The sequence below is a fragment of the Aquila chrysaetos genome, chromosome 20 (genome assembly GCF_900496995.4).
Source record: "Aquila chrysaetos chrysaetos chromosome 20, bAquChr1.4, whole genome shotgun sequence".
In the NCBI taxonomy this organism is placed as follows: Eukaryota; Metazoa; Chordata; class Aves; order Accipitriformes; family Accipitridae; genus Aquila; species Aquila chrysaetos.
In genome coordinates this window covers 12,944,894-13,016,982 of record NC_044023.1, presented here as the reverse complement: position 1 = coordinate 13,016,982, position 72,089 = coordinate 12,944,894, and the positions used below count along the sequence as shown (strand labels likewise).

General features: G+C 43.7%; 1 long non-coding RNA gene across 1 annotated transcript; it reads left to right on the top strand.

Moving 5' to 3' along the window:
* The first annotated feature begins 14,774 nt into the window (after window positions 1-14,774).
* LOC121232466 lies at window positions 14,775-33,834 on the top strand. Its single transcript, XR_005930928.1, has 3 exons — window positions 14,775-14,908; window positions 21,500-21,505; window positions 33,820-33,834. It is a non-coding gene; the product is annotated as an uncharacterized LOC121232466 (long non-coding RNA).
* Window positions 33,835-72,089: the final 38,255 nt, after the last annotated feature.

Sequence of the window (72,089 nt, the reverse complement as noted above, 5' to 3'; positions counted from 1 at the left end):
CAGGCATTTAGTAAACTCACCTTCTATAAGTGAAGGAGTGACGTGAATGTTCGAGTTTGGCTGTTGACTGCTGACATTTTCTGAGAAGTCTATAAAAGGCAGCCAGGTAGTCTCTCACTTTTTGTTTCTCTGGTGTGCGTTGTTTTTCCGTGGACAACATGTCCTGGACCTTAGAGAGCTGGCTGAAGCCCTCATTCATTCAGACCGGCTGTCCCTAGTGGCAGATAATGCATCGGGGAGGGCAAAGGGCTTGGAAATTTCGTTATGTCAGAACGGCCGTCCTGCAGCCAGAGCGGCTGGAAAAACACCCGGGCTGCGTTGACAGTGGCAGTGCCGTAGCAAGCGGTCTCACGGACTGGCGCCTGGGCTGGACCTCGGCTCCGCTGTGCCACTTCTCGGGTCTGACTAGGACACTGTGGCACCGTGGAGCTGAGATGTGGATGTGGGTGTCCCGGGGCAGGGAGGACGTGGGGAGCCCCTTGCTGTAAATAAGACCTCTTTGCCTCGGCTGATGTGGAAATGGCCTCTGGTACGGGCTCGTCCCTTCTGGAAGTGGCAGATGCTCCTGGGGAAGGTCAGCTTTGGCTGGAAGGGGAGCGCGGGGTGACGAGCAATCTGTCCTCTCTCAGAAAATCGAGTTAGTTATAGCTGACAAGTTTGCGGGTAAACTCCCCCTCTTGCTCCCTAGGATTTAATGGCACAACTGGAGGGTGTTCATTTACCTGCCTCCTGGGACCTTTAGTCTCCTCACAGGGTATTCCAACAACTGATAAATAAACACACATTAGTAACACATTTTCCTTCAAGAAAGTGTGGATTTTCTTTGGCACCAAAGCTTGCAACAGCCCTTCTCAAGAACTGCCCAGTTGCCTGAGCGTTTACCCCTCACTCAGTATCACTGGCACTGCCTTGTAAATAATCCAGGCTTGTGCGTGAGATCAGTGATACCCATGGAAGTTTAATGCGAATCAACCTCTGTCATGCCTAAAGGAATGATTAGCAAATTAGAATTGGTCTTGATGACTTCATGTGAGTCACCTGATACCCTGTGACAGATCCCTGGTGGGTGGAGGACCGCGAGTCCAAGGAGAGCTGGAGCCACCTTCCTTGCTTTGCTCCTGCATTTTCATGCTAATCTCAGTGAAACAAATTAGCTGTGCTAAATTAATAATAATATTTGGCACTTCTATAGCATCTTCCAGCTGAGGAGCAGAACACGCTTCCCACTGGGGAATTAAGCCTTTCAAGCCCCCTGAAGAGTAGTTGTCACCTTCATTGTGGAAAGTCAGAAAAAGGATTTAAATGATTTGACCAATAGTTCTTGGGGAGCTTGTGGCAGAGCTGTAGAGCAAACCCAAAGGTAGCAATTCCTTCTCAGACCCAGGCGTTAATCACAGCTTAATCATTTGATGTGATTTTGAGACGCGTACACACTGATATATAGATGCAATTATTTGAAGCACACTGGGGGAGATGCGGGGATGCTTTTTAGCCCTCTGCATAAGCTTAAGACCTGCATGAGGTCAAGCACAAGGAACGACAAATGTTCGTTTTGCTGATGTAGCATGAGTGATGTTGGCGCAGGTGTTCTGTGGCCCTTGCAGCAGCTGCAGGACCTGGGGAGCATTAGGGGAACAACTTGGCTATATCTGCTTGTGACTTTTTGAGTCCTTGCAATGGCCCTCTGTGACCTCTGCAGATGGGTTCATGTTCTTCATCTTTTGTGGGACCCATGTTGGCTCCCACAGTAAGTAGCAAGAAGTTCAGCTTGATTTTTTTTTGTGTGTGTGACTTTATCACCCCATAAAGTACTTCCATGCTGCTTAAGACATCACCCTTATGGTGTGATCAAAAGCAGGCTGATTAGCACCCTCAGAGGTTTCCTTGCACTAAAATCCAACTTGCACCTTGCAGTACCTTCCTATACATCTATCTACAATCTTTCCTTCCTTAACTTTGATACTTTCTGTTTACTCTTCTCAAACACATTTGTTTTAAAGAAAATAACTGGCTGCTGATGCACTAGCTGTTATCTATTAACACAAACATTTTAGATTGCGTAAGAGTGCCCGTTTTGAAAGTTAGTTCAGAAGATCTAGTCCAATGTAATCTCTGCTGTTTATTCTGATCTTTTATTCAACTTCTGCAACTAGATAATTTGTGTGGGATTTAATAAACTCTTTGTTGTGATAATTCTAATTCTTCTAATTATTAATTTTAAGGCAGTTTATTGCATCAACAAATAACTAGTCACTAGCTAGAGCAACGTGCTCTTGAGAGAGCGTTTTCTACCTGCCTTATAGTGACTAAGTAGGTATGTGTAACCCACAGAGAAACCTCGCAAATAGACTCTCTGTGTCATAGATGCAGTATATTTGCAGAGCAAGAGATAGCCTGAGTCAGCTGGCAGTCTAACAAGATGCACAGGACAAATAAAGCACATTTGGGGCTGCCCAGAAAAAAATAATTCCTTTTCATTAGAAAAAAATTGAAAGTGTTTGCCAGAAGATGTGAGGGAGCAAGAGAGACAGCAGAATTGCTAATGCGGTGGCAGGCAGTCACTGGGGATGCTGGCTCTGCTGGTTCAGTTCCCAGAGCTGCTGGACTGGTCCGTGCTGCGGCTATGAGATGCCTGGATCTGCCAGTGTTGGGTGTTTTGAAGTGATGCTCCTTCTTCCCTGTTTTCTTTCCACGGAGGCTCCCCTTGTGAACTGAGGATGTTGTGATTTTACCAGAAAGACTCTATTGATGAGCTAATGTTAAAGACAAATAAAGTTTCTAGTGCAAAACATTATGGCCAGCTGGGGGTTTATTTAAGTGCTGTTTGGTGACTTGCTGCGGTCATGCAGCTATGCAGAGAAAACAAGGAGTGGAATCTTCTCTTAGTTTGTCCTTGGAGACCCCCATGAGGCCACATCTGTGTCTACAATGACAGAGGAGCCCTGGGACAACAGGGTGCGAAGGCAGTGGAGGGCTCTCCATAACCCACTTGTCTCTGCTTTCAGCACCTCCTCTCTCCTAGTTCAAGGTCTTCCACCAGTCAAAACTTTTCTGTCAAATGAATTTCAGATTTTTTCAGTTTTTGTAAAAGATTTTCATGCTTTTTTTTTGTCAAATGTGAATGTCAAGAATTATGTGTTTTTGTTCAAACATCAGCAGTTCTCTCTGAAGTTGACTTTTCCTTCACTTTTCAGCAACCCCAGAAATGTCATTTTTATGACCAAAGCATGAACAGCTCACTGGAACAGACTTCTTCCATGTCCGTAGACATTTTCATGGGACAATGTAATACACACCTCAGAGTCCCATGGCTGCAACCTCTAAATGCAATCATATGATAAAAGCCATTTGCTGCTTCCGTTGTCTGGCATCAGCACACAGACTCCACCAATGAAGACCATCTCAAGGCCATTTGCATACTCTGGGGGAAGTGCAACACTGACGAGAAGTGAAGACTCAACTAAAGTCTTTAGGGCCTTCAGGTGGAGGCAGCAACAACAGAATGCTATTTCTGATTAGTGTTGCAATGTGATAGCAACCACCATGAGGGAAAAGAAAAACCTCTAGCAGAGAGAAGATGTTTAGGTCTTCAAAGTCATATTCTCAGTCATTCCTAAGCTCAGTCATTCTTCACCATGCTTTGCTTTCTCTGGTCGACAGTATCGTTGAGGCAATGCAGAGGTATTAGCTCCCCTAATTTTTTGGACAGGCATAAGGACAGAGGTGGACCTCCTTGGCAGAGGTGGAAACATGATTTGCAACTTTTGACGTCCTGCCTCACTTTTAATCTGCGAGCCTGTGGCTGCCAGGTTGATAAGCAGCATATGGATTTGGAGCCTCACCTGTTTGGGCTCTGGGTGCAGAGACCAAGACCAAAAAAGGGCTCTTGCCCAGGTGAAGTATCAGCTCTGTCAGTGAAGGCTAAAGTCTTCCTGAATTTGTCAGAGCCATGGTTTCACTCTTAGTTTGTACTCAAGCAGCCTTCCCACTCAGGGTTAACGACTTTGCTTGCTGGGTTGGTCTGGGAGGGAACTGGGAGTCTCACCTGGATCTGGGGCTAAGAGGTCTCAGCTGAGGGCATCTCCAGGCTCCCATAAGGGAAGGAGCTCAGGTAAGTGAGTGAGTGGGATGGTGATGGGGTGCTTATTGCTGGCCAGGAAGGTGGTTTAGGTGCAGACTTCTCTAGGGAGTGATCAAGCATGGAGACTACAGCAAGGAGCAGCTGGCCTGTGTAGTGATAGGCTTTGAGGAATGAACCTTCAGCAGGTACTGTGTTGGGGAGGCTGTGATTGACATGGTTGAACCTTTTGGGCTGGGATTGGGGTTTTTGGGTTTGTTTTTTTTTTTTTTTTTTTTTTTGAGGGAAGAGCATCTGTTCAGGAGTGAAAGAGGCTTGAGGCTAAAGACTGTTTGCTGGTGTTTAAGCCCAGGCGGTGGTGAATTGTGCTTGGCTGAGAGGAAGCTGAGATTCTTCCTAACTGAGGTGTCTGACCTTAGGGTCCTGGTTGTGTTTGGTCTTGCTCAGGGGGGTGTAGGCTAGGTCCCTGGTTCAGTTCAGGTGGCTGGGCCTAGGCTGTGCCACAAAGTGTGACTCGGGGGATCATGCTCCTTTGTGGACCTGTTGTTCTTTTTCTTCTCCTGGTACAGAAGATAGGGCTTCCTCCTGCTCTGGTGTCCTAGTGCAAAAATAAACCCCTTGTCAATTCTTTATTTGCCTCTTCTCTGCATAAAAGAGGCTGTGCTCTGAACCATAAAGGCAAGCACACAGGCTATTTTCTGGGAGGCAAGGAGGAGCAAACACAGTTTAGCCTCTGAGCTAGAGAGTTTCCTAGTACAGAGCACAGTCCAGATTTTTCCGCATGTGGGCTTGAGCCCAGACATCACCCTGACAACATGTGGGAACATAAATACAAATAAAAATAAATTCCAGATGAGGGATGTATGCAATGTTTTCTTTTACTGGCATTTATGCTTGCTTATTTGGCTAAAGTTGACAATCAACTCTGCTTATTGCAACAGGATAGCGGGAGGATGCTAGGAACAGTGAAAGTGCCTTTTCAGCTGCGTCTGCATCCCGAGAGGGATATGAAACCCATGGCAGCCACCTCGGGGAGGGCCTGTGCAATTTTCAGAGGGAGACAGGGCTCAGGAACCAGCAAGAACAGTCTTGTCAGAAAGCTTTTGGGGGCCCCTGACTGACCTGTAACTGTTTAGAAGCTCTTGCTTTGCGGCCCATCTCGTGAGCTGCCTCTTGTCTGGCTGTGCTGTGTTAGGTCCCCTCCTTGTGGTGTGTCCTCATGGATCGGGGTAGAACTGTGTCTTCAAGAAGTGAAAGCAGGCCCCTGAGGAAAGGAGGGTTTGCATTTTATCTTCTTTCACTTGCAAATGATATTAGTGGGTTTTTTAAGGTGACTTTTGGCTGGGAGAATCCCTAAGCAGCCTGATCTCAGTGGGATCACGGTTGGTTTGGGCTGCATGCCCAGCATCTCTCAGGTTTCCTGGGGGGGAAGAAGGGGAGATACCAGGGGCTGTAGCCCATTGTCTTACATTGGCACCAACTTCTCATTCTCTTCTGCGTTGTGTGCCTTACTCATGGGGTTATGTAGTCTGTTTCTGATCTCCCCTGAAGCTGGGGCTATGAAAGCAGTATCTCAAGCTCCTTTTTTTAATATCAGAAGATAAAAACGTGATTTCTTTCACGTGTATGTGTGCGTGTATATATATTCCCATAGATAGTATAAAAATATACTGCTCTAAGCAATGCTGTCAGGATGCTTAGGCATGATTCTGTACTGCAGCCCTTAGAGGGGGTCCTGGTCTACCTGAACACTGAAGTTCTTGCTGACTTAATCACCGGGGCAACATCATGGAAGACAGTAATGTCACTGGCTTGAAACTGGTGAGAGGAAAAAAGGGCTGACTCGTGCTGGGTGCTGTTATAGCTACGTATCCTCTTTTTTTTTTTTTTTTTTTTTTTCCCCCTCTGGAAAAATCAGTCTGTGAATGTAGCTTCGTTATATTACAATAGCCAGTCCCTGATGTTGCTGCTTTGAGTCTGTACGTCTAAGAGGTCTAAAAATAACCAAATAAATCACTCAAATGAGACAGTAAGTGAATAGATTTGCCCACCTGTTTATTAATAAACACATGCACATGAACCTATATTTCTATATTAGAACATGGTTCTGCGTCTCCTGTGGGTATAAAAAGAAAAACACCTGGCAGAGAGCGAGGGCAGTAAGGCAAGTACAAAGTTTCCACAGTAAACATATTTGTGTTTGCTGAGCAAGTGTTGCCTTAGGAAGGCAGGCAAGGCAAGCAGCTACTGCTTGCTTGCAGAGCCTCAGATTACCAAGCACAGAGAGACATGACTCTCTGACAGCTGCAGATTGCAGTTAGATCATATGGGGGGAGTATTTGAGAGAAGGGACATGCAGGCATCCTTCCCAGCCTCTCTCCACGCTGACCGTATGCGTGTGAAGTCCAAGTGCACTTCCTCCTTGGAGGCTGGCTTCAGAAGCAGCCAGGAGATAGCGCAACAGCAAAGCTGAGATTTGGTGTGGAGTTTTTTGTTTGTGATTTTTATTTTTTTATTTTTTCCACCGCACGCCCTGGGGTTTACTGCTTGGAGAGTTGTTCCTCGGGATGGCTCAATGCATGCTCTAATCGTTACCCTTGCAGAAATACCTCTGCTGACTTGCAGAGCAGTCCTTTCACAGCATCGGTGTAGAGGTGATTCAAGGCAAACCTTTCATGGCTGGATTCATGGTCGTTTACTGGCAGAGCTGTAATATGGGAGTAAAGGACAAAGGAGGCACAGGAGGAAGCTGGGGGAAGACTGTGCCCAGGGTGTGCCAGGGCATGGCATAGGGTCTCTGGGAAGGAAAGATCAGGGTGTCCCAATGACAAGTGTCATTCATGTGCTGTCAGGTGAGGGTAGCTAAAAAAAACCCCAAGTGGATGTATCCATGGTGCCTTCCCATTCCTGTTTGCAAGCTGTGGTGTACAGCTCTCCCAGTCACACTACTGTTTCTGCTCCCTCACAAGAGTCAGCTGATGAAACATGCTGAACAAGGGGCAAAAGGACAACAAAAAAACCCCCAACAAGTACTGTCTAACTGGGACATGTTAAGATGTGTGGCCAAATCTGGGGCTGTGTGGGTGGGTGTCTTGGGTCTCTCTGCTTTTTCTAGCTCTGCAAGAGACCCAACAGTTCAATTAAGGATGATACCTCTTCATAATTGGATTAAGACAAAGTCTCCCATCTAACTGCCTCTAGCTGTAGTGGTGCAAAGGAGATGTCAGGTTCATGCTAAAAATGATCTGGCCCCATGACAGGCAGCTGGACCTAGGCCTGGCTCCTCTAACATATTTATCAAGCTTTGGTTCCCCCCACTGCATCAGCAGTGGCAGTAAAGATTGTTTTTATGAAGCTGTTGGATAACATAATCATGCTTCACAGTTTTATTTTATGCGGTGATTTTGCTGACCGTTAATATGCAAAACCTGAATGCTTGAATTACTGGTGTGGTCTTAACTCTGGGTTTGGTATCTAGGGGAAGAAGGATCAGAAGTATTAGAAAGTGCTATGATTCAGTGATGTGTATGTCACTGTATTTGGCTGCACGGCCAAATCAGAATTACAAAATGATGTTTAATTAGGTCGCAAATGGCAGTGAGCTGTCATTTTTAGTGTATTAAAAGCCTTGAATAGCCTGGAGAAATCCTGTGAAATAGACTTGCCATCCCCTATCCCTCCTAGAGAAACTCTGCCTTTGTTTTAGGACAGGAGAGAGTTGACAGATTACTATCTTAGTATCTTCTGGTTGCATCCAAATGTTTTGTGTCAGCAGCTGCTACTTGCAGTGAGATCTCCCAAAAAGAAGCTGTAGGCAGAGGAATGTTTCCAGGGCAGGCAGAACCCTTCTTTGAGCCAAGATTGGTAGTAGGAAGTAGAGAGGCATTTTTCCTCCTAGTATTTTCATTAAAAGCTATGTTCATTTGGGATGGGTGTTGTCAGAGACACATAGGAGCTAGTCTGGCTATAGCATAGCCACAGGAAATTACTGAAAGCAATGGTCTACCTAGGTCCTTTGGCATCCATGTACTGAAGAAGATGTGTTGCTTTATGTTACTAAAGGAGAAGCTGACCAAGTGAGGTCCTTCCTTAGTGTGTCCTTGTTCTACTGGTGGACAAGTGTAAAGTAGCCCCAGTTAATAGGTCCCTCCTGGCTGTCCACAGATGCTATTTCATTGATGAAAAATAGCAGTTAATGTTGAAAGCTGTGGAAGAGTGGCCTGCCAGACACTTGAAACAGCAGTGAGGGAGGCTAGACATGTTTAAGCAATAGTAGGGAATGGGTCATACAATTTTGCCACAGCAATCTATTTCCATTTGGTTCTGCCTGCTGGGCCCAAGGCAAAGCATAACTCACCCCTGGAATGGTTGTCCAAAGGACAGAATCTAATGAGGCTAAAAATGGATCACATTCTTTCTCCTTAGCTCTTGAAACAAAATAATGTATAATGCTACTAGATTGTGGAAATCATTAAAAATGACATGCATAGACACATGCATATTAAGTGATTGTCAGACACAAAAGATCAGAGGAAATAGCTCTCTACCTAAGTACGTTGTTGCATGATTTCTGCTAGGCGGCAGCTGTCAGAGCCTGCCCCACTAAGGAACTGGACATTATTTGGGACATGTATGAAAATCTCAGTGGTCTCATGGTTCTACAGCTATTTCTGAAGTAGGTCCACGAGGCAACTGCTAATACAAAGTGAGCTGCATGTTTTTAAACAAATAAGAGGATTTAGGTTAAATATTAACTTTTGGTCATTTCAACCCTGATAGCTTTGGCCTTCAGGTTGATCATTTAATGAGCTCCTTCCTGTTGCTACAGCAACTGCAGCCCTGGAAGACCTTGATGTTCAAGTCGGGGGGGGGGGGGGGAATTAAAATAAAGCTTGTCCTGAAATTTGCTTAGGCTTCTATTGATAAGTGTCTGTGCTCAGAGTCAATTGTTCAGACAAACAAGGCTTGGAAATGTACCATAGGTTTTAATGCAATCCTTGCGCAACCCCATCCCAATCCATCGGCTCTTGCGCACTGTTAAAAAAAAATAAAAAACCCCCAACAAACCTTAAATTTTGTGCCCTCCTCTGACATGCGCTAAGCCATTCAGTGATGTTGTTTTAAGAAAGCAAACATACGCGTTTGTTCTTCTTGCTGAGTTATCATTGTACACGATGTAATTCTGGCCCAAGAACGTGTGTGCCCTCAACGTGCTGTGTACCAGCGGAGCACCTGAGGTGTGATAGAAGCTGACTTCTGGAAGGACAGTGTTCACCTGTGCCCCCCTTCCAGCATCTGCTTGTACACAGCACCATGCTGGATCTCAGCTGCTTCTTTTCTATCCCTTTCAAATGTAACTTCTGGCTAGAAGGTCCTTTCTTCTTGGACCTCTCCCAGACTTAAAGCATTCAAAATTTCCTCTGAATGCTGGTCCTATTTTACAAACTCTTTCTGGGATGACTTCTTAGCTGGCGTAAATCAATATCACCTTGTTGAATTCGCTGCAGGTATGCCATTTAATGTCAGATGAGGTTTTGGCCAGTTGTTTTTGCAGCAGTAGAAACCTCCTCAGTTCTGTTTACTTCTCTGAATGTTAATCTTAACACTGTTTGAGTTCTCTCTCTCTCTCATTTTCAAGGACAAGAATTCTTTCTATGTCTGGGCAATTGCATCTCTATCTCTGATATAAGCAGAGGTCCAGAATGAGAGTGTGAGCACTAAACACATTTTTCTTTCTAGGTAGAATGCTCCCTCTCTCCTTACAGAGGTATAAATATTTTAATGAAATGTAGGGCTACAGATGTATAGCCGAGTGCTCATCAAAGCTGATGGCAAAGCTGCTTTTGTTTTTAGCGTGCAGCCCTGAGGGCATCTTGTTTGAGTCATGTTTCACAGTTGTTCTTAAATGTAAAGCTTTATGGCCCAAAGTACAGCTGGGAGGAAATGTTTTTTCCTATCCTGAAGAACACTTGAAACCTTCAAAAATAGTCCTGCTCCATGCTGAGATGGACTGGAGAGCAGAAGCAGCCCACTGAAACTAGTTAAAGCCCCAGTAATTTGGATTCTCTTGGAGAAGCTGAGATGTGTTTAAATCCACAGTCTGAACCTGACTCTGAGTCTCCTGTATCAGGGTGAATGGCCTGGCCAACAGTACTTTGCTACTTCATGTTTTCTTTTCCTGCTCTGGTTCTGAAAAGTACATCGTGGACCTGAGATAACAGCGTTTTTACTGAGCTGTCAGTGTGAAAGCTATTCCCAGGAACTGTTTCAATTTCAGTGAGTCTGCATTTTCTGTCAAAATAACATTTTGTCAGAAACCTCCAGACTGTTTCTCATCCAAAGCCTGCTGAAGTCAATGAAAAACATTCCTCTTCTTCAAGAGAACTTTAATTACTATTAAGAATACCAGAATAAAAGCATAATCACATTAGTAATTTGGTCTTGATGGAGGTCTGTATTGATTTCTGGTTTTTTCTGCACTAATGAAAAATAGGAATGGGGCTATTGGATAAAAATCTGGACTTCCCCTTGGTTTGAAAAATGGGGTATGAGACTAGTTCATGCCTGCCAGAAAGCATGTGTTTCTTTGATTGCTGGAATAGCTTAATAAGGGATAGGCTGCCATAAAGGACAGCCATGACCACATAGCAATACCCTGGTCAGACGTGTGTTAATGCAATTCACTGCAAGATTTTTTTAATTTTTTTTTTAAGCAAAATAAAAACAAACTCTCAACCAGCAACACAGCCCTTTCCTCTTCCCTTGAAACTTTTAGCTGATAGAGCATCATAAATTTTAAAGATGGCTGGAAGAAATTCAAGAGGCAACAGTTGCAACATCATAGCTTGTTGTCTTTTTTTTTTTTTTTAAGTATATAGTTAAGAATGAACAACAATAAAAGACAAATGAAATCACCTCTCCACCTAACTTCTTCCATAGGAATGCATGTGTGTGTGCACACACACAAAAAATATCTTGGTGAGCTATTAGCCTGGAAGTTACTCAAGTCTTAGAGTGATCCAATTCTCTCGGGAAGAAGAAGAAAGTAAAGCTGCCAACTTCATGCATCAAGTGGAACAATAATCCTGAACTCAGAGAAAAGCTTCCAAGTCTTCAGATGGTGAATTATTTATCTGCTGACATAGAACAATACCCACTTTGTAGTTGATGTATGAGATTCCCTATGTGCGTCGCATTAGAAAGCAAGGGGGTGTGTAGTTATACAATTATACTTTTTTTTTTAATGGGGGAAACACCCGCTCCCTCCACAGCTTTAAAATCTATAATTAGCCACAAGGGAATCCAAATGTCTCCAGCAGCCCCTTTTGAGGTGTTTGATTATTATGTTACTAGGACCAATGGATGCTGCTGGCAGAAGTTTTCAGAGTCAAAGCCCTGGGATTATCTGTCAGTCCCCAGGACAACTCCAGCAGAGTATCCCAAAGGACCCCAATCAGTGCACTTCAGTTGCTTTATAATTTTTTCCCCTTTTTTTCCTCTTGTGTTCTCTGATTTCTCTGGCTTTTTATTTTGATTGCAAGCCCTCATCATGGGGATCTTGTCTCCAAGACTGCCTGCAAAACACCTCTTACCGCTGTGCTGTTGGGAGGATAGCGGAAACATGGTTTGCTTCTCACCAGGGAAAAGCCATATTTGAAAGTGAGTCTTTGTCCCAGGATTGCCAAGCCTTGGCCCTGGAGCTAAGATCACAAGCTGGAGGCCTGGCTGAAGGCAACTGCTTTTGGGCTTTCATTGCCTGCAGCTCTGTCTGAGGAGAACTGGGCTCACTTCACCCGGGAGCTACCTGAGCTGTCATGACTTTGCAACATCATCATAAAATAAAATCTGTAAGACCAGTTATCTAGAGGCAAAAAGACTTTGTATCTCATCACCAAGCCTTTGAGTCAGCTTTTAATTCCTTTAATCTTTATTGAAGGTAAGGTTTTCTGTGGACTAGTTGCATTGTTGTCTGTGATCAGAAAACTGGTATTGTTCTCTCCAGTATCCCTGGAGCAGGCAAGATGCTGCTGCATGAATTGCCAAAGGCAGGACCTCATACCACCCTTCTAGAAAAAGCACCCACCCTGCAGATTTCCTCTGTAGGTTGTAATGCCAGGTTATGAGTCATAAAAATGACTTCAGAGATGTTTAGCGGTGTTAAACACGACTATCTCCTGACGGGAGTAAGTGCACATACTCAGCAGACAAACGTCCTCTGCCTGGTCATCAGACCGGTGACGTTACCTGCCCTCTGTGCTGGCTTTCTCAATGGGGAGGCCCACTGCTCAAGAGAGAGTGGCTACCCCTGCAGCTGGTCACGCAGGTCAGGGCCAGGGCACGTTGCATTGCTGTTGCCTGTTAGGGAGATCAATACAGGACTTCAGTCTCCGCCACTTCAGCACCTTTCGTTGGAACAATCCTCACATGCATTCAACATGTGAAAAAAATCCAGGCGCATCCCAGGTTGCCATTCAGGGCAGCACGCGTGTTTTGCCCAGGTTGCTTGCATGTAGTGATTCCTGTCTGGACGCATTGCCTCTGCTCCTAGAAACTCTGGCTTTTGGTGTATATCCCTCAAAGTAGAAGAGTAGCGTGAAAAAAAAACCAAAACAAACCCCCACACCATGCATGGGGGAATGAAAGGAAGATCAAGGATGCGAAGGCCCCATCTCACATTCTAGTGTGAACTAACTTAACAAATCAGTTTCCAGAGAGCTCAGTGAGAAGCACAATGCATTTTTTAACTGAAATGCTGCGGACAGGAGGAAGCCACTGTCAGCTCTTGGAGTGTCATTCAGAACAGGAGAAAGCTTTGTGGAAGTGCAAGACAAATGTGGTTTGGTGGTGGGGTTCCCCCCCCCCCCCCCCCAGTCTATTGTGAAGTTCTCATGATCAGTCTGGGGGTTTACTGGTGGTGAGTTGGCAAGAATTTCTTCTGTTAAACAAGATAGGAGACCAGTTCTAGTCACTAATCAGGCCAAATGTCAATGAGGCTGATTAAATCCATTCCCTCAGGCTCAGCTCCCTTCCTTGGCTGTTGTTTTGCAAAGGAACATCGATTACGATTAGTGTTGATTACCATTTTTTTGATAAAGGTATTATAAACCACAATTTTATCTTGTGGTATCAGCTCCAGCAAAGGCAGAAACCACAGACATGAAACTTTATGCTGTTTGCTGCATTTAGTCAACCAGCTTGATGCAATAAAAGAGCTCATATATATCTCCTTTCAGAGCCTTTGCTTCCTTGTTTCAGGATTGCAAACACCTGCAAAACCCTCTGCAAATATCTAATCACCACCTGTAATGTGACTGAACGGCAGGACCATTCTCGGTCTTCATCACCTTCACTGTCCTGGGCAGGGATTGCCAAAGTTGCTCTTTGCCTTCACTTTCTTTGAGCTTACACAATTTTGCTGTTAAGCACATTGCAGAACAGCCTGGTGACTGATGAAATACCTTGCAGAGATGATAGGACACAGTGTAGATCTTCACGCTGCACTCTCACAGGAGAGCGCTGCACGTTGCGATGGGCCAGGATCTGTCAGAAAGCTTCAGACTTTTTGACCGACATATCCATGCTACAACCTATGTCATGATCTGATATTTTGAACAAGAAAAACTCCTCTGACCTTGCATTGAATTCAGGTTTGCATCCAGAATGGTTGTTCACTGAAGCCATAGAATTTTTTGTCTTAAGACCTTTCCATCCTATAAATTTGGGATCCCGCCACTGCAGAGGCATTTTGTGATATATGTTCAGAGTAATGATCAGTGCACCAAGTGCATGTTAGGAGTGGAGTTAATGTGAGGGCATTTGGCTTGCGGGCACCATGGAAGACCTCTTGCCCCTGTAAAGCTTCATATGGCCAGGTCTCCTTTGTTCAAAATGGAGTGTTGGCACGTGCCCATGCTTGCGTCGCACTGGTAGGACTGGCTCTGCAGCAGGCTGTCAGCAGGACAGGTGTATACAGGAGCTCAGCTGAATCATAGAATCATTTAGGTTGGAAAAGACCTTCAAGATCATCGTGTCCAACCATCATCCATGCCCACTAAACCATGCCCTGAAGTGCCTTGTCTACGCGCTTTTTGAATACCTCCAGGGATGGTGACTCAACCGCTTCCCTGGGCAGTCTGTTCCAATGCCTGACAACCCTCTCAGTAAAGACATTTTTCCTAATATCCAGTCTAAACCTCCCCTGGCACAACCTGAGGCCATTTCCTCTCGTCCTATCTCCAGCCACCTGACAGAAGAGACCAGCACCCACCTCGCTACAACCCCCCTTCAGGCAGTTGTAGAGAGTGATAAGGTCTCCCCTCAGCCTCCTCTTCTCCAGACTGAACAGCCCCAGTTCCCTCAGCCGCTCCTCGTAGGACTTGTGCTCCAGGCCCCTCACCAACTCGGTTGCCCTTCTCTGGACACGCTCCAGCACCTCCATGTCTTTCCTGTAGTGAGGGGCCCAAAACCGAACACAGCACTCGAGGTGCGGCCTCACCAGTGCCGAGTACAGGGGAACAATCACCTCCCTGCTCCTGCCAGCCACACGGTTTCTGATACAGGCCAGGATGCTGTTGGCCTTCTTGGCCACCTGGGCACACTGCTGGCTCCTATTCAGCCGGCCGTCAACCAGCACCCCCAGGTCTTTCTCTGCCAGGCAGCTTTCCAGCCACTCTTCCCCAAGCCCATCACGCTGTGATAAATTCATCTTATGTATTAATTCATCTTATGTATTTGTTAATCAAACCGGTTTTGTAAGCCTTGCACAGTGTGTTCGCTTTTGCAAGGCAGCGTTAGCTCCTGCAAACAGGTGCAGTTGGAAACTTTGTAACTGTAGGGTCCTGCTGGGTGAGCGGGATGGCGCGGCTTTCAGTGCCTAATAGGGAAGTATTTTGAGGTGCGCATGCTCTAAACAACAAGAAACACAGAAGACGACTACAACTTTCATCCCACGACCCCCTTAGCAACCAGGCGCGCAATCGCAGAAGACACTAGACAAGGCCACGTGAGCCGGGACTCTGGGTTTTAGCCCGGCAACCAGGGGCTATAAAAAGGGGACTCTAAAGGGGTTGGGCGCGCGCCTGTTGGTAGAGCAGAGACTCCCCGGCCGCCCAGCGCTGTTTTGCCTGTTTGCTGCTTGCTTCAATAAATTTTGATTGGACTGTCCACAGGCTGGCGTATAATTTGTCGTCGCCACCCATAACAACGCCACATGGGGTCACCGTGACCGAAGCGCAGGACCCGGCACTCGGCCTTGTTGAACCTCATACGATTGGTCTCTGCCCATCGATCCAGCCTGTCCAGATCCCTCTGTAGAACCCTCCTACCCTCGAGCTGATCAACCCTCCCTCCCAACTTGGTGTTGTCCGCAAACTTACTGAGGGTGCACTCGATCCCCTCATCAGAAGATTGACTGTGTGGCATTCTGTGATTGTACTACTTCTTACACCCTGCCTCACTGGGTCCTTCTGTAGGCACTAAGGTGGGGAAAGCAGCATTTCACCTCATTGGAGATACGTGTCTTGGGGACTAAAAAGGGAACTGCCTCAGGAACAGGGGTTTGTAGGAAGGGCTGAGATGCTTCTCTGGCTACACTCCAACCTCATCCAGTTGGTGACATTTCCACGCAGGGAAAGTGGGCACAGAAGTAGCTGAACCTGATATTTTCTGTTGTGTTGGTCCTTCCACTGCTGCAGGTCACTGTTTTATAAACACTTCATCTCTAGGTGAAGGGGTTTGTTCTCCTCCCAGCCGCATGTTACAGCGTGTTGGAAGATGATCGTGCAGGAGCTTTGCCCTCAAAAAGAGTAAAAAAGGGACAGGAGTTGTCTAGCTTGGCTTAGGTGCTTGTTTCAAACATTTTAAAAGAGATACTCTGTTCTGCATTAATTTAAAATATGGCTGAATTGTTGGCAATGAAACAGTTCAGCACTTGCTGCAAGATACCTATGACTATGTAAAGCAACCCAGGTAACTGCCTGATGCACACCCTAAGTTGCCTTTTTTATATTCAAGTGGTATGAGCGTGTAGGTACCCATCTCCTAAAATATCGGAGAGACTGAAAAGGGGAGGAAAGATTTTTCTCTTTCCCTTGTATTCTCTCCTTCATCGCTTCCCTTATCTAATAATCTCAGCCCCTCCCTGATGTCCTTGCTGCCAGCTTCCTCTGTGCCAAAAACCAGTGATGCAGAGGGAGCAATGCAGCCTGGCATCTCGTCACTGCCTGATACCCCTGCGCAGAAATCGGCCACCAAAGCAGTGACTGCACCTGCCAGCATGGCTCTCCGCTGGGAGCCGTGTGTGGCTCTCAGCAGACCTTGCACCTCTTCCAGGAGCCACGTGGGTTGTGGTGTCAAGTGGATTTGTTGTGGGTGCCATGGCAATGCCAGACACCGTCAAATCCAGATAACCTCACTTCTCTGAACCTGCAGGAGAGCGCGTGCCTCCCTAGGCTGAGGTCTGGTAGGAATCTGATTCCCAATCGGCATAAAAACAAAGAGATTTTGTGCCTCCGAGGCCCTGATCTTCGGAAATCTCAGCCTTTAATTCTCGTTGGTGTGTGTGGATGGCAAGTCCATTCTCCAGAGCGAGGCAGTGCCCTGGGACAGCTGACAGGGTTCACTGAACTGGAAACTTGACCCTCTGTAGCTCTTCTTGGACCCTGTAACTGCTTAGCAAGTGTCCCATTTTAACCAGTGCACTCATGTGGCACAGTTTTAATCCTTCACTGCTTCTGAAGAACAGTCATTTAAAGTGAAATCCTGGCCTAGGAGGAGCTGGTGGGAGTTTTGAACTGACTTCAGCCAGGGCCACCGCTCCACCTCTCACCTCCCTGCAAGGGCACTGAGCAAGCAGAGGGGGGAGGCTTGCATGTATCAAGTGCAGAATAAAGCAGGGGGGCCGGGGGGAGGAAGTCAGGGCGCTGAACTGTGCATTAAACTGGTGCTGCCAAGGGACTCCTGCCAAGGAGGGGAATATGTACTCTACATGTCCCATACACATGGTCTCTCCTTGCTCAGCATCAAGGCCACAATGTACCAAGCACTTTTGTGAGAAAACAAAATACGCAAGTAAATAGCAGCAGCCTTTAGCTCCAAACATGTCTCGGTTGGTTGCTCCTGTTTTCTTGTCAGAGGAGTGGTTCAGCTAAGGGAAAGGTGATTGAACCATTACCAGAGGGGGAAAAACACCTATTAAAAGTGAAATAATTCAAAATACTGGAAATGGCTCCCTTATGTGAGAACAACTGTTTGCCTTGGCTGCTGACCTGTCCTTAGCAATCCTTTCTCTTCTCTGCTGCTGACAAAACCATGTTCAAGAGCTCTAGGGTGATTCCTGACCTGGAGGGAAGCAGAGCAGGAGAAGCATCCTTGTCCATACCAGTACGCGGGTTACATGGGAGAAACTGTGAACAACGCCAGGACATTCGGACTAGCTGCAAGTATCTGGAGGCTGTGAGCACTGAAGGAATGAAGGGAAAGCAATGGGTTGCTAACTCAAGTTTGAGCATTAGGAGTAAAATGCTTAAACTGAGCAATGGAAACTGTAGATTTAAATGTCAGGATATATTTCCTAACAGTGATTTCTGTCAAGTTGTTGGATAATCCCAAAGGGAAGTGGTGGAAATCTCATACATAGAGATACTTCTCAAATTAGGTTTGGATGAAGGCAGCAGAAAATACATACTTGCAAAAAACAGTGAGCTAGATAATCTAGGAGTATTTTCCCATCTCTAAAGTGTGATTTATGCTATAAACACTGCCAGACCCTGCAAACTAATCTGTTGTGCTAAAAGTGACTCAAACACGATTGCTTATATTTTTACACCCCTCATGATGTTCAACATTTGGTTTGCCAGGAAGAGTTGGAGTATCCAGGACACACTTTACTGTGAATGGATTTCATGAACTATAATTAATAGGCAATAAATCCATACAAGTGGGAAATGTCTCGGGTCTTGTGCTGGATAATAGGAAAGGACAGGAACTGACTGGTTTGGGAGGTTACATTTTTGTGTGAACTTGGAAGGAATTAAAACACCAAGGCTACTTTTGAAGGGCCAGTTAGGGCAGCGGCCACAAAATTGTTCTTTACATTAACAGTAAAAAATGTATTTGCGCAGCTATTTCTTGGATGGAAGCTAGCACAGAGACAGCTGGTTTTAATTACGCAAACAGATGCAATAGCTGAGCAATTACAACTTGATCATGAGCCCATGCAAGGCGAGGGGATCTTTAGCAGTCTGTGCTTAAACTGCTTGTGTTGGGCAGGATCAGACCTGCAGACGATAAATCTTGCACTCACCACAGCAGTCCTAAGAAACTGCTGGGAGTAAGACTTTTTCCCTATGGCAGGCTCCATTTGTGCACTAGCACACCTTTTTCTGATTTGATGGTGAGTGCAGGTCTCGGGGAACAACCAACTTGACTGTGGTTCATTGGCTTTGTTGGTGTTTCTTCCTGCTTCCAGTGGGGTAAACAACAGGACAATATGACTAGGTGTATCTCTGGGCAATTCTCTGCCACCATTTTGGGGGACAGTGCAGCTATTTCTTGTGTCTTGCCAGAAGGGTTTGCTACTGATCATGACAGTAATTGCTATCAGTGGTAATGGATTTTTATAACACTCAAAAGGGGTTTCATATTACTACCGACACACTGAAAAGAGAGTTTCTTGCCCAAAAGAGTTTAAAATCCTAGTTCAGATATGGGTCTATTGATCTGTGACTGTTTTAGGCATAGATCACCACAGTACCAAAGCACAACCAGGCTTACCACCCCACTGATGGCAACAGGACTTTGGTTGTTGGTGGCAACATGAGTACGGTTAAGCCCCTACTATATGTCTCTCTTTATTCAGTGTCTTTAAGTATTATTTTCCTCCCCCTGTTTGTTAAAAAGAATGTACAGGGTATCAACAGGTGAGCCACAGCTTCATCCACATATGCATATACACATACATATATGCATATGTGTGTGTATACACACACGTATATATTGTACAGGCTTTAAAAAGAAGTAACTATAAGCTTCCAGCTGTCCAAACTTAGCATTATCTTATTATCATCAGTCATGGGGCTGCAGTGGAACAACAATCTAGCACTGCTGAGGAGGACAAATACAAACTCATCAGAGGAAAGACGTCCACTTGTGCATTCAAGGAATTGTGCAAAACCCCAGCCTTTAACTGCTTGTCATAAAAAGCCATGGCTTCTGCAGGGCGTTCCTGTCACCCCCTCACCTCCTCTGCCCCAGGGCAGAGCCTGTTCACTGTGTCAAACTGAACCGAGAGGGAAGTCTTCTCCTAAGTCAGAGTCCAGCCCTCAGGCTCTCGATCTGACCCTGAAAATAGCAGCTCTGACCCCTATGACGTTGGGCCTTCTTGCCTTTTCACTCTGTTTAATATCACTGACAACTCTGAGTAGGAGGATTGTTTCTGGCATGTACAAGAGTACTCATGAAGCATTGCTCCGCTGATTAAAACATGTGCAAAACAAACTGTGTCAGGTCCTGCCCCGTCCTTCCCTCAGGGAAGTCTGCCCAGCCAGAACAGCCAGATGAGACCCTCTGTGAGCCTTTACTAGAGAGAAGCGAGAGTGGGATACTTCAGAAAGCAGCCGCTGTCCTGTTGCTTTTAAGGCCACTTTGTAAAAGACTGACTCAAACTGCTCCCCCCACCAACATGAGCATGACTGTGCGGCCATCCCAAAGCTCTCTGACCTGGCAGTGTCTGCTTTGGTTTCTCTATGCTTCTGTGACAGCACCTCATGCTGAAGGGGAGCTTGTCGGTGCAGGGTGAGAAATGAAAAGGTGACCTAGCTGTTGGAGGAAAACATACAGGGCCTCGCCTTCAGGCTGGGCATCAAGCCTGCCATCTGGTTGTTAAGATTACAGCTGGGTTCCAGGTTGGCCAGGTTCCCTCCTTCCCCCAGCTGGACTTGACTCTGGGGGATGTGCTGCCTGCATCTGGCTTGCAAGTGTCTCTCCTCCTCCTTCCTCTGTCCCCTCTAGTTCAGATCCCTAAATCCCTCCCTCTGTGGTAAAGAAGGGGATGTGGGGATCTCCCAGGCCTCTCCTTCAGAGATGGTTGATACTGTTTTGACAACCCTGCTCATTCTAGTCTTGTCTGATTCTGTACCCCCAGCTCCACGCTTCTGTTAGGCTGTTCCCTCTACTTCTCCTGTGAGCAAAACACAGCAGGTATTCAGTCTCCTTTTCCTTCTTGTACTCCTGTTTAAAATCTTCCCCTTACCACAAGTTCTTCCTCTGCTGGTGTCCTCACAAATTATGTCTGAACTACTGTTCTAAGCAAGGAGAAGGTGTCCGTATCTGTTTGGCAATGACTTCTGGCCATTCCAGACCAGCTCCAAGAGCTTTCTCAAAGAACCTGAGGATGCTCAGAAGCATATAAAAGTTATAAAGCATTAAAGCATTTCCCACCAGATCTAATCCTATACAGTGTTCAGCATATAAATATGAGGTGCTGAACACTGTATAGGATTAGATCTGGTAGGAAATGGTATCATATGGAGGAATGACTAGGCTCCACATTTGCTTAGTCCTCTGCCATATGGTGTTGGGCAGACACTTAACCTTTGTGATGGGAATAATATGCAGCCCACTTCAAATTAGAGTGGGGACCTCTTAATTCCTTCCAGAATTACACCCTTGTTATGCGAAGTTTGAGTTTTATTACAGATCTTAGACCAACATTTATCTCGTAGCATTCGATCACTGAATTTTTCTTTGGCTAGATGCTTTTTCATTGCAACTCCTGCTGCGACTTTCCCAATACTGCCCTTTTTGTCAGTCTATATATTTTTCTGGTTGGAACCGTAGATCTCTGGATAAGCAGTATCAAGTATTGCTTTGAATATTGAGCAATTAGATGATAGAAAGCTCCTCCACAAAGCCAATAAAATGGTCTCTGGTGCACATACAGTTATCAACAGTGCATTGGTGCTCTGTTCCCTTTTGCTTTATTAACCCTGGCCCTGTGGGCATTGAGCAATGGTCCAAATGATATCTGTGCTGCACGTACAGTGCATTCTGCTGGCCACTTCTACATAGCAAGACAACAGAACAGATTTCTGAAGCTGAGTACTTATACTTGCAAACACATTTGCAACATTAGCATAAGTTAGCTTATGCTTGCAAACATCCACAGTGCATGCATGACTATTTAGCCAAGAAATGGGCATGCACCCACACTAACCTAAATGGGGACAATTTGCCTCTCTACAGTGGCTGTAGCTACAGCAGGAATATTCTGCACCCTCCCTAACAACTTTTATCTGCACTTAGGTTTTTAATCATTCATAAAGTGACTCCGAGTGAGACATTATGCTTCCTTCAAGTGAAATCTACGGGATTTGTGCTTTCTTTTTGTGCAAGTGAGCAGGATGTTTTCAAAGAGGGACTAAGAGAATGGTACGGAAAAGAGCTGTCTGATGAGGTAGGGCACACATTCTCATGCAGAAAAGCCTATTTCATTATCACACAATGGGCTTTACTTTTATTTCTGATGGCATCTTTGGGGCTTTGTTTGCTACATGACAGCAACATACAAACAATATGTTACTGCTCAAAAGCTACCTGGCATGACTACCTCAAAAAAGAATAGAGCAGCGAATAAAGACAGCACAGAGGGAAGTGATGACAGCAGCCACATTTCAGATAGGTTAAGCTTTGTTTAAATGGTGTTTTGATGAAGAAAGATTAAATGATGTGCTGGGAGTGGTGCAGTATGACTAATGAGAGAATTCACAGTTATAAGTGATAGGAGAGGAAATATCAGAAGCGATATAAACCATCAGGCATCCACACACTGGTGGATTGTCAGGAAAAAAATTTGCTGATTGGCAAAAGATATCACTGCTGGCTGTTTTTTTAACCTTCCTCTGAGAGGTTTCAGCCCACTAGAACTATCTCCAGAGGATCCAGTGATGAAAACTTGGGCCCAGAAGTGTCTTGCGGCAGCTCCAGGCTATGGCTGCATGAACGAGTTGGCCTGAGATAAATTGGGGCTGATTTTTGGCTTGTTTGTTCCTCCCAGTAACAGCCCAGCTGCCCACTATGATGCTGCAGAGGGTAGAAAGCAGCTTCCCGTGTTTTCATGGCCAAGGAAGCGCACTGATGTTTATCCAAGGGTATATCCAACTGCAGACAGGAAGCTTCTTGCAGGATGGCAAAGTTGCAGTGAGTTGTTTGTGTAGCTGTACTCAGGCAGGAGGGAACAAGAACATCAAGAACATCATAGCCCCATTGATTTGGCGGGGGAGCTGAAGTTTTCAATTATGTGATGAGTATTAACGTTGTGTTGCAACTCTATGTGTATTTCCTCATGAATTTTCCAGTATTTATTGGGCCTCTTAGGCTGGGTACAAGTTGTATTAGTGACATATAATAATAATAATTAGTTCTACTTTACAGAAAGCAGCACTACAGCAGAAAAATGATCTGGCAGGTGCTTAGCTCAGGGCTAGAAAAAAATGAGTCCCCAACAGCACTCTAACCAAGAAGCTAAACTGCCATAGTCCTTGAGATGAGTGAGGTTTTTTTCTTTCCAACAGCTTCAGTATTTACACCACTCCACTATTTTGGTCTTAGTGGTTTCTGGGCTAAACCAGTGTATAACAATGGAGAGGACTGAGGAAAGATTCTGTGAATGGCTCTGGACAGTGGCTCCACATGCAGTGTTAAGAGAACAGTTTAGTTATGAGAAGTTGTTCAGCTGAATATCATGAGGCTGCTGTCCACATTGACCAGTAAAGCTCAGCCCATTTCAGTGGGATATGGCAAAATTTGCAGTAAGGCTCCTTCCTTACTCTCTGAGATTGTGCTACTCCCATGTCACTGTGCAGTACTGTTTGTCACAGCTGCGTTGGTATTGCAAGACCTTGGAGATACCACAGCACTAGGAAGACAGCACCTGGCCGCTTGGACCAAGTCCTAGCACCAGTGCTGCAGGGACCACGTAAAAAACAAACCAACCACCTTTTCTTTCTGGCAGAGATTTTGACCATTGATCCGTATGGCATTGGACACACAAAGGAAAATACCAATAACAGGAAAAATCCAGCAAGAGAGAGGTGTGTCTATGAACTTTTCAGTTCAATTGCTCTATTTCAAGCCTTATCCAAAATCTAATGGATCAATGGGAATCCTTCCAGTAACTTCAGCTGGGGTTTTATAAGGCTTGAATTAATGGCCTGGTTGCTATGATTCTGCATGCTCCTCTCACAGTACCACTCAGGGTTGTGCCTCCAAAAAAGAATTAAGCAAACAGGGCTCCTTGATCAACATTTTGCAGATGGCAACAAATTAACTCACTTTGGAAGGATTTGATAGCAAAGGTTTGTCTCCAACTGTCTAAAAGTTTTCTATTATAAATGGAGGGAGAAAAGGCCATTTTTGACCCTGTTTATGGCCAAGTTCCAGCTGTATTAGGTTTAAGGCTAATTTTCTGATGAGAGGTAAATATTTAACATTAAGACTAAAAATGTCTTAGGAGTAAGGAGCTCTTTGGGGTTAATGTGAGTGTTTGGCATAGGACTGCAAACTCATCTGATTTGGAGGAGAAAGAGCATGCTCTAGTGTAAAGGTTCAGGCTTCTCCTGTGGTTCTCTTTTACCCTTTGGGCAAAGGTCTCGGTGGTGCAGTGTACCAATCCAGCTGCTACCCTTTATTCTCCAAGTTTCTTTTTTCTCCTTGTGTCTTTTGAGGAACCCATCCTATCTCTTTTTTAACCATGCTGCTTATTTGTTCAAAAAATTCTCCCTTTGCTCTCCAGCGCCCACCCCATGTCTCATCCCCAGCAGCCGCAGTCAGCTATGTTCCTTAAAAGCCAGACAGAGTTTTAATAACCAGCCAGCCAAGAGAGGCTGGTATTGAGTGGCAGCTTGTGGGTACTCATGTACCTGCTTGCACACACAAACAAGGCTCTGCAGTCCCTGCCTTGTGCCAGAAAATAGCTGGGTTTGAAACCACAGAGCTGCAGACACAAAGACAGGGCTGTGGTCAGGACTGGGCTGAAAGAGCAGTGCTTGTCCTGGAGAACCTCACTTCGTTTATGACTGACTCTCTCTGGGCCGCTTTTAGTGATGTCGGATAAAAAAAAAAAGATAGTATGTACTCTGTAGGAGAGTATATATACATGTGTGCGTACACCCAGAGGCACATTTATAAACAGACCACAGAATAGATTGCAATGCTTGAACACACTCCAGTGTGTCTATGGACATCTTGTTCTCTCCTTCTGTCCTTGAGGTATCAGGTTTCCTTGTTTACAGTCTGCCTCATTCAGGATCTGGAATTCCTAAAGAGCAGCAAAACACTACCATGTGACTGAAGACTTATTTCCAGGAAAAGCGGAAGAGGTTCTGGGAAAGGTCAGTCCTCACGTTCTCGCTTGCTCCCATCAAGAATACAGAATGGAGGTGAAGCCACTGTGAAATCCCTGATCCTTTGTCTTTCTGTTGAGCCTGGGATGAGATCTAAAGGAAAATCTAATGCTTGATGCAGAGTTCCTTACACTCCTCATATTTTTCTTCCTCTTTAATGGTTTATTGACATGGGACATTTCACACAGAAGCGAGATTCCTGCCTCCTGGTATGTTAGTCGATACAGTGGCTTCCTTATCTTCTGAAGGGTTATTTTTGCATGTGCTGTCAGAATTGGTCATAACCCCGCTTGTGACATCACTAACATGGGACAGATCCAGGCAACAGTACATGTAGGAAGGACTATATTAACATAGTAACAGAAAACAAATAAAGAGGAAAACACAGACAAAACCAACAGCCCCCAGGTCCCATATGCCAAAAGCATCAATAAGAACATTTCTAAGGCTCTTCTCATTGGGCAAGAGCAGAACTAGCGAACCTTGATTATATGGGGTTATCTGGATGGGTGGCATCTGGGTCCCTGGGCTTGTGCTATAGCTTTCAAAGACCCTGCACTATAGCAAGTCCACAGAGCCTCTTCTGGCTGTGCCCCATAGGTCCCAGGACGCTAGCATCTCTCTCCTTGTGATGGGGCCATTTTGGCCTCCTCAAAGAGGAGGAGACCTCAACGACTTTGCCTTTTTAGATGCTGCAGTCATGGTTCCTGGCACTCTCAAGGTGTTCCTGGTCCTGGATGAGATGGGGTATGAGGGATGAGCAAGGCTGAAACCTGCTGCTGACATGCCTTGTCCAGCAAAGATGATGATGGATGTGATGGAATGAAGTGCTAGAAAAGGTAACGGAAATCCCTAGTTACCTATCCAATGGAAGACTGGAAGACAGTGCTCACATGGTTGGCTTTTGGCATGAGCAAGGTGGACAGTTTCCTACAGTGGCTGTCTGATGGCTGCCCTGCCCTGCAAGGCCATGTTGGCTAATTGCTGCTGTGAGGGAGGGATATGGTGTGAGGGACACTGGCTATTCCTGGGGATCTGCTGCTGAATCTCTCCTTGAGGCTGCAGCCACTGCTTCCATCCCTCTGATCTTGCTGGCAGCTGCAGGAGAACCCTTAGATGATGATAGATACTGAATCTTGTTCTGATAACATCGTGACCAACAGCAAAAATTCCCGCTGTCTAGAGTTTTGCCCTGCAGCTGTGTGTCTTTGTGCTTTGAGGTGCTGAGTTTTCTGGTCTAGCTCCAACAAGAGCATGTACAAGCAAGCTTAAGTTTTAGCAAGAATCCTGCAAAAAGGCTCGCATGCTTAAGCTCTTTCTTAGATCCAGGCTCAAACTCTCAGTCCCAGGCAGGACCAAGCCCATAATGATTCTCTATTTCTGCACAAATCTGCTGGAAAATACATTAATCTGGAGACCTGCAGCAGGCTGAGGGTTTAGAGCATTCCTCAGGCATTCTCCACTTGGCCAACCCACTCACATATCTATACAGGCCACCCGCACAAAGTCCCGTTGTGCTGTGTCAGTATTGCAAGGGTCATTGATGAAGTTGCAGGGGTGAAAAATATCAACAAATATGCAGTGAACACACTGTAGCTCTATCGCCATGAAGTGAGAGCAGTAGGTACTCTAGGCTCCATTGACTATTCCAGTGCAAGTCAGTGTTGGATTATGGAGCAAATCCAAAATTTGGAGAAGCAATAAGGAAAACCAGTAACATCTGCAGTCTTCATTCCTGAGGGACACTGACTATAAAACACAGGTGCCTATAAAATCTGGCACACATTGCTATGCTATGAAAAGAAAACTCATAGCTGCAGCATGGTAAATACCTATAGCACCTGGTGTGGAAGCTCAGTAATTTCAGGAAATTCTGATTCACTGGCTAAAGTCTAGACTGTAACTTAAATTTAGCCACCCTCCCTGAGATCAGGGCCTTACCTCCTCTCACTGATAGTGGCCAGTGATGGTTACTTGCAGAAAGAGAAAAAGAAATGAGTATAGCTTGTCTGTCCTTCTGGTTACAGCCAGCAGCAACCTGGTGATCTTCTAAGCCAGAAGTTCCTTGTGGGTCTTCAGGTTAATACCAGAGATCAGCCATGGGCTGATCCTCTTTTTGGACACAGTTATGGCTTTGGACTCATAACATCCTGCAGCAACCAGATTCATGGGTCCATGAGGCGCAGTGTGAGATATATTTGTGTGCTTGTTTTAAATATACATACTAGTATACTGTAGTATGTAGCATTTCTGCACATTCTCCCTTGCCCACGTGACAATATCAGGCAATTGTTCCCGAGGTTCAAGTCCCTTGTATCAATCAGGCAGTGCAGAGGCACGGTCTGGTTCCTGTTAACATGCAGTCATCTGGCCACTGGACTCTTGGTTACTCTGAGTAGAGGTGTGACTTTGAAGAGAAAGTCCTGGACCAGAAAAGCCCTACCCCAGAAGGTGCCTGCCTTACTGTACTGTGTCAGAGTTTGTACTGAATGGAGTCTTGGGCCATGCAGTCTGTTTGCTAACCAGAAGGCGTATGTGCTGCCAGGCTGCAATTCCATGTCAGTTTGAATCAACAAGTGTGACTTTTTTATTTTCCTGAGATCTCATCTGAGCTGCTATCAGCTTGGATCCAACCTGGTGGATCAATGAAAGTTATGACGCTATACAGATTTGTTTTTCAGTGGCATTGATAACCCAGTGTTGCAAGATCCTCAGCTCAGACTCAGAGTCTGGCTAACTGAAGGTTGTGAAATTTCCAAAGGCAACAAGGGGGAAAAAAGCAAAAACCCAGTCTCCCCTGTGTTGCAACTGTGAGTGCAATCAGTCGCAAACAATAATTCTCTCACTGGACACTCAGATTCATTTTAGTTGGGTCCATGGAAAGTAATTTCTACATATATCAGATAGATGTCTGACCTGAGGGTTAAACCAAAGAAATCTGCTTGCAGAAAAGTTGCAAATGCAAAATTCTGGCATGGCCATCCAAGTTCTGCCCTCGACTAACACAGTTTGTCTCAAAATTGTGACCACGTTGAGCAATTGTAGAGGGGAAGGGAAGAATTTAACCATTCTGAAGAACATCTGTAAGCTAAAAACCAAGCAATGAGAACCACCAGAAATGGAAAGACTTGATTAATGAGCAACACTTCAATGAAGGTATTTCCTGTGAAACAGCTCCCAGGGCTGCACTGGTGCTTCAAAGCATTCTCCTTCATTTTCTTGGCCTGCTATGGTTTTAGCTGCTCTGTGCCATAGATAAATGAGAGGACCCAATTTCCCTTGCTCAGCATTTCAGCTGCTTTCTTTGACTCAAAGTGTGGGCTAGTGGCTGAAACATGAAGGTACTGTTTAATTGGATCTGATTCCCACAGCAACATACTGAAGCATTTCTGGTACTAGTGGGCACTTCAACACCTGAACACGACACAAAGACAGAAAGATTCTAGTGAGTATTCAGTGACGTTGGTTGGATTATGGCAGTGCAGAGAAGACCTAGTCTTGGGCTGTGAATGTGATGTATAGGCAGGGGACACGCAGGCAGTCCCTACCTCAGTGAGCCTGGCCAGAGCTCAGCAGGACTTTCCCAAAACGGTCCCTTAAGCAAATTCAGAGGAAGGGTCCCAAGGGGAAGAATTAACACAATTTGCACCTGGGAGTTGAGGAAAACAGAAGAAAAGCTCTAGCAAACTCTGCTCCAGCTCTTCCCACTTGGAAGAATGAATTCACAATGTGAATTCAAGCTCCCAGTAATCCCCCAGAATATAGGCCAGAATAAAAATAATGTAATCTGATCTAATCCCATCTAATCTAATTTCATTTCTCTCTACCATGAAATGGCCATAAAAACATCTAAGACATTTTTACTCCTTTTAAAAGTTGGCCATCTGCAGGATCATATTACGCATACCATCGCTATATGGACACTGTTCCTTAGTGGAATTATCATTTAACTGAACCACAATATGTTGCAAGAGGAAATCCTTGTAAATGACAGCTACAGCCAGGAGAAGCCTTGTGAATATTTTTACTAGGATCACTATAATAACAATTGGAATATGCGACGCTACAATGATCATTAAATTTTACCCACTGTGGAATTGCCATTGTGGATGACCTTTCTTTCAGCTAGGGCAAAATGTAGCACAGAACAGGCTCCTGATTCATCTTATCCATACCTCAATGGGCCTGTCTTCAGTGGCCTTTCATATGCATGCAAGGAGGAGCTAAGATCCCCCATCTGAATCTGAAAGAGCAAGTGTAAGAGTAGGCCAAAGACCTTCATACCTTTTAATGCAGTAAATAATGTTGCATATGCAGTGGAGCAACCACTGAGAGCAGTGCTTAACACCTCAGGTAGTTTTCCATTTTTCCTTGACTAGTATCTTGATCATCAGACTTCTATATTTGTAACCGATGTTACATTGGACTCTGAATATAAAGACCAATGACAAGAGAAAGTGGCAGTAATTTCTGACTCAACATTTTCATCAATCAAAAACAATCCTAAAATGACTGACACTGCATCGGCTAGGGCAAGAATCTGATCCCTTTGTACTTAAGATACTGCTTGAAACCATAAAATCAAATGAGGTCACGTATATAGCAAGGTGCATGAGTAAAGGCATCACAATCTGACACACGTCTTTGGTGAAGCACATTGAAGTCCTCCAAAGGGAGGTGCAATAGAAGGGTGAAGTGTTAATAGTTCCTTTGACTTTTTACGACTCCTGTTTTGCAAAGACTGATCATGTGCTGTTGTTTTGAACTTCACTCGTGTTTGTTCTATTTCCTAGATCTGCCTTTGTGATGGCCACTCCCAGAGTAATCACCCTGAGGAAATTCATGTCTGCACTGATGAAGCTCAGTTTTATTCTCAGCTCCTCACTAAGAATATGGAAGTTTTTCTTCTACCTGCATTTTCTCCAAAGCCTTCCTAATTTACAGATCAGTGAATTAGTTCTGGCTGCTTTGGTGTCAGCTCTTCCATGTCATCTGCACATACTCTATTACTTCTAGGATCCCCAAACCACATGTGAAATGTGCCAGGTAGACTTTCTGTTGCCTGGCATTTTGTGCACAGGGGTACACAGGGTCTGTGTTTAAATTCTGAGCCAGGCGTACCAAGCCTGGATTTCAGTGAACCAAGAAGTTGTGATGACACCATAGATACGGACCACAGCAAAAAAAATATTTCAGCCAACAAGAGCTGAATTTGCAGCACCTGGTGGTGTCGAGACCAAGGCACTAATCTCTGACACTGGGTTTGTTTTTTTAAGTGGGTACAATACCAGGTCAGTGTTAGGCTACTGCAGATGGCTTGTGTCCACACAGTGTGGGTACCTCTGTATTATACCTCCCCATATTTCCCATTTTGTGTGCAAAAGTGTCTTGGGATGTTCTCCTGCTTGTTGAGGGGTACCCAAGGGATTCTGCTGAGTTCAGCCTAGTTTTTCTTCTCCCTTCCTTAATGAATGGTCACAGAACGATTAGTTCCAGAAAGAGAACCCTTTAAACTCCACACGTCAACTGTAGGCTGTGCCCTGCACAGAGCAAACAGTGTCAGGCAAACAGGAGGAGGTCTAGGGTTATGAAAATGGCCACTCAACACCATGGTCCTCAAGAAAGCTCTGTGTTCCTACAAAGACAGAGCTAACCTGCCTCCACACCAAAACACTGAAGACTGGCAGGGGCGGGAGGAGCCCATGTCTGGATGCATGAAGACTCCACATTATGAAAACCTCCCAAAAACAATACAGAGGGAACAATAAAGTGTTTCAAAATTTGAGCCCAAAGGAAAAGCAAATTGACGTCTAACAAAAGACTGATTTTCTTCTCCCATAGAGAGGTGTCTGCCACTTACTCGAGCTGGCAAGTCAGTGTCTCAAAGGGCAATTTAACCAAGTTGCATAAGGCCTTGGCTGGGTGGCTGTAGAAATATAGGGCCTCTTATCTGAATGCTGGCCACAGCTGTTACGGATCTTGAAGGAATTATCTCTGTGCCTGTCAAATGTCTGCTTTGTAAGCAAACAAAGAGGCTGAAACACTAGTGGTGCACATGACACACTGCAGCTCATAGGGCAGAGCCAGGAGGCAGAAAATGGGAGCTTTTTTCCCTGGTGTCAGAAACCTGATGTCCCATGAGTGACTCCAATGGATGGATAGGCCCTAATCCCTGTGCATTATATAAACCTGTGCCTTGTCATAGAAAAATAGCCAATATGGTCTAAGCACTGATCTCAGTGTCTTTGGTAAGCTATAAATCGTCTACAGGTCTCATGAATATTCTGGCATATAGCCTACAGAACTACATTTGTTTTCTCTCTCACCACCCAGGAGTTGTTCCATATAAATGTGGGTAGACCCAAAAGGGCTGATGCTAAAAATCAGGATGTGCATTGGAGCCCTTTCACATTAAATATCTTCTTCCTTTTCTGTCTTCCCTCCCTTAGTCACCACTGTATTTTTCCTCTACAATACAGTCACGGTGCTTCCTCTGTGAACCAACCTAGCTGCCTTTCCGTATCTCTGGCAGTCTCTCCATTACCAACACCCCCACAACACATAATAAATACCCTTTGAGAGCCTGACCACAGAGAGTGTGGGATGCCTGTATATTGGGTAACCAGAATACTTTGTGTTCTCTTTTGTGTTTTTATGCTACCACCAGTTCCATAAAACCCCTTGATAATTGCCCATTGCTGTGACTCTTTGCACGTATGCGTGTGGGTCCAGATCTTGTCCGTGTGCAACATGAACCTTAGCTCTCCCAAAGTGTAGATGTTGTGGCAGAATCTAGTCCAAATATGAGGACTGGCGACCAAATGAGGATATGGATTTTGTGGTTTTTTCCGTTCAAGAGTTTCCTTCTTTGTGCTCTGTCAGAAATTACTGGCACTGAAGAGGAGGATGGTGACAGTATGAATGGATGAATGACCAGATGAATGAATGTGAAGGGCTGTCCTGAGGTCTCTCTCCTCTGTTTTTCCTCTGACAGAGACCTCTAGGTGTTCCTGCAGTGTGTTCCTGAGCTGTTTATCCACGTCTTTTTTGAAAATATCTTAGTTCAAAGTGACACAGCTTCACGTTTTCTTTATATGTATAATCAAATGCAAACAATTAAGATTGCCTAACTGAACTCTGTGCCAACAGGTAACTACAGTTCAAAGGACCTTTTACTCAGTTAACAGGTTGGATAACATTTCTTCCACACCCTTCAAACAAAGTTGTAGTGTAACGTCTAACAGAACTTTCCTGTCAAAAACTCTAGTTCTAGGGTCAGCTCTCAGGCCAGCTGCCTGAGGCCCCAGGTTATGAAGGACACCTCTGGGCTGAGTAGAAAATCGATACAAGACATTCAACGTTCCACTGAAAAAGTGGGAATGCATCCATTTCAGGTTCCATGCAAGACTACAAGGCTATTGCCAGTTCTGTGTGTCAGCTGAAAACTAACAAAGCAGTATCACCTTGCAATGAAGACAATCTTATCAAGGACTACCAACTAATTTCCATTCCAGTTATGTTGCTGCAATTTTTATCTCATTATTCTCAATGACATCAGGCAGAGGAGGTGTTAATATAAAGGAAGATTGTGTTTCTAGTTACAGCTTAACACTATAAAGCAGAGAGTGTGTTTTGTTCCAAGCTTTGCCATAGATCTGGGTTGCTTAACATACCTTTGCCTCAGGGCTTTTAATCTGCAAAGTGGTGTGAGCAGTTACACTTAGCTGTGAATCTAAAATCATTCCTATATTTAAAGTGCTTTTTCTGGAAGATAGTGCTGGTGCATAAATATCATTGCAGTGCAGGTGGCTTGGCTATACTTGTCATAGGAGATCACCTCCAAGTGTCTGCTGTATTTTGGAGATTCACATGGTTAAGTTTGTGCTCATCATTTATGTGGATAGCTGGATTTAGTTTAGGTTGGGCTGGAGGTACTATTTGGCTAGACAGGTGTCTCATCCGAATGAAATCTGAATCTTCAAAGAAAGGAGAGCAGCAGGGAATGGACTCAGCCAAGGACTGGCTGTGAGATACGGGGCTCTTCAACTCCCAGGTTCAAATCCAATAAAGTTGATAGAAATCACATGGCTTTCTTGCCATCTGGCAGCCAGTTGGGAGCTTGTGTGCATTGTATTGGTGAATTTTACTATCAAATTACAGGACAAGTGACTTCATCAGCTCTAAGGACAAGCTGGGAACAGTGATGAAAACCGAATAAACTATCAACCTAGGGCAGTGATTTGGTACTTTAAAGGAGTGATGTGTGAGAGGAATGAATTAAGTCTTAGTCTTATAGCTCCCTTTTTTTGACAGAGGAGGAAAGACTTTACAGCAGGTGACCACCAAGGCTTCTTCCTGGGTGATCAAGGAGGTCAAAATCTTCTATCAGCTCTGTGGTCCTTACCATGAAACTAGATGATGGTTCTGATGCATCAGAAAAACTCACAGTTCTAACCACACATTTTCTTTGGTTTGTTTGAGAAGGCAGGTTAACCTCCCTTTTTGAAAAAGGTTTCTTTTGTCTTCATACTCACAGAAAAGATGGATGTGAATACAAGAATACAAGGGAGAGGTAAAGGAATGGTTTGCCAGCATGGCCAGGGCACCTGCAGGATGTAAAAATGTCCAGTGACTCATGGATGCGCAGTGATTTTATAAAACCTGCCCTAACTCTGTGCAGGCTTCGGAAGGGCTTCTACCACTGAAGAATCTGGAGTTGTGACACCGTTCAGCTCCAGCCTTGTATCACTTCATGGTTTTTAAACTGATGTGATGCCTCAGTTGGTGGCTGTTTTATAGTAGCCTGTGGCTTCTTGTGTACTGCAAAAGACAAGCCCTGTGATTTCTGAAACACCCTGCTAATTTGAAAACAGATACCAAGGCACACTGCAGTCTATCAGCAGGGGAAAGGGGTTTCCAAATTTCTGCTCACCCCAGTCTCATCACTGGGGAGAGCTCTCATTTCTCCACAGGCTCCAGAGCCTCCTTGTAAAAAGTGATGAGGGACCAGTGTGCCTCTCTCAGTAGGGAGTTAATTAACGGCCCTGGGTGAAACACTGGGGGGAAGGTGGCTATTTTCCAGCAATTTCTCTTTTTCCCCCTTCCCTCAGCACAGCTGAGGACTCCCTGAAGGCTGCCCCCAGGCAGGGAGGCTGCAGTCAGCAGGGACTGTGATTGGCTGAAAGCACCCCATGTGACCAGGGAAGCCATTTTAGCTGATGGGGCTTGAGGGGAGCTGCAGGTTTGTATGTCCTCTGGTCAGCAGTGGTGTGTGGGCTCAGTTTGCAGGTGTGTATGTTAATAGCAGCCGTGTTAAATTGCATTTACTGTAGGAACAAGCAGTCTGGCTGCTCTGGAGGTGGGAGAAGTGAAGTACTGGCCTTGTCTCCTCATTCCAAAAGGCATTGGAGGGGAGCCCTGTCCAGGTGAAGCCTGCGGGGCTTGGTGGGGAGGTGTCCAGAGCAGTAGGTAAGGCTCTGCACACCTTTTGGGTTTATTTATTTGCATAGTGTTGGTGTGCTGGTGCAAAAACTGGTTACAGCATGTGTGCGGGAGTGTATGCTTGCTTCACCCACTAGGTGTATTTGGAGAACTGGATTGGGCCATCTGTATTTGGAACTCCTGGCATGTGTTTCTGTGATGTTTGGTTGCTTTCTTTTGACTACACTTGTTTTATCCATCTTAGTTTCCTGTTTGTCTCGATTTACCTGTAAACTTGTAGGGCCTCTTCGTTGCAACAATTCATTTTAGGTAGGGGGATGCATTTGTGTTGTTGTCTGGCTGGAACTGAAGTATTGAGAGGTCAGCTAAGAGAAAGGCCTAGCTAAAAATGTGCATGTGTTTGCCAGTGCTTAGGCACAGTCCTGGAGCTGGTTTTGTTTCTCTACATTGGGTTTATGCACCTCTTTACATTTCACTTTGAGTTTGTGGTCATAGAAGCAGAGCTTGGCAGATGTAACTGGTGTGATTCTTCCAGATGAAATTTCAGGGTAGGGAGAGAATTTTAGGGCATTTTCAGGTGGACCTGGATGTCCCAAGGCAAAGTTGGAGCTCCTGGAGTTGTTTAAAAAAAAAAAAAAAATCAGCACTTTTGCATGAAACCAAGCAGTAAATCATGGGCAGTGTGTCAGATTAAAATGAGAAAACAGGCCCCCAAAATCACTGTTACCACATTCTGTCAGTGTTAGCAAATAAGAATTAAACTCATGATTGTGTAAATGGGGAAACTGAGGCAGGGACTGGCCAAGACCACACATTAAGTCATTGAAAGAGCTTGGAGTGTCATCTAAGGATTCTGTGTGCAACTTCTGGTTAGAACTGATGATTTTGGGTGTCTCATTGTGAGAGCTTTAATAGAGCCTGATGTGTGTGTGTTGGTTTTGGTGGGGGGTTTTTTGGGGGTGGGGTGTTGGTGTTGTCTATGTCTGTGTCCCTCTCCCCACCCTAGATGTTCACTCCTATCTATAAGATACAAAGTACCTTTCTACTGCACAATTTTAGGTGCTGTAGAAGCAAATAATCTGGAATAATACATGGTTTTGAAAAATCCTTACCTTGCATCCCTTCTTCCTTGAGTAAGAAAGACTATCTATGGGAAATATTTCCACTGACACGTACCCCAAAGCTAGAGGATAATGCAGAGAAACCTGCTTAGCTTTTGTCTGCTGTAGTGCACAGGTGAGAATTGGCTTCCAAGTACATGACTTACCATTTCTAAAATAGGAAAGGCCTATGCAAGGAGCAGCAGATGTAGCTACAAACCTTCCAGAATGTATTCTCTGTGTGACTGGTGCATGTTGTTGAAACTGGGGTCTCACTTTAAGGAAATAGCAGAGAGGAATAGAGAGGAACAAGGAGAAGTTAAACCTTATCATGTTTGGCATGTTAGTGTGGGCTCTGAGAGCTCTAAAGGGACTCTCCCAGAGGCGTATGTTGGTTAGCAGTTTTGGCTTGCCACAGGTAATAGGAGGCTGCACTCATGAAGAACTAAATGTACAAGTTTATTAAAACACCACTAGCCTGTTGTCATTCTGCAGGATAGATTTCTTGTCTTCTTTCATCACACTTTATAGAGCATGTTGAGACACAATTGAGAACACTCTGCTGCTCTTGTTCCGAAGCAGGGAGTGTTCCTGTGAATGGGAAAGCTCCATTTGGATTAATCATGGGTGATTAGGTGTCTAATGGCCTCTGCAGCTCTTTAGATCTGAGATCTGCAGCAATAGCCGATGCAAAAACTGTGTGTGTGTGTGTGACAGTGAGTAAGAACTAGCATGCAAGGGCATGTGTACAGCCCTATCTATAGGCATGTACATGAGTTCTGTTTTCCCAACCTTGCAATTTCATACTTTGACCAGGTTATATCTCGCTGCTGTCTATGTGATCACTTATTCTTGCCCTCAAAAACAGGGTTAGTCAGCATTTTCTGAGCTTTTTGGGGTATTGTGAGGAACTACAGAGTTGTCAGGAGTGTGTGTCTGCATAGAAATAATACCAGTAAAATCATCACTCGAAAGGGCAGATTGAAACTCATAGGTTTTGGTGTTTTGTTTTGGGTTTTTTTGTGCTTGGTTTGATGAGCAAAAAATGAATGCATTAAAAAAATTAACCAGGCAGTGGTGGGAATATGAGAAGTGAAATCTGTTTGCTCTGTGTGTGTGTGTATGTATATGTGGGGTAATTTTAAGTGATGGGAGAAGAAAACACACTAACCATCCCTTTTTAGCAGTGTCCCAATGCCTGTTTCAGATCTAGGCCTGCTTACTGATCTATTCAGTCCTTCCTCTGGGGAGTTTCATGGAAGGTCTTAATTTCTGCAGGCCATCTCTCTTTGTGCTGCTCCGTGTGCTTGTTGTGAGGGAGAAAGATCTTGTTGTCAGATGTCTAAAAATCTATTTCAAAGTGGAGTAAAAAGCATGAGATGTCTTTTTGTTCTGCATTTGTGCAGCTCCTGCTCAGCAGGATTGCTCATGACTGAGATCCTTGATCTCTATATCAATACAGAAAACTAGTAAAATAAGCTGCTACCTGGGGCAGGCTGAATTCCTAAGTCTGACCAAGGTGAAAAAGCAAGGCTCTTTAAATGCCAAACAGACCATCTGTCAACGGGTTATGCCAGGTTTCTTGAAGACCAGCAATACAACTCAAATTGTGAAACTGTCTAAAACATTGCGTAGATAAAAGTTTCATATCACAAACTATTAAGTTGTGATGAAGCCACAAAAAATCTTGCCGTGTAAGTCATGCTTTCTGGGAAGGAAGCAATGAGACAATAACAGTTCAGCTCACTCCCTAAACCAGCCTACTAATGATGTTTGACATATCACAGGGCCAGGCACTTGAGGTGAGAGTGATGCATTTCAAAAGCCTATCTAGGCTAGTACATTGCAGTCAACTGTTCTATTCATGTTCTTGGAAGGTACCTCTCACAAAAGTATCTTTACGGAGACTCACTTTAACATGGTGAATCCCTGTTGTAATGATTCATACAAAGGCAGGCATAGATCCTTGATGCCCTCTGAATACTTGTTTGCATCCTGATGACTTTTAAGAATGAATAGACTATGGGTTGATCAGCCCAGGCTGAGAGGGTGGAGGAAGAAGATATTGCTAAATGAATGCTGTGCTATTAATTGCTGAGCAGATGCCTCCCAGACTGTAAAAACAGTCTTTTTGCAAGGCTGCTTCTGGGAGGCAAGATGCAGCTGAATAAATTCCAGCCTGACAACAGTGAGAAGGTGGCAGCAGCACTTGGTTAAAGTTGCTGCTCCAATACCTGAGCTGAGCTGAGGAATGCTCTGGGTTTGTGTTCTGTATCCGAATGCTTGTCCTTCCCTAGTTCCCATTTTGTGTGGCTTTTTTGCTGTAGTATGTACTATTTTATACCAACACTTGTTTAAGTGCCCCAGGTGGATACAGGTAGAAATGGAAAGCTCTTCAGACTGCATTTTCCCTGAAGTGAAGCAGCAAATTAAACTGGTCTTGCAGATCCATCCATTGTGGCGTTGCCCTTTACCAACAGTTTTGGGGTTTTTGTTTGTTTGTTTGTTTCCCCCCTGCAGTTTCTGCTCCCATTGTGTGACCTTATTCCGCTGAATTCCATCTTGCAGAAGGAGATACTTCCCAGCCTACACTCCAGTGAGAGGCCATGGCCTTGGGCCCTGATTCTGCATATGGGAGTGTCCTTACCCTAGTTTCCATGAGTGTGAAACCTGCTGGTTTCTGTTCTAAAATTAAGTACAGGCATGTGTGTGTGTGGAATTGGGGCCTGAGAGAACAGAAGCAAAATGTCTCAGAGTGTCTGCTTTTCACTTTTAACCCTTTGATACGTATGTCCTTTGAATTTGTTCTTGAAATGCATTCACTTTGCTGTATCTGCTTGGGAGTCCTTTTGCAAGGAAGAAGAGGAAGGAGAACAGAAATGTTTTACTCTTAGGTTGTGATAGGTGCTTTTGACAGGGGATGGCATTGGTTTCTAATCTGGCAAAGTAATCGTCTCTGTCCTACAGGGTGTTGTCCAAGCATCTCTTGGTGTATAGGGGATTTATGGGCACAGATCTTCAATGTCAGCAAAATAGCAGGTCTCTTGGGGACACCTTGGATGGCTAATGAATGGGCCTCTGAAGTCTTGTCTGAAGGAAATTTATGAAGGTGTGGAGCCAGTGTCATTCAGCAGCGTGAGAGGATTTGAAAAATAGGTATGTGGCTGTCTTGTGTAGGTGACAAATGGATTGCATGGGTGTAGAGAGACTGTGTGCTCACGGTCTGCACCTCAAAATGTTTCTAGAGCTGCAAAAACGACTGCAGGAAAGCTGAGGGATCTCGGATGAAGCTCTGAAATGGAAGACTGGCTTTCAGTACAATTTTGTAGACTGGGAAGTGTATAGGATTGTGCTGATAGTGCCCTGTTTTTTTTAGTGCCCTTTGTTGTGGTGGTTTTCTTTTTTTTTTTTTTTTTGTTAAAGCTATTGCATATGGAGTCATAAATCACAGTGAGAGTCATACCTCAAAAAAGCCAGAAAATTAAAAAGATAATGTCTTCCTTTATTTTTTTGCATTCTCATTCTTTTGTTTGATTTCATGATTTCCAAGTGACTGAAGTCTGCGCTGCTACTGTTGCAAGGATGACAGTCGTCACCACTGGCTACAGCAATCAGGTGTCTGTTACTCATGAGGTCTTCCTTGACTTGTTGGTGAGGGCTAACTGTGTACCTGCAGGGTGATTCAGCCTGTACTAAGGCCTTTGGTGAAATAACATCTGGACGTGCCTGGCTATCTCTGTAGGCAATGGGGAACAGTTATCACAGTTCCGGAGTTAGGAGTGTATGGTAGAGATCAGACCATACTCCACAAAGATACATGGCATGCTCCTTGAGAAGCTGGCGTTTCATGGCTTGGACAAGTGTACTCTTCGCTGGGTGAAAAACTGGCTGGATGGATGAGCCCAGAGGGTTGTGGTGAATAGGGTGAAATCCAGTTGGCGGTGGGTCACAAGTGGTGTTCCCCAGGGCTCGGTGTTGGGCCCCGTTCTGTTTAATATCTTTATCGATGATTTGGATGAGGGGATCGAGTGCACCCTCAGTAAGTTTGCGGACAACACCAAGTTGGGAGGGAGGGTTGATCAGCTCGAGGGTAGGAGGGTTCTACAGAGGGATCTGGACAGGCTGGATCGATGGGCCGAGGCCAATTGTATGAGCTTCAACAAGGCCGAGTGCCGGGTCCTGCGCTTCGGTCACGGTGACCCCACACAACGCTACAGTCTTGGGGAAGAGTGGCTGGAAAGCTGCCCGGCAAAGAAAGACCTGGGGGTGCTGGTTGACGGCCGGCTGAATAGGAGCCAGCAGTGTGCCCAGGTGGCCAAGAAGGCCAACAGCATCCTGGCCTGTATCAGAAATCGTGTGGCTGGCAGGAGCAGGGAGGTGATTGTTCCCCTGTACTCGGCACTGGTGAGGCCGCACCTCGAGTGCTGTGTTCGGTTTTGGGCCCCTCACTACAGGAAAGACATGGAGGTGCTGGAGCGTGTCCAGAGAAGGGCAACCGAGTTGGTGAAGGGCCTGGAGCACAAGTCTTATGAGGAACGGCTGAGGGAACTGGGGCTGTTTAGTCTGGAGAAGAGGAGGCTGAGGGGAGACCTTATCGCTCTCCACAACTGCCTGAAGGGGGGTTGTAGCGAGGTGGGTGCTGGTCTCTTCTGTCAGGTGGCTGGAGATAGGACGAGAGGAAATGGCCTCAAGTTGCGGCAGGGGAGGTTTAGACTGGATATTAGGAAAAATGTCTTTACTGAGAGGGTTGTCAGGCATTGGAACAGGCTGCCCAGGGAAGTGGTTGAATCACCATCCCTGGAGGTATTCAAAAAGCGCATAGACAAGGCACTTCAGGGCATGGTTTAGTGGGCATGGATGATGGTTGGACTCGATCTTGAAGGTCTTTTCCAGCCTAAATGATTCTATGATTCTATGGTCTTCTTGTCACTGCTTGTTGCCAGTGGGCACCTTTTTGGCAGGGACATCCTGGTGTAGTGGTGTTGAAGCCTTTTTCAGAAATGCTGGTTTCCAGCAATTCCTGTTCCTGCTCTGATCGTCAACCTTGTCCTGTGTCGAGCAAGGTTTCTTGAGACTAACTGTACTCTGTGCTGACTAATGGGTAGAGAGGTGATTATAGACTTAAACTGACAATATCCTCAAGCTGTGGGAAATCCTCTTAAATGCAGTGACATGCTGAAGTGTGACACTTCTTTGATAGAATATGAGATAACTCTTTGGTGTCTGACTGAATTTGTTTGGTGCTTGCTTCCAGTAAGACTGGACAAATTGCATTGTCTTGGATATTAGAGGAAGTAAGTGCCTGTGGAAGTCATTTATGCTGTGGAGCCTTGAAGACAGTCTTGGCATTGTAAGGTTCAGGATGCTCTGGCAGTCAAAAAGGTGACAAAGCTAGCCCAGACCACTCTGGGAAAGAGGAGTGACTGTGATGCTTAGATCTGCTTGCAAATATTTCTTTCCCAAATTTGGGTTTTTAGGTCCAGTTCAGATTGAGCTATAGCAGCTCACAGAAGAGAGACAGTACAGTTGCCTGCACCAGAAGCATCTGTTGCTCCTCCTTGGAGCCTGGCAGAAAGTGTCATTATGCTGCAGCAGTCCCAGGCTGTATTGGGTGTATTACACAGGCATTAGCACTGAGGACAAGGAGACAAATACCAAGGAGGGAGGGAGCTTTCAGTTACTTTCATGTTAAATTGTTTCCTGTGGGTTTTTTAACATATGGTGTTTATGGCAGAAACCTGTGACCTAGAGATGGGAGACACCTAATTCAGAGCCCGCATCGTGTCACTGCTGTTCAGGATGCAGCAGGGTCACCTGGTTGGGCAAGAACACGTGCTGAGCTCTTTTTCCCCATCTCCTGCAGTTATGTGCATGTGTGCCTGTGTGCACTCGTGCTGCAGAAGCAGCCAGAGGCCCTTCCCACTGCAGAGCATCTGTCGTCATGTGTTTAAAATAATCTGAACCTAAAATGGGAGCATTCACTTTTCCTTCCTCTCCAGCCAGCACCCAGAACAGGCAGCAGAGTCTGCCTTAAAGACTTGCAAGTAAATTGTGCAAGATCTTGGCAATGAAAACATGTGGTGTGTCTCCACAGCTGGGGAGCTGTTGCAGGAAAGGGTCAGGGGACCCTATGCAGGACTGTGAAAGATGCCAACATAAAAGCCCAGCCTGAATTGCCAGATTACAACTCTAGGGTGATGGAAGGGAGCACTTGTAGGAGCACTGACCTTTGGATCTGCTTTCTTTATAATGTGTTATGTCCAACCACAAGTCCTCAAATTATGTAGAAGAGTAATTTTTCCAAACAGTACCCTTCTGTTTTCCAGTGACACATAAAGGCGAGGTAAATGGTAAGGAATAAAACATGCTTACTTTAATAGGGATGACAGCAAGACAGATGGCTGATGGTGGATCACTTACTGCAGGCCTGGGAATGCCAGCTTCTGGGTGGAGATGAGCACTGAGAAAGTGCTCAATTAATCTCACTGGAAGCCAGTGAGCTGCTTGTGCTCATGCTCACTCAGGAGCTGTTGTGGGAACTCAGTTGCGTTTGTGAATGTGTGTTGTCTCTGAGGATGCCTGTACAGGAGTGATTGTTCTTCATATAAACACCTTCCCTCTCAGGCAAACAAAGCAATCTGTGCTCAGACAAGTATTTGCAATTTTCCCATTTTGTAATCAGTTTTTCAAAAAACATTGTCATTCAGCTGTGGAGAAGAAGCAATGCCATCCACCCACAAATGAAGGGCAGCAAACAGTCCATGATCTCTTCAGGCTAAAAACTGTTTGTTCAAAAGGTTTGGCAGCTACTGTCAAATAAGATCTTCACAAAAGTGTGGACTAGGTGAGATTGGTGTGGGGTGTTTGGGTTTTTTTCAGCCTGCTTTCCTTGTACCCCTTAACCAGCATGCGTGCTGTACCCTGCCCTTTATGTGCATGTCTCTAAAACATAGGGCTATTGCACGTACGCGGCATGTGCTTAAGTGGCTGGGACCAGTAAGGGTAATGATTTCTTTTAAGGCAAGGAGAGAGCTGGTAGGAGTTGTCCTTGATCTGTCCCCCTTGTACCACTGGAGATGAAATTTTCTGATTCTTCTTGGATATGGCACTGGGAGTAGGACTCATCAGATACCTATATTAATTTACTTGGGCTATGTATAGTGCATGACAAGATAGTCCAAGAAAGCTGGTCATGGATCAATAAGGGGATAGCACAGACTGTCATCTGTGTGCTGCAGTCTACACCATTGCAGCTAGTGCATGTCTTGTCTGAATTCCTGTGTACAGATCTGCAGGTGAAGTACATCCCAGCATGGTCTGCCTCCCAGTGCACCCATTCTTTCAAGTCATCTTGGGCATATAATCAAATAGCTTGTCTCTTGCTGCTTTTTTCTCTAAATAAAATGAGGAAATTTCCTGTGAATTGTAGCAAAGTCCATCACGACCTTCCCCAAACTGTGTCTCTCCTTGGCTTTTATCGGTGGTATTTCTAGTGCGTTTACGGAGACTTGTTAACTGAGTTGGATCCTAATTCATTAGGTGGAACCCTTTGTATTGCTGCTGCTACTGAAGTCTTTGCACTGCTTGGAAGTTTAGACCTGTTTTGAATGATGGAAGATTTTAAGCTGGGTTTAGTATAGGAGCAAATTTCACGTGGAAATGGGAGGGGAATATATTGTATGGGGTTTTTGGGTTGGTTTTTTTTTGTACTTCAGAAGCAAAATGACCACATATAACTTGAAGGTAATGTAACCTGGGTTTGCAAGAACTGTATTGTCTTGGGTGGGAGCCAGGATTTCTGCAAGGAGCTCAATAGACTATAGCTCTTCAGTTCACCTGAGAGGTGTTGTAGGAGTGTGGTTTTGGTTGGCAAAGGTAGTCCAAGTAGTGCCTGCTCATCTCCCTTGCCTCCTCTCTCTCTTGCTGGGTTGTATCAATGTGACAGTTTGTAGGGCCTCAGTGTAAATTTGATTATTGAAATGAACCAGGCTAAGAAAGCCTATGGGGGGGGGGGGGGGGGGGGGGGTGTTGGAGGGGAAGGCATCAGGCATGAAGGGCAAGACTGTCCTCAGCAGCAAAGGCAGTTTATGAAAGTGTTTGCAGAACTTAGTGGTACCTGGAATGGTGGTACTTCACCTTATTCTGAAAATTTAGGGTGTTTCATTCCATACAAAGAAGTAATAAAGCAATTTCTTGTGGCAGAGTCGAGGAAATTGATGAAAGCACCTCAGGGTTTGGCAGCACCAATGACTCCAGCCTTCGGTTTGAAGACCCTGCATTTTTTTTTTAGTAGCAGTTTATTCTGTGTTGTAGCCTGCTGCAAGGGACAGATTGTTAGCCAGAGTTATGAGACTTGAACCCAGGAATGGATTCAACCCAGACTGGTCCATTCTTGAAGGTGGCAGACACCAACTGATAGATGAAGTCTCTTCTGGATGGGCTTGTATCCTCGCTGTCTCAAGGGAGATGTGTATATGCTACCTACTTAGCACAACTGATGGGAACTTATGCAGGGATTTCTGCTAATCTCGCTCTACTAAAGGCTCCTCCTGCTCTGCTACAAAGAGTAGATTGGTGGCAAGAGTGATGTGTTCTATACTGCGTAGGTCTCCTTGCTCGATCAGAGTCAGCTAAGGAATAACAGCTCCACAGCCAGATGAAGGACAGGATTCCTCATGGTGCTGGCACTCTGCTCAGAGCAAAGGATTTCCCTTAGGGCAAGCAGACAAGTTTATGCAGAACTTCAGCATGCAGCAGAAGGTATAATTCTCTTTCAGGTGATCTGCTTTCATCATGAATTCTTCTGGGCTCTTCCTTAAGCTGTTGTGCTCACTGGCTCTAGGTAAAGGAAGATGTTTCAGACTCTAATACCCACAAAATAGCCAGAACAGTAAAGCTTTGGTGTATCTGAAGCACCGGAATGCTGATTTATCTCTTCTACCTCAGCACAAGGAATCAGCCAAAGGGGCATGGGATATGAGACACTTTCAAAGACCAAAAATGGCAGCTGAAATAGGAAGAATTATGGCCCGTGCGTCTCTTCCCTGTCTCCCTTCAACTTCTTCACGTTGAATCCATGACCTCCTTGAAGGCAAGAAGGCTTTAACACCAGAACTGAATTCTTAATCTGGGGAGAGTTATATTATGAGTAATACTTTTTGTGCACAATTAGAAGACCAAATTTTTGCTGGTATAAATTAGCACAACTCCACCGACTGTGACCCATTTCAGACTTGCATGCATCTCCCCTCTCTTCCTTTTACACGTCACTGTATCTCAGTTTTATCGGATCTGTCACTGCCCAGTAAGGCTGTCTTTGCAGCCCTTAAAATGTAAAGTGTACAGGACACAGTAATTTATTGTCTCTACCAGGAATTGCATAGCAAACTGCTGCTAGAATTAGAGTGGAGTTCTATGTACTGTGTAGTACTATGGAGTACTGTGTACTATACAATAGATTACTTAACACTTCTGTTTAGCAACACCTGATTGAGCAGTAAGATGCAAAGCAGCACATGATGAGATCACTTTACGTATGGTTTACAAACCTCTAAAGCTATAAGACAAAGTGAGTATCTTGTATTTAGAGTAACCTGAGTCATCCTAAATAATGCTGACTAGCCACATACCAGAACTTTAGTCATATTGTAGAGGTTACTGAATCAGGACTTGCTTGTGGATACCCTTGTCTATGTGAGTAATTGCACTGAAGTTAATAACACTTGTTAATAAAGTACAACTTCTGGGAATTGGGTCAGATCAGGCTTTGGTATCTTATTGTAGGATGTTTTGTGCCGTAACATATTGTTCCATTAAACATGGACTTGTACTGATAGCTTTCAGCGCTGTAATAGCTGTGATTAGTGGCAGCTCTTCTCCCATATAAACATCTGTCTTTCCCATGTAGGTTTTCTGGATAGTGCTCATGTTGGCTGTTCCCAGAGTGTCTCATGCGAGAGGTGTTCTGCCACTTCTGAGCCAGGCAGATGTGGGAAAACATGCTGAAAAAGCACCTTTATGTTAACACAGTAGGAAAGTGTCTCTGCATATGACAAAAAGGTCAAAACTTTAAATCTTTAGACTTAATGAACTGAGATGTTTGTAAGCGACCAAAAGGTGGTAAAGCCTGATAGGACAAAGTATAGTACAGATGGGGTTAGAAACAATTAATATGTTTGTTCATATATATAAAGCTCTGCTCTTAAGTTTTTAATGCTGCAGTCGCCAGCAACAGAATTAACTAGTCCCGTCCTGCTCAGGTATGCATGCCTTGGATGAGATAGCAACCACCCTGATGTCCCCCTGACTTCAGGGTGTTGTGGCTCAGAACCCTCCATCCCTCCTTCTGTTTGGTGAAGGTTCAGCCCTGCAGCAAGAGATGCCAAAGTGCCTCTTCGGTGCAGAGAGGTTTGGGGTCCTTCTCAAACTCTGAAGAAATGTTTGTACTAGGTGGTGAAACAGGAAGGTTTTTGTTATGTTGTTTTGCCGTTAGTTAACTTGTGACAACAGTTACACAATTGTAACCCTGCTGGATTTCTGCTGAAATGTGTGGTGGGATCTGAGTTTCCCTCATGTGTCTCTGTGTGTTGCAGCTTCCCTTGATGAAAGTAGGCTCCAGCAGTGCTCATTGCCGGAGTCTCACATTTAGTCAACTGTAGGTGTATTTTAAAAGCCTGAGGCCAGATTCTGCTTCCATGTGAAGCTCTGTAGCTCAGATAGCTCAGCTGATTATCAAAGTGGCTGAGACCAAAGCTGTTGTGCATAGTGCAGTGAGCAAAGGAGTTAGAGGGGCAAACTAGCCACTCTGAGAGGGCCAAATGTCATTGTGACCTTGTGCGATCACTATTGTATATAAGTGGCTTTTGTAAGGCAAATTAATTCAAACAGTGACATATAACCAACAGCTGAGAAATCACACCCAGTGTTTGCTTAACCTGGTGCTTTGGGGGTCTGCCTCAGAGTTGTCTCACTCTTCTGACATTAATACTGTTAAGGTTAAATTGTTTAGCTCCTTGTTCCTGCTCGGTAATTTTGATCTGTTTGCCATTGTCATGAGGCTTGCTTCAGTGCTCCTTTGAATTTCTTGATAACCAAAGTGAGATGTATGCATTGCAGACAGAAGAGGCAGGGCAAACTGTAAAGATTATAGAAACTGATGTGAGAGCACATTAAGGGAGGAAGCAGATGATTTTCTGTTGCATATGCAACTTCCTGAGGTCACCCTGCCTAGTGCAGTGCAAGGGAGGGGAAAAAAGTGCTGAACTGGGTTATAAAGGCTGCTTTGTTTATGAGACCGCATTATGGCTGATTGATGTTCAGATTCTTGCAGTGTGCAGAGCCTTTGTAGCCACTGAGAAGTAGGGCTTGCCCTACTGAGCTACTGTGTACAAAGCACTTCAGAGACACAAAATTCTCTATAATTGTTTGTAGTAATAGCTTATGTACTGGGACATTTGTTTCCGGCTCCTCTTTCTGCTCTTTTATTTGATTCTTCACCTGTAGTCTATTAAACTCCACAAATTTACCTTCCTAGCTGCTTCTAATTGAAATTGGTGAGGCAAAATTGCTCGCAAGTAGTGGTGCTGCATTACACAAATCTGGTCTTCCTATGGCGTTCATTACTCTCCATTCCCATGTCTTGACCCCTTCAACTAAACATGTTCCTCCATTTCTCCCTAGAGCCTTGATGCCTTCTACCCTGCTTTTCTCCTTAGCTGGTACTGAACAGAAAAAAGCTAGAGTCTTGCCTTAATCTGATTAGGATGAAATGTTTAACAGCCATTCACAGACTCTCTGAAAGGCATTAGCATCCAGACAGAGGAAAAGGATTGCTCAAGGAGCAGCCAAGATCAAGGCTATAACTTGCAGGAGTTAGTTAAATTGAGCAATGGAAAATGAAGGATGTATATCTAGAAAAAAGTTTCCTAGCAGTTAACTCCTTGAGGTTATTAGCTTTTCATAAGGGGTAAGATGGACTTGGTTAAACTAGATGCGTACCTAGGATCAGGCTGTAAAACTAGGATCCAAGAATGACGTTTTGCAGAGTCTAAGTGCTTGAGTCTAGGAGATTGGCTTAGATCTTTCTCTTTAAGACTGGACATGATTTTTCTTTTTTCCCCAAGCAGCACATTCCCAACGCTGTGTTACTGCTGCAGTGGGCTGAATGACAGAGGGAGGAGGCTGTCCTTTTGAATTTCTGTGTGTTCTCTCTCATTTCCCAAACCTGATGCAACACTAAAATGAGAGATCTTGATGGGACAGGATGGTAATGAGTGCTTAAACAGCTTCTCCAAAGACTTGAGACTATTGGTGATACGTTTCCTTTCTTGAGTAGCAAAGGCACATCAGCTTTTCCAAGATGAAAATATGTGATGTAAACTTTCCAGCCAAACTAACTCAATGATAAGCTAGTAGCTGGTCCTTGCTGTATTTTTATGTTTGCAATTGGTAACATAACAGCATGGCAGTTACCCAGAAGTTTAAAAAAATGCAGCCTTTTCTGTAGCAAAGATGGGAATCCATAAGCAGAAATCACCTGATTTCTCTGGGAGGCTGCTGCATTAGGTTGTATTTTGTGATTTCTTGGAGAGATGGTGGGATGGGAGGGAATTTGAGTACAAGACAAGACTGCAGTCTCCTTCAAATGGTCATGTACAGCTCAACTGTCAGCAAAATCATCAGCTTGCTACTGAGAAGAGATATCAGTGTGCATTTCCCCTGTAGCCAGTGTTGTTACCTCTGATGCCCAGCTCAGAGGCTCTATTTTTCTACATGATATGATTTCACAGTGGTGTTCCTTGGAATTGCAACCAGCCAAGAGGAAACCATGACTCTGTCTTTTCTAGTGATGGGAGATGCTGATTATTCCCTCTAGGATGTGACTTTAGAAAGGGAGAGATTGAAGCTAGCTAAGAGGAGGAACAAAGAATTGGATTCCTGATTCTCAAACAAAACTTGAAGCTGGCACTGTCTTCCCCAGTGTGTGACAATTGCAAATGCATATTTTGAGAACTGGTCTCAAGCTGTGTCTGTGGGCTGGCAGGGCCCACTGGAGGCTGCTGTGGTGGGGACTAGATGTCCCTCAGTGTCTAAACCTCTGCTCAGCTGCCACCAGTGACACCTCAACTGTGTGTGATGGTATGTCTTGATCGTTTTCATCATTTGCTTGTAAACCAGAAGGCCTACCACTGTTTGTGGATGTCACTGTTTACTGCTGTTTTGCTTCTCCCATGTCCCTCTAGGCCAGGCCAGCCTGATTCTCAGTATTGGTGTGGGTTTGGGTGTGAGAATAGAGTGTAAAAGAAAAGGCTGAAATCAGGGAGCAAGTCCAGGAACATTGGGTACCCAGTGACTAACCAGGTGTTCCCAGTGGACCTAAGCAGCTGGCTTCTCTTCCTGCTCTGTCATTTGAGACTGGATTCAGTGTGTGTGTGTTTAAACACATCAGTAATCACCTCCTGGGTTTCTTGATGGGGTGCTTGTTCCAGGCATCACTATTATTTGAGGCGGCTAGTTGGTGGAGGTTAGCTAATGGTGCAGGTATGCCCCTGGAAGGTAAGGCTTCCCATTGCCTGCCAGGGTAATGAAAAAGCAGGAGGATTTACAGCAAATGCAGCCAGCTGAAGGAAAGATGTTATGAGCTATCACAATTATGTGTTGTTCTTTAAATGTATTTTACAGCATCTGCTCCTGTCATTCCCGAATCATATGTCAGGCTTGGATGTGCCTTAAGGTGTGATCATTTGAACATAATAAATCTGGGCTTCCTTCTGTTTTCTCTTAATACCCTCAGGCTTTAAGAGATTGAATGTGTGAGCTCTGTGGCACCTCTGATGTAATGTGGGGTACAACCCACCTGGGGTTAATAGGATAAGTCCCCACCCTGAAATACCCACAAGCCCTGTCATCTTCTTACCTCCTGCTACTACCCCAGTAAACTGACCTCCTTGAAAGTGCATCAGGACTTGGGGGTGAGGAAGAAATGAGGGTATGAACTTCTGCTAGACTTGGAAGTGGATGTATGTGTAGGGCAGAAGAGGTTATATACTAGGTTAAATTTTCTCTGCTGGCTTATTGCCCCTTAACATGAGGGTTGTAACCTTTCAAGATTATCACTGTTCAGGTGATGATAGCTGATTGGATGCCTTATTGAGAGTGTAAAATGGAATAATAATGGTCAATAAGAGAAAAAAGTTGGAAGAGTTAAATAGCGAAGATCCACACTGGCCTTTAGTAGAAGCTACATACCACATTCAGCAGTTCTGATGTTGTCCAGGGGATAGGTAGACATGATTGACCTCTTGTGCATATTGCAGAGCTATTGTTTTGGTGGGAAAGATACTGTTTGAGATGCTTTTTCTCTGCCCCTGTGTTCCCACCCCCTCAATGCTACAAAGATAGCTGTTGACCTAGAGCACCCCTTCTTTCTCTGATCAGTTTTTATGCCATGGCAGATATTTATCTTTAGGCAGGAAGCAATGAGATTAGTCCCTGCTGAGCTGTCAGATTAACAGAAGCTATTCAGGAGAAATCTGATTTATGCAGGAGTAGCTGTAAAAGGGAATGGGGGTAGAGAAAGGAAGGATGGTTCAGGCCAGAATAAGATGCAGCTACAGGGCTAAACAAAAAGGGGTAAAAATAGAGGCAAGCATGGAGTGGTAAGAAATACTTCTTGTCCCTTTAAACTTAAGAAGTTAAACTCTTTATTTCTGTCTTGGTCTGATAAAAGCTAGATCAGGAGGAAATCAATGCTAAGTAAGAGGTTTAGAAAGACAGACCTTGCTTGCTTTAGTATTGACAGGCAAACTAACTTTTGGAGCAGTAAAATTGTAGTCTGAGCAAGACTTTCTTTTCTTTTCCCTCCTTTAAAAAAAAAAAACAAACAAAAAAACCACCAACCCCCAAAACCAAAAAACACCACTCCCCTCCTCCCCCCAAACTTGGAAAGTTATGCATAGCCCCAAGAGTGGGAAACTCAGGAGTTTGGAGAACATGTTTTAGAGGGCAAAGAGTGACTACAGCATTGTCTGCCACTGCCATGTGTGTGTGCTTATGCTGGCACATGGTGCCTTTGGCTCCAGCTTGGAGGGAAGAGTTGGAATGATTTCTGGGTACAGCGTTTGGTGAAGGGGAATAAAAATTATGGGAGCAGCAGAAACAAAGCAGTGGCAGTAGCTTTCTAACACGAGGCGTGACTGAGGATGCTGTTTCAAACGCAGCCCTTCCACAAAAAAAGGCTTGTGGAGAAAAGTAGAAGGAACATCCTGTAGATGGGGCTAGAACAGCCAGGGGCCTGATGTTCCTGCTCAGATCTCTTCTAAGTAGTGAGAGCACTAGTATGGTCAGGCAGCCTTCCTGGCTACTGGTTAATTCCTGTACTGTGCTATACCTGGGAGCTTCAGGACACAGGTCTTCCTTGTACCTGGCCTGGGTGAACAAGAGGACCCACAATACCAGGGATAGGCAGAGCAGTTGTATTTAAAAAAAATTATATATAAGAAAAAAGTTAGGTATGTAGTGCATGTCCTCCGCAGCCGATAAATTCATGCCCTCAAAATAATGCCTGATTTAGGGTGTGGGGTCCTATGGAGCTGTGTTCTCCTGGATACATATCACAGTATGGCTGTCTTGTTTAAACTGGTTCACATTGCTCAGCAGCCTTGGAAGTGTGAGGAAGTCATGGTGATGCTGATGTCTTATGCTTGTGGATCCCCCTCACCTGATTCATCTTGATGGGCCATAGATATGGCAGCAGATCCTGGGGAAGTGGAGGGGACAACTGTGGTGGAGGGAAGGTGTGGTGGAAATGTCTGCAGAATCACAGCTTGAGTCTGACCTCTTGTTTTGGAGTTTCTGATAATATGAACCCAAAACTGAACTAAACCAAAACCCTATTACATGCTTTGAGTAACAGTTTGACTAAAACCTGATGTTCTTTGAGAAGAACTGCTGGTTCCTGAGAGGGGGCCCATGTTCTATTTTCCCAGTATACTGGCTGGAAGTCACGGAACCCAGAAGCAGATGCCTTTTTAACCTGCTTCTTGTGAATAAAAGAATTGTTTTACCAGAACTAAACAGGATGGTTTTATCTGGAACTGAAGCTGAATCACAGCTATGCTGAAAGGGCAACCATTCAGCTGCTTCTTATGGATTTATTCTGTGACTAAATATAAAAGCACCTCCATCAGCCTCACATTACAACTGGGGCTGATGCAGGACGGTGCTGGATCTTGCCATGGCTGCTAGGTTCAAATGCTCAGGCTTTCAAGCTGGGAATTATTTGACTGTCAGCATCTCTTGAGGAGATTCAACTCGCCTGTCTCCGTTCTGGGAACAAGATCAGTGCTTCTGGCAGAGCAGAGCTTTGGAGATGATTGTGTGAAATAAGAATCTCTTCCCTCCCTGTTAATTCCACTGCAGATGGTTGAAACCTCTGCTTCAAGAAAGGTGGAGGTGCAGCAACATTGAAGTTGGGGGAAGGCTTGCAGATGGCAGAAGGAAGACTTTGATGGTGGGTGATTTGGGGACATTTAGTGTAGCCTGTAGGGCTGGAGTGCTCTCTGCTCTTGCATTGCAGCTCAGAATAGCTGTGAAGAAAGAGCCAGTTGAGTTTCAGTCCTGCTAGCCTTATGTGTTACCTTGGACAGTACAAATAACACAGAGGAGGTGGCAGAGCTTAAAAGGAGAATTATCTGGTGCAAAACCCAAATAAAACCATTAGGATGTCAGACAGCTGCATTCCTTTCACATTAGGCCATGAGTAAGAAAAAAAGCAAATGCCCATATTGTTTGGAGCAGTAAAGCTGTTCACCACTCACCTTTCACCACAGGTGCATTTCTTTAGAGATGGCATGGGGCTACTTTTAAAGTGACAGTGATACTCTTCTGAATGCTACTTTCCCTTTCTCCTGTTCCTTCATGTTTAAGGGGCCTTCTTGTCATTTCTAGCGTCGTTGCTAAAGCAGAGTTAGTTACTTTGGAGCTTCCTTGTTTCTGAAACAAGGTGCTTGTTCTTAAGGAATTGGAATTAATTATTTTGGCTACCTCAAAATGCTTATTCACCTGGCAGTTCACACATTATAGGATGTGAAAAGAAAGATGGTTCTGTCCTGAGGAGTTGTTGGGGAAAACAATTTGAGGACCTTGGAAGCTGCTGGATGTGATACTGAAGACTCCAATATTGGCATTTCCTTCCTGGTTGTAACAGTGGAATTTCCAGTAGACTCTACAGGACCTGTTTATGTAAAGGCTGTATTGAGAGTTTTGAAATAAACATGCATTTTGGCTATGACCTTGTTGGTTTTTTTTGTTTGGTTTTTTTTTTTTTTAGGGCAAGATCTTTTTCTGGGAGGAATTGCAGTTATGAGATCAGCAGATACAGAGTTGAAGATTTGGAGTGCGCTCTCTGTTTCTAATCCCAGACCCCTGGCCAGATTGTAATTTGTGTAATCCCATTTTTACTTCCCCTCTGTGTTTTCAGATGGTTGGAGTACTCTTTGCCTTCTGGTAATGATCTGCTCTTTATTGCTTTAAAGGTAGAAGAGGAATTTCTGTATGGGGGAGGATTGCAAAAGCACTCTAGAAAAAATGACAGGGCATAGATGTGTACAAACTATTATTGTAATCATGAAGCGTTTCAGCTGATCTGTGCAGTATAAATCTGACAGTTTTGTACAACATCTGAGTCATTCCCTGAACTAGTTTGGAGACCAGACTATTTGTTGCCAATGTCTAATACATAATTTACTTCATGTATGTATTTTTATCAGGCCTGGAATTCTAGCTTTATCTGGACCTGTTCAGAACTTGATTTTTTTCCAGTCTAACTTAGTACAATACAGTTAAAAGTAAGTTCATTGTTCTTAAGGTTTTATACACTGTTAGTATTCCCATTTATCACTTTTGGTACTAAACTGAATCTGAATTACTTAACTTTACAATATGGAAGACTGGAAGCAGCTGGAGGGAATTCTCTTAATTCTGTGAGTTTGGGTTTTTTTTAAAGGGAAAGAAGAACTAATTTTATCCTTTCTGCCACTTAAGCTTCAAAGAGTAGCAATTTGGAACATGCGGTAAGTATAAGGCTCTAGTCCCTCTTGCTGAAGTGTTGTAGACAGAATTGCATTAAGGTAAATATAAGGATGAATCATACAAAGAATCAAAGTCAGATTTTTTTTTTAAATTATTGTCTAGGAGAATATTGGATCTTCAAAACCATGGGTATAAATGAAAAGATAATTTCCAAGTCTGTGATCTCAAAGCAGAGGAAGCCCAATCATTATGCCATTCAAGGCTGCTCCTGTCATTCCTGGTCAGCAAAATCCACAGTGATAGGTTTGCTTGATTAGGAGTAAGCCCATTCCAATAACTGTAAGTATAGTTTACAACAATGATTTGAGTTTGAAGCATCAGAAAAGGGAAGGAAATAAATGCCACTTGACACATCAGTCTGTCTTTTTTTAATCTGCAGGCTGCTCTTTTTTCATAAATGAACAATTTATTTTCTAAAAGCTACAGTTTCTAGATACTATGAGATGTTAAATTAACACTTCCTTCTAACTCAGTGGAATAAAACTCAGCATTTATATAGTGACTGTTGCAAAATTGAAAATGCTTATATCTTTTATTCTCCTGTAGAGGGAGAGCAGTAGTTAAAATTTTTAAATATCGGTTTAAGTCCTTACATACTGCTGGCTGTGACTATCAGAACACTGAGTAATGAAAAACCATGGAGAAACTGTAAGAAAAAAATCAAAATTAGCTTTTGGAATCTAGAAGTGCTTTTGATATTTCAAAACACGTTTTCTAATACCAGCTTTTGGGGAGATATATTTTCCACAAAGCAGGAAAAGCAATAATAAAGGATTTTAACTCCAAAGTACAGTGAAAAGAAGTCTTTTTTCCCCACAGAGTTAAACGTTGCATCCTGTGGCTTAGTCTTTGAACCATTTGGGATTTAAGGGTACTATAGGATTATGCTGTTCTCTATGGACAGTGAAACTAGATGGTGACTTTTTAAAGTGGAAGCTGGAACTTTTTGGTGATCACAAGACTGAGAGCTGATTGATCACAAGCTCCAAGATGAAATCATGAGATTTGTAATGCTGTGAAGGCAGACTTTTTTCCGTCTTTGACAGTAGGATTGAAGTGTTTGATCTGCACCCATATGAGATCAAGGACTTTCCAGAATGTAGCATAGCTTTATATGATTCACAGTCCATGGTAAAGATCCTAGTTTGTTGTAATCTCTGAAGGGGAGAAATGATAAATAACTGAATGAGTCTTCCTTATGGTGACAGTCCTCTAAAAGCAAAAGGCAGTATGTGAAACACTTGGGTTGTGCCAACCTTATGCTCCATATATCAGTCTTCTCTCATGGTTGTGTGTGATGCTTAATCTTGACATAATGCCAAGGGTGATGTGAAAAATCGTACGTTAATATGCCTATGTATAATATGCTGATGTATAATAAATGTAAGACTTATAAATCATAAAGCTCAGCAACTGGCTTAAGAATAATATGGCAACCCAAGAAGAGGTTTAAATATTACTGGTAATGGTTTACCTGTGAGAAATGGAGGTGAACGCAAGATAGTGTTCTTTAGGTGGGAGCAGTTTGGGAGGGGAAGGAGATACTACTCCTGGTATAGAGACATGTGTGTCCCTGCAGTCTCTTAATGCTATTCTACTTTCCCAGTAATTATGCTGCCTGACAAATCGGCAGTTATGGGAAGAAATTGGACATAAAGAAGCTCTGAGCAGGGACAATTGTATCACTCATCAAGCAGGTCATGTTTGAGCCTCTCTTGTGTTTTCTGTATTGAAAATGTTAAATGTATGTCACTTGGTGGGAAGCTAATTTTGTTTCCTTAAGCAGTATTTCTCAACAGAAAATGCCACTATACAAAAGAAACTTACCTTCTTTGTTTTAAATGGAAGTAAGTGGGAAGCTGTGTGGTGTAGAATTTCATTGTTTTCTTTCTAACTAATTTCTCATTTTATTTGAAACACCTCATCCTCTGAGAAAAGTATTTCCAGAGAAATAAGACCTCTCTCCATCCAGAGTTAAGATACTGCTGTAATGAGTTTTGAAATTTTTCCATTGAGGGGGGAGGAAATTCTGTCTTCTGTCAAAAAATGATTACTTTTTTGCCTTGGATCCAGAAGCTTCCTTTTTTTAAAAAAAAAAGTAATTCTTAATGAGTAACTCTTTCACACAAAAGTTGATTTAGAGACCCTGTTTCTCAATGAAAACAGTTGGGAGAAGAGAGAGGCAGCTTGCCTTAATTATGTGATGAGCAAGGTTGTCAAGAAATATAAAATTCCTTTGTTAAAAAATAAGCCAGAAATTAACCAGAAAAATAGAAATGGAACCAACTGATTGAAATAGTTTAGGAATGAAACTTTTGACATATAGAAGATTTTTCACAATTCTTAGAGATGCAAAAATGTGCACATTCTTCCTAGTACGCAGTTTTGGACAGATGCCCTGTGGTATGAAGAGCAAACAGACACAGAAATCCATTCCTAGGAGACATCAGAGTCTTTTCAACACACTAGTGCCAGTGTTAATATATGGCTTGTTAAATATTCTGTAAGCCATAATGTTAGTAATTGTTTTGTTTTGTAGTTTTCTCACTCCCAGAGTATCAAGTTATTAATATCTTTCTAAATCTGATTTTTATGTTTAAACCCACTGATATGATTCACTGTAACAGCTTATCCTATCAATCATTGTGACTATTTCACATCTAGAAACTGTGCACTCAGAAAGGGAAATATGGCCTACTAAGGTGTAAAATAAATGCTGAGAAATGAGGTGGTTGACTGTGGCTATCAAAAGTGAGGGAATTCCGAGAGCTTTTCCCTTCAAATACTTTTTTTTTTCCCTAAGTTTGCCTGAAGTCAAGTCACTTACTTGTGGATCAATTTCCAGAGTTCTGCATATATTGTGAGCCCCTAGATACAATCCAATGAATATTCTCTGAATAAAGTTTAACACTTCATACTTTCATCTCAATTTGCATATTGGTACATGACTCATATTGGCAGTGGTTTGTAAGTCTGAAAGACCTATCAAAGTAAATGAATGATTATTTTAAAAAACAAAACAAACAACACCCACCCACCTTACCCCCCCAGATTCTTAAGAGTGAGTCTCTTGGAGAGTGGATGGAGTCTGGCTTTCTGAGTCTTTTCTTGGACCAGTTTTAGTGGCCTTAAATGAAGATTTCAAGGTATATTGAGAGGGGAATGTACAAAAATACGGGGAGTAGAGGAGAAGATACAGTCCAGCATGAATACCTACAAGTACCAGTTAAAGTCCAAGAGCTCTGTCTGATGAGAAAACACTTACAGTTCAGTATGTCAGCCTACAAATAGTTTCACATTTTGGCCTGTGCCTTGGCTGTTTTGTAGTCAGAAAGGAGACGTAGAGAACTAGTTACAAAGCAAGAACAATTAGAAAATTATTTGCATAATAAGTAGGGGAAATTACGCTAGTTGACAACATACTAAAAAGCTTTATGACAACTTGAAAACTGAAAGCCAATAGCAATTGTTGAGTACTGACATGGTCACTGTTGACTAGGGAAACAAGGAGCCTTAATGATAATGAAACACATTGTTCTTGATACAAAAAGGCACAGTTTCTTTGGCTCCATTGATTTTTGCCTGTTCAGCCTAGCCACTAATCTGACATGGTGACTCAGTTATTTAGTTATTGCTTGGTTTTATGATTTCCACTTCTCTGCTATTGAGAGTTCTTTGGGTCCTGTTCATGTGGGTATGCATGTATGTAAATTTGACCTACGAAGGAAAGTCACTTGTTAATAGGTCTACACCTGGATTCAGTCTGGAAGATGCTCGCATGCAAGAGATCTCTGGTTCAGTCTTCACTGAAGCTGGTTAGTAGCAAGAGTCAAAATGATGACCGTGTGCTGTTGTACTTTTGAGATTATTACAGCAAGCTTAATGCTGTGTTTCACTATCTAGTGAAGTCAGTTGCTCCATGAAGACTGAAGGAGTCACTGCCCCGTGTAGACATCCAAACTGAAGACTTGCGTCACATTACAGTAAAAAAAAAAAAAAAGTTGGATCCTTTCCAGTTTTTTTGTGGGGAGAAAAAAAATGCTTATGAATCAAATCTGTTTGTGTTCAGTCTCTTATTTTCAATGGACAGCAGTTTGAACCAGTTCTTTGTTTATTGGAAAATATTTGTGTGCTTTCAGAGGCCACTGAGCCAGAGAGCCATACGGAGCAATTGAAATTACAAGCAAATATTTTCCTCTTTCATGCAGTTAAGTGCCTAATAAATCCCCATAAACATGAGCTTTGCTAAATGAGACGGCATAAATAGTCTTTATTAAGCCCAGACTTAATTTACTCCATAGCCACTTCGAGAACATCTGGCAGTGAGGACCAGCCTTAAGTGAATGCAAAAGTTGCTCGCGCTGACTTTGAGACACCAGCTGTCTAAATGTGCCTCAGTATGAACATGAACTGGGCTAGTGCTCTCAAGTGTGACAATAGGGCTGACTGCTGGCTTCAGTGATAGGTGGTTCAGGAGCTGCACTGAGCAGCAGATGACTTCTTTGCCTAAGCCAAAGGAAAAATTACAGCATGCTGCTGCAAATAGTCCATTTCCTTCTGCCTCAGCAGCTGCTGGGGTTGAAGAATGCTAGATGGATTGGTGCCTGTGCCACTCATTTCCTCCACACCTTGAAGGTGGCAGTCTGTACCTGTGCTCCATGGTACTCTGACATACAGTTCTCTTCTTGGGAAGACCTGGATGCCTCCTCTTTCCCATTCCAGCAGCTTAGCAGGCCCAGACTGGGAGCTGATGATGGGAAGGGAGGTATGTGGAGATGGATGGTAAAGGTGGAGAGGAGCAAGGGAACAGTCCACAGCTATTGCACGGACAGATCATGCATAGAGGGGAGGTATATGAGTGTCCTAGGAGTGTAGGTCCTGAGAGTGTACGCATAAGGAGGTTGAGTCATTGAGATAAAGGGAAAAACTGAAGGAATAGAGCAGAAAAGACAAACTGACCATAAATCCGATTCTTCTGAAGGTTCCCCAGAATGCTTCCTCAGGTGACATTCCTGTAGGTCCCGATCACCCCCTCCAGAATTTGCTGCACCACAAGAGAAAATGAAGTAAATGATCTCTCATTCTTGGAGAGGTAAATTGAACGATTCTGTTGCTACTGAGAAAACTGTATGCTGACTGTGGGAGCTGGATTCTGATTTTTAGTTGCTGTTGTCGAATCCAAAATAACTGTCTGGTATAGCTCTGTCTTAGTGCTAGAAAGCGTAGTCAAAGTCTGATTGTGACAGGGTGCACGGAGATGGGTGATGCTAAGGGATGAAGACATCCTTCCCCTTCCACCATGGCTTTTTGCACTCCACCTGGTGCACTCGTAGCTGCGTGAGTATGGCCCTTTCCCCTTCCTTCATTCGGATTCAGAGCTATGCCCTGGTTATTTACAGCCCACATTCATGAATATGGACCAAGACTGACTAGCAAAGAACTTGTTTATTTGGAGGCAGACCTTGGCAAGTTTTTAACTTTTTCTCTTGAAAGAAGACCAAAGAGGCAGACAGATAACTACTTTATTTCATTCAGTGCTTTGACACTCAGTGGGCTAGGACCTAGAAAGTATTTAATTGATAACAGTAAAAGATGGCAGGAAGAAAGGTTTTCGCACTGGACTGATACAGTGTGCCTAAAATCTTCAGTTCTCTTTTCTGTCTGCTTTTCATTTGTTTATCTTGATTAAATTGTCTTCATCCAGGCAATAAAGAAAATTTCCAAGTTGATAAAAATAATTGTCATTGCTGAGATTTTGCTGAAGCTTAAGCTTTCAATGTGGGAGAAAAGTTTCCTTTCTCTTCCTCCTCAGAAAGGTGTTTCCTACAGCTCAGAGCCAAGGCAGACTGGATTAGAAAACGCATGCATTTCTACACCCATTTCCAAGCAAAATATTATTAAATCTGTGGAGCTTCTTTACGTCAGTTGGCATTTTTGTCACAGTTACAGAATGTACTTTCAGACTGGCTGAAATGTGCACTTATGAAAAAAACAAAACAAAACCAAAAACGTGCTCTTTAATATGCAGACATGTAGGGAAAGAGTGTGGTAATGAATTTGGCTTAGTTTGTTGAGCCTGAGCCAAATTCTGATCTCAGTTACGCTGGCCTCAGCTGAGTTGCTCCAGATTTTCACCAGTTTGACTGAAGCCAAACTGTGTTCTTTTGTCCTTCAGCATTTGACTGTTGGTATTAATAGTTTGGGGGTGGGAATGAGGGGATAAGTTTTAAGTGCAAGCGTTTGCTGGAGTCCTGTCCTAAATACGTATTTTGCAAATACTTTAAAATATACAATGCATATTTTCAGTCACTGATTACCTGATGTCACAGGAGAGGTGTTCCAAGGTTTTCTATATATTCTACATTTGTATAGATATCACCTTTTGCATGGAAGTGTAAAAAGCTGGCTCCAACATCAGTGTATCTGTATCAGCCGAGTCCCGTGTAAGCTGTGAAAGCTCTTCCTGAACACTGTCAGTAGCTGCCTTATTATAGACCACAGATTAACACATCACTGGACAATGTATGCTTCTGTATGTTTAATAGCTTTAATCTTCATAGCCTTTTACGGTTCTTAGGACTGTGCTTTTGAATAATTTTGTCTTTACAATGTTTATACATAAACTTATCAAATGCAACAAATGAGTCTGTAGCACTTTTGACTTTATAAGGTAGAGAATCTAAAATGTTATATGTGTATGTTTGTGTACACCCCCCCGCCCCGCCCCGTACTGTTCATGAAAGCAGTGGCTAAGCTGTTAGTCCAGAGAGGATATTATCTCTGTGTTATTTTGCATGGGTACTTACACAGTGGTAGCAGGAGAAAATCACTTAAGTCCTTAAGGCTATGTCTATGCTAAAGCATGGTAGAAGCATTCTCAGAGATGGGAACTCAATCATCTATATTTCTATATTATTGGCATTGTCCCTGGCATGCTGTTGGTCACCTAGCACTCTCCCAAACAATTCCTCAGCATGGTTCAGGAGTTGGTACTGTTTGGCACCAGTCTGCACAGGTGTGACCAGCCTGTTCCAAAAAGTAAATGAGTTAATAGTATGACTATGGAAGGCTCCCATGCCAGCGGTCCTTGTTGTTAAAGAACTACCCCATGTGAGAAGCAAATTAGGCCTTATATTTTTTTTTATATTCTTTAGCTTTATGTATACTAGTAAATTAATAAAGAACAGCTCTTGTCAAGTCAGTGCTAATATATGTGTTAAACCAGTTCAGGTTAAAAAAAAAAAGTAGTCATGGTACCTCCTGTGAGATGTATTGAATGTCCTTGAATTCCTTACTCGAGATTAAAGTTACTCAGCGAAAAGAGATTGGGTTCTTCAAGGGTAAATCTAGGATGTTAGAGAGGTTACCCTGGTGAAACATCCTTTTCACAGAAAATATAGTAATGATGTTGTACTGCTGTGTCAGCCAAAGAGGTTGACCAAAATCAGCTGTTACAAACCACAGCAAAAGCAGAGGTATTTACCTCTTTCCCAAAGAGCTTACAGCCCAAGACTACTAGAGAACTTCGCTGGGAGGGAGAAAACATTGCACATACTGTATGCATGATGTAAGTCCATTTCCTTTTTCTGTACCTCATAGCCACAGAGAGGAGGATGTGAGCATTGCAGGACAGAGTGGAAGACTCTAGAGGTATGGACTAGAAGCTGGGATGCTAGTGAAGGGATTCAGTCAAGGTGGAGGAGGAGGGGATGCAAGCAGAGTAGGTTGAAAAAATGGTGTTAATCCAGCAGTAGAATAACAGATTTAGCTGAAGTAGAATAGTAGGAAAGAAGTCTAGATAGTTGAGCTTGTCTAGTCTAGCAGTCCTTTGCGATGGATAAAGGGCAAGACTGAACTTCAGAACTATGGAAGAAAAGGACATTAGGATGTAGTGATGTATGTGTAAGAAGGAAGACTTGGCTACCCTGAAGCTGGGCTGAGGTCCCAAATGACAGAGGGTGGCGATGTGGTCAGCTTTGACAAAATGGGGCAGAGGATTAGGCTCAAGGAAAAGGTTAGGAGTTCAGGGTGGGATGCCTACTCATCGGAGTCTGCCTTGTGCAGGTAAAGCTGGCAGGAGAACTAGGAGGGGAAGGGAAACAAATGTAGAGCACAGTGAAGGAGAGTGGCTGGTTTAATAATTTTTTGTTTGGAAACCAAGTGGGTGGCAATGTTTTTAGGAGTTCTTTGCACTCCAGGCCCATGTGAAGATAGCCAGAAGATGAAGCTATAAAGAAATGTCACAGATCATCATACATGCTCCTTTCAGCATCTGTTCTCTAGTTTATGGGAAATGCTAAGATTTGGTGACTGGCCCTTTTAACAAACATCCTCCTGTAGTGTGAGCATATCATGACATTAGAAAGGTCATCTTCAGTGGTTCCATTTGGTGTTACAAATATGTTATTGTCACATTGTAACTGCTCTCCTGAAATGGAGTGTATGCTATGTATGGAAGTACTTAAAACAAGAGGACTACATACTTAAGCAAAGTAATGTATCCTGAAATGAATCTTGGTCTGGATCACAATAACTCTGAGCACTTCAGCAGATTTGTCTAAATCCAGAGCAACTGCGGTAACGTGGACCATAGTTTGGCCTTGAGTGTGTGAAGAACATGAACATAATGTCTGAGAAATTGTTCAAGAGATCTGTTTTTCATAATAAATCCAAAAAAAGTGTGCAACATTGGGTGTCACCGAAACCTTTCTCTCCTTCCCTTCTGTACTACAAGTATAAGATTATGCACAGTTTTCTAGTATTTATGTCTTTTAAAAAAGTTTGAAAACATGGAAATTGAAGGGATGATGTCAACAGGCAGTTGTGTCCAAAAAAGGAAGCTACAAAGGGGAGGCACGATGTTACTAGTTAAATGAAGTTACTCACTAAAAAGGTCCTTGTTATATAACAAATGCCTAATGATAAATCTGGTATGTGCAGAACTAAATCTTTGCTCAAAGGGAGCAGTGCTAATTGAATTATGTTGGCATAAAAGTGGTGCAAGAGAAGTGTCCCCAATCTCTTTCCACTTATATCCCACTGTTACTAAATAATCTCGTGAGTTGGGTTTTTTGGTTGGGTTTACTTTTTGGGTTTTGCCTTTTTTTTTTCTTTTTTTTTCCCCCTGGAGGCTTCAGTTTCCTTATTGTCATCTGTGCACTTTTGTATGGTGTTTTTTGTAGTTGGCAATTGGCTTTGATGGAGGGATCAGCTGTAAGAAAGGTTAGAAAATGAGATACATCTGCAGGGCTTTTTATCTTCCCAAGCAGTCTGAGGACTGAATGGAGGGGATTCAGGGCTGAGAGTCTGAGTTCATAGAATCATAGAATGGTTGGGGTTAGAAGAGACCTTTAAAGGTCATCCAACCCCCCTGCAGTGAGCAGGGACATCTTCAACTAGATCAGCTTGCTCAGAGCACCGTCCAACCTGACCATGAATGTTTCCAGGGACGGGGCATCTACCACCTCTCTGGGCAACCTGTTCCAGTGTTTCACCACCCTCATTGTGAAGAACTTCTTCCTTATATCTAGTCTAAATCTACCCTCTTTTGGCTTAAAACCGTTGCTCCTTGTCCTATTGTTCCTGTTGCCTGAGCAAAATCACTGTCTTGGCACTAAGAGACATGGGCACCAGGCAGAAAGCGTGCATCCTGTCCTATCAGTAGGTTATATATGCCAAAATGATGCCATCTGAAATAATACCACCATAGTCCTGGTGGCTTGATCAGCTTAAGACACCTGTTAGGCAGCTCAGCTCAGGTAACTGAGGTGCAGACTTGGCTCCCTGTTTTGACAGAAGCCAAGAGATGCTATTGAATGTAATGTGAGGCATTCTGATCGCTGATAAGGAGCTGTATGATCTTTGGCAAACTTCTCACACAGCTTCTTCCTTGTGTCTTTGTGGTCAGCCACATCTTCAGGGTGTTCCATGCAGTGGGGAGACAGCGTAGGGTCTATAGACACTCAGGTATAGAAGACCCTGTACTGCAGGACCACACATTCATCTTTCTCCCTGACACTTGGCCAGAAATGGCATGTTTAAGTTCCTCTTGAAACATACTGGGTTCGAGAGTCCTGACACAGTCTTTTAGAGGCAGGTGAGACTTGGCTGCAGTGAGGGTGCCCACTACAGATACTACTGGGGATGACAGCAAAATTGCAAGCATTTATAGGCGTCAGTGTAGATACCTAGCATTGCATTTGGAATATGCTGGAATTGAGCCCATGCCACATACATAAGATATCGGGACAAAGAAATAGTTTGTGTTTCTTTCATGTTAGTCGTGACTGCACGTCCCTCTTGTGGACATCGTCATTCAGATGTGTTCAAGCTTCATCTGTTGTGTCAGAGGACGGCTACATTGCTTGCTTGTTTGCTGCAGACCTGTTATTTACTCTGGCTGTTTACATAACTTACAGGACTGGTAACAAACTGTGATTGCAGTTACCCTGGAATAAACCTGGAGTGATTCTGATGGAGCAGTTGTTACTCTTCCTCAGCCATTCAAGTCAGAAAGGGCCTCTTCATCTGCAAGCCAGTATCAAACTGTAGACAGAAGGCAGGGAGCTGCTTTCTAGCTGAATTCCTAAGGACACTACAAAACCTCTTAGAGGGATGCCAGCCAACAGAGAGGGAAATTAATGTGCAAAGACACAATTCCTTATAACAAAGCTAGGGGATGGTGTTTTAACATATAAAGGTCGCCAGATGAACCTCAGGCTAGAGTAGCATCTCCTTGTCTAGACTGATCTAACTTGTACGGTTTCACAGAGGAATAATCTTATAGCCCACACTCTGATCTCATGCTGGTATTGCTTTAGACACAAAACTCAATTGCTGCAGTATTCCTCTGGTGTAAATGAAACCAGAATCAGGTCAGGTGCTTGAGAACACCACCTGCAAAAGTAAGAGACTCTTTCAGCGTCTCTTTCTGTCCATCCTTTCCTTTCACCCACATGAACAGCTGTGATAGTGTTTACATTCCAGGCTCTTAGACTAAGAGAGTCTTTACTTTTGGATCATGGATACACATACAAATGTATGAAAATCATGGTGATCTTGCCTGTCCAAAGAAAACAGTGGTTTATTTTTTTCTTGATGCTGACTCTGCCTTCTTCCTGAGTGTATCATGTGACAGATCCTAAGAAATAAGCCAAAAAAAAGGGGGGGGAATGCAGACGAATACTGTAGTACAAAATTCAGACTGCTGGCTGTGTGTTTGTGTGGAGAACTCCCTGGTTAAAGTTACTGCTGGCTGGGCGTGGAATAGTTAAAGGATGTTAATTATAAAACAGCGGAGGCCTCCAGCAAAACTAATGCCTCACAAAGACATGATGCTGAACTTAATTAAAGCCAAACTAACAAACAAGATGTAACTCTGTTCTCTAATTGGTTTAGATTTGTTGTGTGTGGCTGCATGTGATTATTTTTATGTGTGTTTTAGCACCAGTAGCTGGGACTGTACAAGTGTTTCATTGACATTGGCTTAAATACTTTTGCAGTGTCCAGGTGCTCTTCTCACCAGTTCAGATGAAGTGGGCATACAAGCAGAGAGCTCTTGCCCATCACAAAACTGTTATGGTCCTACCAGTATTTTTGCTTATGAGTTTAATAGAGACACCCAGGTGAAATTACATGATTTATTTCATAGGAAATACTGTTTTCCTCATGATGAGGTAGCACTGCAGACAGTTCAGACCGTTGTGGAGTACTAATTCCTGCAACCTGGAGAGGCGGGGTGGATTGGATGGGTGAGAACTAAAGCCATCTCCCACATCAGACCTAATTCCCAGACTGGGGTGGAGAAAGTTCATAGCTTTCATCGCCGCTGTTTTTCACTGGATGCCCACTGCTGAGGACACAGTTTAGTTGTGTAATAATATGAGGAAGAGACTGAATGACACGACAGGTATGTTTAGGACCTTTCCCACTCTTCTCCTGGCTGAGTAGCTGACACTGTTGGATCATTTTTTCTGAGGAGCTGCTGCTCTGCTGTGACAACAGCCAGGCACTTAAACGGGAACCTGCACTGAGACCATGCAGGATCAGAAGTCAGCCAGGCAGCTGCATATTGCAGAATATCACCAGATCAGGACCTTCATTGTCAAAACAAATCATAAAAAATGATAAAGTACTGCACACCCTTGTTGGGAGGGTTACTTGGGACTTTCTGGTTTGCAGGGTTATGACAAATGTCACTGATTTACTGGTGACAAAGCTATCGCTGTACCTGTAAGAAAAAGGTGTCGTATTTTTTGCGCAGGCATTTAGCACAGTTTGTACAAATCATCTTGAGCTGTGGAGGGCCCGATCTCTATACTTCTGTGCAGTACCCAAGAAGTGACAGCTGTCTCAACACCCCTTGGGGCCTTTTGCCACAGGCTGTACGTCCAAAGGCTGCCTACTGATAGCAGCTCAGTGCTGCTGGGGAGGAAAACCATTCTAGGGGCAGGTTGTGTTAGATTTTATATTAAGGACTGCTCTGGTCCCTGGCCCCTCTTGTCTGGATGTCTTCCATTAATGAACTTGCTTGCACTTACAGTAAAGGAACTGAAGTCCAAAGTAGTTCAGGAAATGCGCACTGGAGCTGGAATTGACCCCAGAGATTATGGATTTGTTGCTTTGTTTGCCATGCTAACTGAATGTTGTCCACTATGATTTCTATGTCAAGATCCCAGACATTTTTGGTAGTAAGTGGACTTTGTGTATACAGAGAAATAAAGACAAATATAACAATAGAGGCTTACCTGACCTTTACAAGCAGCTCTTCAATGGCAGAGTTTAAGGACACTGGTAAGGTTTGTTTTGTAGCTGCTTCCTACATTACCCAGAGGACATCAGACTCCAGCCAGAGAGCTGTCGAGTTCCCACAGTGCTAGTGTCGTCTATCCTTTAGTACCACCTTCACCAGCTTAGATGGGCGGAGGTAATTTGATTCTTGGGTTGATTGCTGCTGTATCGTGATGGACTGCAGTACATGAAGCAATGTTCGGAGTTCTGGTTCTCTTCTCTCTTGCTGCTGATCTACTCTGTGAATTTTGAACTTTGTCTCTCAGCTCCTCTTTTTCTGTTCCCTCCTTTACTGATCTTGCTTATGTAGATAAAAATACCTTAGGGAAGGGATGCCCTGTTGCTCTGGGAGAAATCCTGCCTCTGCTGATATGAGTAACAAAACTGTACTTCATTTGATTCTGGAGCCTAGATTTTACCCTGCATGTCTATACAGTGCTTAGCAAAATGAGACCTTGATCTTTGTTGAAGCCTTAAGGTGCTACTGAACTAATAATAACAAAGGAGACAAAATAAATGTATGGGAAAGTAATTTCCTTTTGTTTTTATGTTGTGCTGGGTGCCTGTCTGTTTCTATTGTGTTATGGATCTGCGTTACCCTTCTGCTCAGTACTTCCTCTTGAGCCCTTTCCAAAGGCACTGATTGCAGCTTTGTGCCAACATAAATGTGGAGATGAGTGAAGTCATTCCCAGGTTACACCTGTTTAGCTGAGCCTGCCTCTGGGAGCTGAGTGTTATCCACAGGATGCCAGTTTGGGCTGATAGCAGTAAAACTGTTACCCTGTGACATCCAGTGCCTGGAGGAACCAGAGCTGCTTCTACTATGTAACACAACTGTTCCCACATCAGATGCTAGCTACTGTACCAAGGGTATGCAGTCAAGGCCCTCACTTTGTTGGGAACATGAATAGGGTAGCTTTATCTTTCTGCCGTTCTCCTTTCTACGCATTCTCAAAAACTTACTGTTCTCATTATGAGAGAGATTCCTTATATTACGTGTCTAGTTCTCGAGAGTACTTCAGTGTATCCTTAGTCTTAGCTCAGCCTTGGGTTTGATGAGCATAGCTCCTGTAAGAACCAGAGTTATATTGATCAAACTCATAGCCTAACTGGCGTTAGAAAGAATGTTGGCAGTTTTGGGCAGTGCTACATACATAGTAGATCACGATGACATTAATGGTCATGTATTTTTGCATTCACTAGTATTGAACCACTGATGTTTTCCTCTCTCAGGCTCTTTCTGGAAGTAGTGCCTTAGGTGAATTTGCAGCAATACACATAGTGGAAAAGGCAAGTTTTCTAGGTGCTGGCCTTGGGGTGTCTCTAACTGGTTAGCCTTATAAATAAACAGTGCTGTCTCTGGGATTCCTTGGAATAGAAAGTGTGGTGCCCAGGGTATTTCTGCTCTGACTGAGCCACGTTCCTCTAAATGCCCTCTTGCTGCAGTAGCTGATGCAAGATGCTCCTGCCAAATGTGTCTGTTCTCCAGAGCATCTCACAGATTCATTTTCATTGGCTTTAGTTTGAAGTTGTTCTCAAGCTACCATCATGCTGACTCGTACAGACAAACAGTCATGGCACTACTTTCCAAAAAGAAAATACAAAAAAGGCACTCTAGGAGAGCACGAAAGGGCAGAACTAGCCTAGCTGGTGGAATCCTGGCTATTCCATTCCTGTTGTTTGTTCATCAGTTCCCAGATTAGTAACAGGAGCTTTGGGGCTGTGACTTCAGTCTCTGACGTGGCTTTTTTAAAAATGTTCTTCTGACTGCTTCACCAGGCATTTCTAGTCATTCCCTTTCATTCTTTGGGGCTTTCGCTAGAAATACCTGTTTGCAACATTTGGGTGTGTTTCAAATACTATTTTTAGCATATGCCTTTTTTGCAAGTAAATATTTCAAGTTGACATGCACTGTGTTTCACCCATAAGCCTATCTAACTTTTTCATGTCTGTTTGTTAGTTGACTGGTGACACTTTGAAAATTTAGTTGAGTTGCTGGTTGGCCGGTATACTAATTTGACATCAGACAGGTTTCCATGGAGCCATTCCAAACTTTCCCGATGTTAAAATGATCATGTTTGATAGAATACTGACAACAGGTGTCCTGTTTTTGCCAGCAGTGGTCTTAGACTGGCTGCCAACATGTAGTGTTTGCCAGCATACCACAAGTCTTATGCTGGGCTATTTTAAGACTATATTCTGTAAAAGAGCTGAGACACTTTTAAAATACCTATTAGCATCTAATGGAAACTGCACTTGACAAGAATATGTGAAGCTGTAAAGCATGGTTGGTATAGCCTTTGTTATGAGTTGCATGCTACTCCTTTGTAGGGAAAATATGAGTATTTCTACCCTTTTAAACATCCGTTGGTCAAGCCAGGTACTCCATCCAGACCAATGCTTTACCAGATGCTTCAGAGAGATGTGTAAAATCCTATGAAGTAATTATATGGTATCATTACTTAGAGACATTTTCCTCTGAATTCCTAGTGGTTAATGTTTGGCTGGCATCCTGGAGCCTGAAGGTAGATATCTCATATCCTAGTTAATGTCACTGTGCATGTTTTCTCATTATCTGCATAACCGTTGGATGCTTCTCAACCATCCAATGTACTTTGTTATATCTCGTAGTGCTTGTTTTGCTTTTATCTCTGTGTGTGTGTTGGGGGGAGTATCTCACCAGTTGGAGGGAGGGGCTATGTTTTGTGTAGGCAAAAATAATCTATGCAGTTTCAGATCTCCTGACTCGTGATCTTGCTTCATGTCTCGTCCCTCTGTAACAATAGAAGGAAGTTAAAAGTGGCCAGATGGGAATTGGCCAATTTACATATTTGGGGAAAAGGCCACCACCATGAACATTTATAACCTAGAGCTGACTGTAAAAGCCACCTTTAGATATTTAATGGGTTTCAGAGAATCACATTGTCTAAGGGGAAACTATCCATTTGTATTGGTTGCTGCAGGAAAAGCACTGAAAAAGCTGGGAAGCAGATACATCTGGCTATGCATTCTGTTTTCTAGTAGAGATATGAAGAGTTCTGTAACCTTTTTAGCAATAGCTTATTTCCACAGAAAAGAAAGAACTTGAAAGTATTGCAGATTTTTTTCCTTACTAAGATATTTCAGCATAGAGTGTAGGTCACAATCAGGATTTAAAAGGGATTATCAACAAGAACATGTGTATTTCACAAGTTTTTGTTTTAATACGCGTTTCCAGAGCAGGTCTTGTTGGCTGTCTTTGAACTGAGATTTTCCCATGATACATGGTGCAACTTTTACCAAACTGTCACCTTTCCTGTCCTCCCTAGCTATCTTCTATAATTCACACCACAGTGAGTACAAAGAGATGCATCCTTTGTGGTGGAGGAAGGAAGAGAACTGTGAAGACTGGAATCTAGTGATTCAGTGAGACACAAGATAACTTATTAATGAACCTTCTTTGTTAGAATCACAGATTTTTCTGGTGAGATTGGAAGGTCTGAAGTATTGTACTTCTAGTTCTGAACTTGCATCAGTGGAGCAAACTGGAGAATCTGTTTTAGCCCAGAGAACCTGAAAAATGCAATGTTTCTGTGTTTTAAGGAGTTTTTATAGGTCAGGCTTTCATTAACGCCATTAAGTTTTCTAATCTCATTTCAGCGCAGCATTTATGTTGCAAAGTGTACTAATGCCAGAGGATTAGCCAAGCTGGGGTTAGCATTGCAACCTACAGGCATTAACCTCTTCAGTGCCAATGGCATCAGCAGGAATAGGAGAAATGCCAGTGTGTGCCTGGTGTGAGCTCATGTAATGCAGAGCTCTGTCGTTGTTCATAAATGCCCATGTGTTGCTCCACCGAGAACGTTAAAGCTAAATCTGGAGAGCAAATTTTTCTGCTTATTTCTGACTCCTAGCTAGTTGATTTATTTGTTACAGATCGTTTTTTACTATTCCCAGAATGGCTTCTCAGCACTTGAATAAATCTTGTAATATAACTTAGCTTCAGAAATGAAAAAGTAAACTGTTTATTCCTGTCTACCCAGCCCCATTGGTTGTCCACAGAGGAGTCTTTTAAAGAAACTGGGCGCATGCTTTAAGTTTTCAAGTAGCTCAAATGGTAATTGTGCCGTGGGTTATTGTTAGAATTACAATGACAGAGGCTAATTAAAAAGAATGCTATTGCCTTTTAGGAAGAAAAACAAGTTTAATTGGTGACATCCCAGACACGTTCTGCCAGAGTCTTCCTCTCATCTTTTCCTAACTGGTTTTGATTAATGTAATTTTAACCATAATTTCTCTGTGTAACTTGGCTTCTAAGATTCTTTCTGCCAAATTGCATTATTGTTCTCTACTTGATGGAACTGTTTACAAGTGTAATTTTCAGAATGCTGTTGCGGGAAGGCACTGTACTATTGCTGCTACTTAGTGTTCTTTCTCACTGGCAAGCAGATAAACCAAAATTTAAGAAAAGTAAGGTAAGGAGAAAAAGTCTGTTTTCTGTGCATCCTGGAGTGTTTACACTGTACTAGGGGCAACTAGTTACAGAGTAGCTGTATGCGCTCTACAGTTGTTTTGGTATAACCCATAGATCATCAGTTTAAAGCAAAACCTTGGAACTGAGTAGCAAGGTGCATACAGGCCTGTGTTGGGAGTTTCCCTCCATTTTTCAACTCCCTTCTGTTAGCTGTGTTTGTTCCGATCCTGCAACCCACACTGATCTGTTACAGGAGCCAAGTTCCTCTGGTCCATCCTTCTAACTGTCCCTTATTTCATGGGGGGTTATCTGAGATGTGGCTGTCCAGTGCCTGGAAAAACAGTCTGTTTTAAAGTAGAATGGATTTTTGTGCCAAGTGTAGGCATGAAAATATGATGGTACCTGATACTACTTATAGGGAGATAAGGAAATAAAGAGTAGTGGTATTTTGGCGTACTATGTTTTTATTTCTAGAGTTAGAAGGGTCTTACCTGTGCTCTAGGTAAGAGCACAGAGAGCTCTAGCTCTCAGCTTCAGGAGCACATAATCAGTGGACTGTGGTTAAAACACAGTTTTTACTTAGTCTTAATCCACTATAACAACATCTTCAGCTCAGTTTAACTAACTTGCTGTTGGGGAAATGAATGGCCTTGGTTCAGTGAAGTGACTTCATGTGTTGTATATGCTGTCTCTATATGTAAGGTGGGGAACACAGAAATGTGTAATCCTCCAGCAGCTTGTGACAGATGCCTCTGTTCATTGTATGCAACTTGCTGGGGTTTTGGAGGAAAACCAATTTTTTCCTTTTCATCTGACTTCCAAAACTCTCACTAAAGTTTAGGTGGGACATAGGGACAGAGCTGGCCTCTGCTAAGCTGGACATCAGGTCTTGTACTGCTATGGACTAGTCTACCAAACACATTGGTCAGCATCTGATTCACTTTCCAGGTGTCCAGTGCATAGAGGGCACGACTTCTTGGCAGATTAGCTTGACAGTACTCAAGTGAATAAGGCCTCTCCCTGTGGCTTGGCCATGGTGGTGACCTTCACCCATGCAGTTCCCGCCACATGACATCCTGAAAACTTCAATGGGATATAATATATAACAAGTTTCTGGTAGGCCTGCACTGTATGATAGTGGTTACAAGAGATAACGGAGGTGGTGTGCATACTAAAAGCACTGAAAGCTTTGCCAGTGAGAAACAGTGCTTTGCGGGAGATATCTGTCAGACTAAACAGTGCTCAGATGAGCTTGGTTGCTGTGTGCTGAGGGAGCTCAAAGAGCTCTTTAGGTAGTATGGTGCTTCCTGGAGCCACCACGAAGGCCAGAGGATTGCTGCTGCTGCATTGGCCTTCAGTGAGACTGTGCTGTGCTTTTTCTCCACAGCTGGTTACATTTTGAGGAGGGTCCAGATAGCTGAAAGGTTGCTATTGTGCCTGCCATTTTAGCTATGCCATTAAATTAGAAGAGATTCCTGGGGCTTTTTCTTGCTCTTGAGCGTCCAGCACGAGCTGGGCTCCAAGCCTCCAAATGTTGGTTCTGAAATCTCTTGGATGAAGCGCGCATGTCTCTGTGTGTCCCGAGGCAACCAACTTCTTGTTTTGAAGCCTGCCTCAGCAGAGGGAAGGTCTGTGTTTCCAGTAATGAAAACCGTCATAGCTCCAAATGAGTCCCTTGCGTAACTGACAGATGGGTGCAGAGTGGAGCTTGATTCAACCTCTGAAAAGAAATAATAAAC